Genomic DNA, 71,438 nt, shown 5'->3' with positions numbered 1-71,438 from the left:
GGCGTGCCAGCCGTGTGTTCTGACATGTTTTGTGCGTGCATGTTGAGTTTCACCAGGTGATGGCGCTGTCGGTGGTGCAGGGTTTGGAAGCGTAGGCTATATTAACTGTTGCTGAATTAATTAACTACATGGTTTTTACTACAGGGTCATGGGTACACATTGATTTGAGGATTTATTTTGAACTGCAGTGAAAAAACCCACAAGGTTGTGTTGTTGTGTGGCATTGCCTCTGGTACAACCAGGTATTTATTGTGATCCTTTTTAAACAGGTTGTGCTCTTCTCATTACGCAGTTGTGTGTCGCTTTTAGCTGCTGAAGCAGAAGTGCAGCAGAAAACACGGCTGGCACGCAGGACTTGTCTAGTCGGCTGTCGGTGTGCTTGTATCGCAGCAGATTTACAAGTAGGATGATGAGGACATGAGGACAGTACCGGGCCCTATTTAGGGATGTTTGTTTTCTAAATATAAGCTCTCAAAAGAGAAGAAGGGCAGAGTCCTCGATAAAACACAACAACAGTGATTATATGAATTACACTGATAAATATTTCCTTCTGACTTTGACCTTAAAGTACAGACAGACACACAAACGACTAAAACCCATCACAAAAATCAGTGATGATGACAACAAAGATGTGATTCCAACAGTTGAAATCCTCACATGATGTGTTTTCCTGACAGTGACCCACTCCCTGAAGTACTTCCTCACTGCATCCTCCCACGTGCAAAACTTCCCAGAGTTTGTGATTTTCGGGATGGTTGATGGTCTTCAGATGGTTCATTATGACAGCAACACTCAGAGAGCAGTACCCAAACAAGACTGGATGGACCAGGTCGCAACAGGTGACCCACAGTACTGGGAGACGGAGACTGGAAATATGATGAGTCACCAGCAGTGGTACAAAACCAACATTGAGACTGTGAAGCAGCGCTTCAACCAAACTGGAGGTACGTTTATGTTTCACTTCTCACCAATAAAATGTTTGTATTCAGAGAGACAAAGCTTCCATCTTCCTCCCCAACTCACACACACACACACACACACACACACGTTAAGGGTGTAGTGTTTTGGGTGGTGTTCCGGTTTCTTCCTGGGTCCAGTAACAAAAGACTTTATCTCAATATGGTTTTATCAAAGTCTTTCCTGAGGAACATTCAGCTGCCATCAGAAATGAACAGCAAAGACATGAGTGAAGAGTCGGGACTTCCCTCCATAGTCTTCATCTCAAGTCTTCATTTAAAACACTGGCATGTTGTCAGGTTGTCTCCGTCTGTCCTGTGACCATGGGCTGTGTCAGTACTGCTTATTGGCAGAATACAGGGGTTCAATGTGGCGATGCTTCAAGAGACTATTGACGTGTTGTGTTCAGTGCAGCTCCGTCAGTAAGAAAGGACACAGATAAAGCTGTGAGGACGGCGTCTTCAGAGTCTGTTGTCAACATTTACAGTCAAACCCGGACAGACGTTCAGCCCTTCACATCCACACGCAGTTCCTAGCAAACACCCTTCTTAAGGTCCCCGCGGGGCCCGTGGACTTGGCGGCCAACGGGGTTTTGTTTTGAAATGAGAAAACCAGAATCCCCGTTTCCCCACTACCATTTAGAAAGAGAGAAACCAAAAACCTTTTCCCTCGGATGATAGAAAACGCCCCGTTATCTGAGTTTTGCCCCGTCCTCTTTAACATCATGAGCCAACAGGTTTTTATTGACATGTTGTGACGTCACTGTGTGTTACACAGAGCGGTGCTACACACAGACCACATAGCTCCTTGTGGACGGCGGTGTGTGAATACAGACTGGGTCCTCACAGTTTCACAGGTTTTCCTGTTTCTCACACAGTCTGGAGTCAAAACTGCTCCAAACTGTGTCCCAAGATCTCACGTTCATTCACAAGGACACTTCTTCTGCAATTCTGGGGTCCATTAAAGGCAAACTACACTGGTTTATAGAGCAGCCTCAGGATACGAGATTGAGACAGGGAGTGAGAGAGAGAGACAGAGAGAGAGAGACACAGAGGGACAGAGAGACAGAGAGACTGTTACATTTCACGAATGAAGACCAGAGGCCAGTGTAGCGAAACCCAACAGGACAGACAGACAACAGAGCACCGGGATAACCGGAAGGGCGATTTAATGCAGGGAAGAAAAACAAACAACACTGCCACAGTGATAAAGACAGGTGAGTCTCAGGTGGGTGTTGTTGAGACGATGTGCGCCTGGCTACCAAAGTCCAAATCCGTAGAGCGAGGGGTTGTCCGAGGAAGTCCGGGTCCGAGATCCAGGAAGTCAAGTCCGAATAGGAGGGGTCCAGGTAGAGAGACACGGAGGGAGATCGCTGGAGAGGTCCGGGGGGAAAACGTGAAGGTCGCTGGGGGCGAGGAGCGAGGGAGACGCGGGGAGCCGTGGAGGGAGAGTCCTGGGAGGGAAAAGAGAGACACGAATATAGACACTGGGAATAAAAGGAATAGCAAGAGGCCAAGGACCGCTGGAGGGCTGGTCAGAGCTTTACCGCAGGGTTCCGTACGTCGAAGCACGGAGAGACGTTCTGGCAGGCTTCTTGTAGAGGGCTGCCCGATGGCCGCAGGTGTGCCTGATAGATGATGGTAAACACCTGCTGCAGCGCAGCGCTCATCTCCTCAGAGCGCGAGCCGAGCGCTCGGATGTTTTCGGCACGTCCGAGCTGGGGGAGTGGCTTGAACGTGCCGGGGAGGCAGCTCGGGGCAGTGTAACCACAACAGAGATAGGGCGAGAGACAGATAGAGAGACAGGGAGAGAGAGAATTTTTTGAATTTTAAAGCAAGTCTTTATTTAACAGAAAAGTTTGACAAAAAAACAGACTTGAAATCTTTCTAAACATATAAACAATACCTGAAGGGTTTCAACTTGTTGTGGCGTACCACCGTTGCCTTTGTCCTGGGCCCTTTCTAAATGCGATACACCAGGTCATCCAGTTGTCCCACAATGAAGTATGGCCCATCATATGAAGGCAGGAACTTCCTCACTTTGTTTTGAGCTCTTTGCTTCCCTTTAACCAGATACCAGACAGCATCACCTATGCTGTATGCGGTGCGGCAGATAGCCTTGTCGTACTGGTTCTTCGCCCGTGTGACAGCTTGACCGGGGGCCTCCCTAGCGATCTGATGAGAGAGTTGTAGTCGCTGGCAAAGCTGAGTGACATACTGCGGAGCGTCCTCTGCACTGTCCGAGTCTGGAGGCAGGCCGGCGACGAGGTCAATGGGTTCTGTCACTTCCTTTCGACACAGCATCATGTTAGGAGTGAACCCAGTCGAGCTGTGTTGTGTTGCTCTGTAGGCCATGACCGCATAGGGAAGCATGAGGTCCCAGTCCCAATGGCAATGCTCTGCTGTGGTGGCCAAGATCTGTTGAAGCGTGGCATTAAACCGTTCAACCTGGCCATCAGACTGTGGCCTGAAGGGTGTGGTACGGGTCTTCTCGATACCAAGAGTGAACCACTTTGCTCCGGACAGGGTGTCGAGTGTGTCCTGTATCCGCGGCAGCGGGTAAGCATCCTTTACAGTGCAGTCATTTAGAGCACGATAATCCACACAAAGGCGGAAAGCCCCATCCTTTCTGCAGACCATGACAATGGGCGATGCCCAGCTGCTGTGGCTGCGGTGGGCGAAACCAGCCTCGAGGCCTTGCTGTATCTGCTGGTCAGCATCTTGTTGTTTTTCTGTGGCCATTCATCGGGGCTCTTGTTTCACTGGAGCGCCAGGCCGGGTTTTGATGTCATATTGGACCAAACTGGTACGGCCCAAGTCGGTGGGTCCTCTGGAGAAAACATCCCCGTAGCACTGCAACAGCTGACCTAGCTGACATCGCTCCTCAACGTTGAGCTCATTTGAACTCTGAGCATACAGGGTTTGGAGATGGTGAGGTATCCTGGGAAGCTCCATACTGGGTGGATCGTGCTCGATGTCAGTGGTAGGGTTTTGTACTGCCTCGGCCGATTGAAGGAGTCCTGCCACCGCCCCCTTCCTTATGGTGACAGCAGTGTTCCCAGGGTTGTACATTCTGATGGGGATGTGCTTCATGGACCCAGCCTCAACCAGGGCCCGTGCCACCAGCACGTGGTGCTTCTCCACGAAGCCTTTGGTGGGACTCATCATCACGCTTCCCTGTACATGTCTGCGGAAATGTACATTTCCTGGTACTATGTACTCCTGTCCAGGCTCCAAAACAGTAGTGCGGGCTATCCTCGCGACATGCACCCTGGGTTGATTGTTGGGGTCGAAGTAGGCTACCTGCTCGCCGAACATCACAATCTTACGTTGGCCAAAATCCAAACGTGCGCGTGCCTGCTCTAGGAATGGGCTACCGAGGATGGCCTGTGTCAGCTACATCAGCGACAATGAAGTTGACGCTCACTGTTCAGTTAGCAACTTGGATGGCCAGGTGGGCTTCACCAAGTACTGGAACTTTCTCCGGTCCAATGCCCTGCAGCGACTGCACGATCGACAGTTCGAGCAGGGGTCGGATCTCAGGGTCGAGAGCATTGTAATGACGCTCAGAAAGAACATTTCTCCTTGCACCAGTATCTAAAAGAGCACACACCTCAAGGTTATGGATTAGTACCTGAATGCTCATCTCTTGGCCCTGAGCTCTAAGATGCAACACATTGGATGAGTGTAAGTTCCTTGTGGCCTGGGGCACCGGGGCTGTTTGAACCATATTTGGCTGCCTTGGTGAGGGGCAGCTTCGTTTCATATGCTCTATGCCGGAACAATTATGGCAGCGGATTTCATCCCAGTTGATACTTTTACGACCACCCTTTTGTCTGTTTGGCTGAGAATTGGAGGGTTTAGGCCTCTCGTCAGGTGTGACTATGACGGCCACGCTGCTCTTAAGCCCTTCCTCCTCATATTCACGCACTGTAGCTGTTCTAGGCCTCTGCTTGGTCATATTACGGGCCCCCGTTAGCATGAGCTGGGTTACATTCTCTGCTGCTCTTTTCGTGGTTGCATACCGATGGGCAATTTCATATGCCTGGGCCAGAGTACTGGGCCACTCTTCTAACAGCTTTTGTAGAATGCCAGCAGCCCCCATGGCATTTGTGAACACTTCTACCGCAATGGCATCTTGTTCTTGCTCCGTTCTGTTAGCATACACCATTGATACCTTTTCATATATGTCATCTCTCAAAGCATGTAGGGCCTCACTTAGTTTACGGACCCGTTGCCTCAACTCGATGCCCACTGCAGCAGCATGCTCTGATGTGGGACCATAGGCGGCCTCCAGCTCCTCCACAGTATGGCTGTAATCCCATCTAGCAGACCAGGGGTTCCGGTGGACCACGGCACCAGCAGCACCTACTACACAGAATTTCAGCTGGACAGCCTTGGTGGTTTCTGACCAATGGTTAGCTATAGCACAGCTCTTAAAACGGTACATGAACTCTCTCCATGCGGTGGTACCATCATATTGGCCAGGCTGCAGTGTGGGGACACGCTCACATCTGTCCAAGTCATCCTCACTTTCTGGGGAGGGGTCACGGCGCACACCTGTGCGGCGTATGCGGGACCTGCCATACCTAGGTGGAGATTGCTCATGTTCATACGGTGGTGTTGCGTCAAAATCTGTCGGTTGCACATTCACACGACGGTTACTCCCAACGGGCATCCCTGGGGTGAATGGCTGGGGAGAGAGCTCAGGACATGAAGTAAATGGATTATGATGCATTGGTGTGCTTTCAGCATATCCCACGGGCTGTTCAGACACAAACGGGTTGTCCCAAAGAACAATCATTCATCAACAACCGAAAAAATAAAAAACAGGTAAGACCCATTTTATCCTGCTCTGCAGAAAAAAGAGAGACAGACAGAGGGAGAGATACAGAGAGACAGAGGGAGAGAGAGAGACAGACAGAGAGAGACAGAGAGAGGGGGGGGGATACAGAGAGGGGGGGTGTTAAAGATGGACGGATGACTGTCCCCCCTGTCTTGACCAGCTGTAACATTAAAGTGTGTGCTGGTCGACCTGTTCCTGCTGTTATATTTGTCCAGATGAAAACCTTCCTTCAGACGGGGCGTATAGAGCGGCCCAGTGGTGAACCGTGGCCCTGCACCCTGGGCCTTCAGTAGGACCACATGTGGTGCTGAAACAATCCAGCATAGCAATGAAACCAACGTCCAGAGCCCTGTCACATGGAAGTTCAGCATATTAAAGGTTTCTTTGCCCTAACCGGCTTCACCACACACAAAGGGGATTCTGGAAAACCTCATAATGCAGCTTCTAGTCTACCCCTCTGGTCCGTGGTTTACAAACACACTAAAACTAATGTCCACATGCCTCATTAGAACAGCAGACGTCAGCAAAAGCTGCATAATTTGGAGGTAGAATAAAAGCAGAGGAAACCAGCCCATTATTGAAAAAAGCTGCGTACTCACCCAATGAAGGTCCCCCGAACACAAAGTCCGTCCTGCCGTCCTTTTTAACAAAGTGTGCAGGTGCTGGCTCACACACTTTGTCCTTTGACTTCAACTCATAAGAAGTTCTTTCTCAACTGAGGTTAAAGCCCAGGCTGACGGACGAGCCGGTCCACAGCTGCTTCTTGTGTGCCTTTTGTCCTTTTCAGTGCTGAGAATGTCTGTCCACGCAAGTTGTGGACACAGGGATGGTTAAGACCAGGCAAGTGAGGAGGGGGAGTTGGGACATACTTTGGGTCAGTCCCTTTTGCTGCAGAAGGTGGAGGAGATCAGAAGGGCTCCGTCCTTCGGAGTCACACATAGACAGGGTGTCTCCCCACCTGCCACCCAATGACTGCTGGGAATGACTCCAGCATTCCCGCCCCCCTGGGAGCAGGATAAGCAGTTTGGATAATGGATGGATGGATGGATGGATGGATGGATGGATGGTGTGTGTGTGTGTGTGTGTGTGTGTGTGTGTGTGTGTGTGTGTGTGTGTGTGTGTGTGTGGAGCACATTTTTGGCATGCAGAATGTAGATGGGTAGACAAGCAGCAGCAGTGAATAAATAAATAAATACTCATTAGGGAAATGAACTGGCACTCGGATCTGTGGTTTTTTTTTTTAAACTTTGTGACGTGGCACTGGACTTCCAAAAGGTGGCCGACCCCTGGGCTAGAATTAACTTTCCACACATTCTTGTGTTTAAACCATTGCTGGTCATTTGGACAAGAGGGGGAGGCAGCAGCAGCACAGCCCCTCTCATCGATGCCACAAGCAGCGAGATGCCATCGCTGTGGTGACGGCGCTCCGCCTTTATGGAGACTTGAATTTCTCAATGGCCTGCGAAGTCCTCATGTGGGATTTCAGTGAACTGTCTCCCGAGTGGGCCCAACTGGCCCAGGTGGCCTGCTGGATCCCGTCTCCAGTGGGCAGCAGAGAGAGGGTTGCCTCTGCAGAGCCGAATCCAAACAGGGCAGCGAGGTGGCCTTGGGGAGGACAAGGTCACAAGGCTTATGGACACACTTGGCACCTTTGAGTCCAAGTGGGCAGCAGCAGCAGCGTCACTGCTGCGGACAAGAAAGACGAGGCAGCAATAGACTCTGCTTAGTTTTTAGTCGGGCTTCAGAGGTTTGATTCGATGCCGCTTTATGTGAGTGAGACAAAAGGCCTGTAGTGAACACAAACCACTGGATCTCAAGGGGGCAGCAGCAGAGCCTCGTCCAAATGTTATGAGGCAGTTGGACGTGTGTGTTATATTCTTTGGTAGAATAACCACACGAAGTATAGCTTAATAAACTTTACTAAAAGAATTGCTAGGCAGACCATTAGCTTCCAACGTGCTCCGACAGGTTCTCAGCAGCAACTAACAACAACATTCCAAGAGTCAACCTAACCTACTGTTACTAGTGAGCTAAGAGTACAGCGCCCTCTAGCGGTTGGCAGTATAGAACTCAATGTAATATAGGGTAACTAGGTTACTGAACACAACATCCCCCCTTTACTTAAAATAATTGCTCGTCTTTGCATAACACTGTATCAATAACAATAACATCTACTTGTATTATTTCTTTACGCTATCGTAAGCTTTAACAACAAAAATGCTTATTAGTTTTTTCACAATAACCAGGGGTTTCCAGATGGCAACCACAATTATCTAATAGTGCTCACATTTAACCAAATAATCTCAGTATTTTTTCATAACAAATTTTACCAGATAATCACAATATTTTTCATTCACAGTAAGAACCTGTTTTTTTTTTCTATGAAGTCTCATAGTCCTCAAGCCAGGCTGGTGGCTTGTGCTCTCTGATGGGATGGTTACCCGTCCCTTGGGACAGTCCAGGCTCCACAGAGTTTCAGCACCAGTCTTTGGTTGCTCTGAGGAGTCAGGCAGTCGGCTGTATGGTTTAATGATCCAGCCCGATACACGACATCATAGGTGAAACAGAGGAGACGCGCAGACCCATCGTGCAATGCGCATCCCTGCTCGATCAGCACCTTTTGCAGAGAGGAGTGTCGTGAGGGCCTGATGATCAGTGCGCAGTGTGAACTTCCTGCCCCACAGATATGTCCTCCATTTCTCCACTGCCCAGACGCACGCAAGAGCCTCTTTCTCTACAGTGGAGTATTTCCTCTCTGTTGAAGTCAGTGAACGTGAAGCAAACGCCACTGTGCGTTCTGTGTGGTCTGGATGCATCTGGGTGAACACAGCTCCCAGTCCGTAGTCGGAGGCGTCAGTCAAAATTATGGTTGGGAAGTCCAGATTGAATAGAGCAAGTGCCGGGCTGTCCACCAGCAGCTGTTTCACATTCAGGAAGCATTTCTGAGTCTCTTCAGTCCAATCGAATGTGCCCTCTTGTCGCAGACAGACACGGAGAGGCTCTACCTCTGTAGCGTAGTTGGGTATAAACTTTGCATACCACGAGAGCATACCTAGGAAGGAGCGGAGGCTGCCCGCATCTTTGGGAGCCGGGGCCTGAGTAATCGCCTGCAAGTGCTCTGTGTCAGGCTCGATGCCTTTTGCTGTCACCAGGTGTCCCAGGAACTTCAGACTGGCTTGGCGGAAGTGGCATTTCTTTTCGTTCAGCCGCAGGCCTGCTCCTTCCAGCCGTTGTAGGACAGTTTCCAGAGCTGTGTCATGCTCCTGTGCTGTGCGCCCGTAGCAGATGACGTCATCCAGGTAGTTCTGAACATTAGGCACACCCTTCAACACTGTCTCCATCAACTTTTGAAAGGCTGAAGGGGCTGAAGCCAGGCCGTAGGGAACTCTGCAGAACCGAGACAGCCCAGCATGTGTGATGAAAGCTGTTAAATCCCGACTTTCGGGATGCAGCGGCACTTGGTGATATGCACTCTCCAAATCAATAGCTGAGAACACAGTAGCACCTGTCAGTGTAGAGAGTAGTTCCTCCATGTGAGGAAGGGGGTAGCTATCCACTACAATCCCTTTGTTGGGTTCTCGAAGGTCCACACACATTCGAATCCCTCCTGTTTTCTTCTGTGTGACCACGATAGGTGAGATCCACGGCGAAGCATCGATGTGCTCTATGACACCAGCTGAGAGGAGACGATTCAGCTCCGCGGACACATCAGCTCGCACGGAGAAAGGAAAGCGTCTCAGTTTCTGACGCACTGGCACAACGTCCGGTGACACTGTCACTTTATGCATGAAACCTTTTGCACAGCCTACGGTTGCAGGTGAGGCTGGCTGGGTGGTGAGACATCCCACTGACACTGCAGCGGCGGGCAGAGATGGAGGTGCTGCGGATGGCGGACATACCGCGTTACCTTCGGTGCGCAGGCAGAGAGCGGATATGAGGTCTCTCCCCATAAGTGCAGTCCCTGAGTCCACTACATAGAAGCTGGCTGGCTGGCCCTTTTTTGCCATCCATGTGAATGGTCGCTTCCATGCAGCCCAGCACGTTGATAGGGGTCCGTGAGTATGTCACTAGACGGACGGAGGATTGTTGTAGAGGAGCTTCTTTGAAGGGCTCCTCGTAGATGCATCGAGGTAAAACAGACACTGAAGCACCCGTATCCACCGGTAGTTTCACTGTCTTCACCACTTTCGCTGTTTGAATGCCCACTGAACACTGTATCTTATCAGGGGTGTCTGTTCCTTCCACAAGCAGGAGTGTATATTCAGGCATGTCAACCTCCTTCACTGAATGAGTCTGCTGAGACTGCTTACACACACGGGAAAAGTGTCCTTTTTTATTGCAACCTCTGCATGTTGCTTTTGCAGCTGCACATTCCTGTGAGTTAGCAAGGTGTTTCTCTGAACCACACCAGTAGCAGGTACGTGAGGAGGAGGCTGTAGCAGATTTCTGAGGAGACTTTGCATATGCACCCTTGTGTGGCTTTCCCTGGCCGCGTGCAGTTTGCTGGGGCTGCACAACTTGCACTGGTATTTGCTGCTGACCTGCCATAGACTTAGCTTGTAGGGTAGCTGCTTCACATTGAGTAGCTGTGGTAATAGCATCGGCTAACGTTCTCTTAGTGCAGCAATGTATTGCACTATGGATTCTTGTGCTCCCTGCACTCTTTTTCTGAAAGCATGCCGCTCCACAACTATGTTCACTGTCGGCGTAAAATGGCCCTGTAATGCCGTAATGGCGGATGCTAAATCCTGACCTGTGTCCGGCAATGTATGGAAGATCCGCTGTCCTTCCGAGCCCACACAATGCAGAAGTAGTGCTCTTTTCCTTGCCTCGGGCCACGCGCTTCCAGTTGCATTGATCACGAGAAGGTGATTCTCGAACCTCTTCACCGACGTGTTGAAAAGTATCGCCGGTTCTCCCGGGCACGGCAAAAAAAGATCTGGAAACGGTGCATTGGCCATCTTGTCCGTTTTAAAGTATGCAGGTCCGTCTCGTCGCCACTGTGTCCTATTCTTTGGTAGAATAACCACACGTAGTATAGCTTAATAAACTTTACTAAAAGAATTGCAAGGCAGACCATTAGCTTCCATCATACTCCGACAGGTTCTCAGCAGCAACTACCAACAACATTCCAAGAGTCAACCTAACCTACTGTTACTAGTGACCTAAGAATACAGCGCCCTCTAGCGGTTGGCAGTATCTAACTCAATGTAATATAAGGTAACTAGATTACTGAACACAACAGTGTGTTTATTGTTTGTTAAATAGTTTTATTGTGTTTGATTTTGTAGGAGAATATGTAGGCCTGAAGCTGAAGGAAATCCTTCGTGTTTACGTGTTGCCACAACAAATGTGTTTCTTTGTTTCTTTGTTTATAAAATAGCCTCATGCACGTGAGTCTGTTAACAGCTCTTGTTCCATGTGGACTAAATTAGCCTACTTGTCAATAACAGATGTTATAAATCTGCCTGCCTTGCTGGCGTAACTATTTCAGTTGTCTTTAAGCTCAACAAACACAGATAATATTTGACTGGGACGGTTTTTCTAACACAAACCCTCAGACACACCCTCCCACTAACCGCTCATGTTACACTAACCAGTCATGTTACACTAACCAGTCATGTTAGACTAACCAGTCATGTTACACTAACCACTCATGTTAGACTAACCAGTCATGTTACACTAACCAGTCATGTTAGACTAACCACTCATGTTACACTAACCACTCATGTTAGACTAACCACTCATGTTACACTAACCAGTCATGTTAGACTAACCAGTCATGTTACACTAACCAGTCATGTTAGACTAACCACTCATGTTACACTAACCACTCATGTTACACTAACCAGTCATGTTACACTAACCAGTCATGTTAGACTAACCAGTCATGTTAGACTAACCACTCATGTTACACTAACCAGTTATGTTAGACTAACCACTCATGTTACACTAACCACTTATGTTAGACTAACCAGTCATGTTAGACTAACCACTCATGTTACACTAACCACTCATGTTACACTAACCACTCATATTAGACTAACCACTCATGTTACACTAACCACTCATGTTAGACTAACCACTCATGTTACACTAACCAGTCATGTTAGACTAACCACTCATGTTACACTAACCACTCATGTTAGACTAACCAGTCATGTTACACTAACCAGTCATGTTACACTTACCACTCATGTTACACTAACCACTCATGTTACACTAACCAGTCATGTTAGACTAACCAGTCATGTTACACTAACCACTCATGTTAGACTAACCAGTCATGTTACACTAACCACTCATGTTACACTAACCACTCATGTTACACTTACCACTCATGTTACACTAACCACTCATGTTACACTAACCAGTCATGTTAGACTAACCACTCATGTTACACTAACCACTCATGTTAGACTAACCAGTCATGTTACACTAACCAGTCATGTTACACTAACCACTCATGTTACACTTACCACTCATGTTACACTAACCACTCATGTTACACTAACCAGTCATGTTAGACTAACCAGTCATGTTAGACTAACCACTCATGTTACACTAACCACTCATGTTACACTAACCACTTATGTTACACTAACCACTCATGTTACACTAACCACTTACGTTACACTAACCACTCATGTTAGACTAACCACTCATGTTAGATTAACCACTCATGTTACACTAACCACTCATGTTAGATCTAGGATTAGCCTCAATCTGAGTGTGTGTGTGTGTGTGTGTGTGTGTGTGTGTGTCTACGTGTGTGTGTACGTGTGTGCGTGTGTGTGTGTGAGAGTGTGCGCGTGTGTGTGTCTGAGTGTGTGTGTGTATGTGCGTGTGTGTGTGTGTGTATGTGTTGTGTGTTTGTGTGTGTGTGTGGGTGTGTGCGTGCGTGTGTGTATGTATGTGTGTGCGTGTGCGTATGTCTGTGTGCACGTGTGTGTATGTGTGTGCGTGTGTGTGTGAGAGTGTGCACGTGTGTGTGTATGTGTGCGTGTGTGTATGTGCGTTTGTGTGCATGTGTATGTGTTGTGTGCGTGTGTGTGTATGTATGTGTGTGCGTGTGCGTATGTCTGTGTGCACGTGTGTGTATGTGCGCGAGTGCGTGCGTGTGCATATGTGTGTGCATGTGTGTGCGTGTATGTATGTGTGCGCGCGTGCGTGTGTGTCTGCGTGTGTATTTGTGTGAGTGTCTGCGTGTGTGCGTATGTGTGTGAGTGTGTGTGCGTGTTTGTGTGTGTGTATGTGTGTGTGCGCGTGTGTGTGCGTGTGTGTGTATGCAGGGGTTAAAGTGGGATTTGGTAAGTGGGGGATCTCTTTGGCTAACCATTAGCCAAAGTTAGCCAACGTTAGCTAACGTTAGCTAGCTAGCTATCGCGATTAATTGTTTGAATGGTAGCTAGCTAGGTAGCTAGCTAACGTTAGGCTAGCTAACCACTGGTCCAGTAGTCCCGACGTTAGCATTGTTAGCTAATAATAGCTACCGGTAGCTAACGTTTGCTAGCTAGTTAGTTATTTGTATGAAAATATTGCATGGCCGGAGCTAAGGTTGGACAAACATAACTAGCTAGCTACCGGTAACGTTACCGGACGCTACCGATAGTTAGCTTGCCTAGCAGCATTCAAACAACTAGCCAGCAACGTCAGCAACTAGCTAGCAACGTTACCGGGTGGAAGATAGCTAGTTAGCTAGCTAGCTAACGTTACGTTCGCTAACGTTAGTTGCTTGAATGAAAACCACAGCAGAGCTAGACAAAACTATTGGAAATACACTGAAGATACTCACTCTTTATGCCCCCCAATCCAAGATAATAGTGCAGGTAGCAGGTTGACGCTCTCTCGAGTCTCGTCTGCCTGGTGCGGTGAACTGACCCTGACCCGTGAGTGTGAAGCCAGTCTCTTCTGACGTCATGTCTGGTGAAGCCACACAGCAGGTAGGTGCGGGTCACGTGAGGACGCGACGTCATTCAAACTTCTAGAAAAAGTAAAGTAGTATAAAAATAGAAGAACGACTTTATTTGCGATTTATTTTGTAATGCTTGTGAATTGGCTGCATCATGTTTTATGTTTTAAATTTTACTGTGACAAAAAGGTTGAAATTACTCCTGTCTACAGAGTGCTGCCGGATCTCAGCTCCGGTTGACTTGGGGGAGGAGGAGGGGAAGTGCCGGTGTCGGGATCCGGGGAGCTCCGGCCCACTTTAATCACTGTGTGTATGTGTTGTGTGTGTTTGTATGTGTGTGTGTGCGTGTATGTGTGTGTGTGCGTGTGTGCGTGTGCGTGTGTGTGTGTGTGTGTGTGTGTGTGTGTGTGTGTGTGTGTGTGTGTGTGTGTGTGTGTGTAAACCTTTCCTTCCTCTTTGCTGAGATGAGACTCTAGTATGAGGTGGTGTAACAGTGGACAGGTGGAGCGACTGTGTTCTGGTCCCTCTGGGTCTCTGTGGTGAACAAGGTTTGGACCTTAAAGGTTGACTGTGTCAGGATGTGTCTCTGCTTTTACTAATCTCTCTGTCTCTATGTCTCTCTGTCTCTCTGTCACTTTGTCTCTATGTCTCTACTTCTCTCTGTCTCTACTTCTCTACATCTCTCTGTCTCTATGTCTCTCTGTCTCTCAGGCGTCCACATCTTTCAGAGGATGAGTGGCTGTGAGTGGGACGATGAGACTGGAGACATTAATGGATATCATCAGTATGCTTATGATGGAGAAGACTTCATCGCTCTGGACCTGAAGACAGAGACATGGGTCACTCCGACATCACAGGCTCTCATCACCAAACTGAGTTGGGATCTAGACAAAGCTGACTTAGCTTACAGGAAGAACTACTACACCCATGTGTGTGTTGACTGGCTGAAGAAGTATCTGCAGTATGCGAGCAACAGTCTCCAGAGGACAGGTAGAGTCACATGACCTGATGTGTTGTCATGGACACAGCCGTGTTCATATGTCTCTACTGTTTCTAATGTGCAGCAACATTGCAGTGGTCATGGACTCGTGTGTCCACACCCGCTGCACACACAACAGCATGGCTGTGTGACTCTGTTTACAATGAGCAGGTTTTATTTTTACTTCATTCCAGCTTTCTTTTTACCTGCGTGTTGGTTCTTTATTCTTTATCTCTCTCTGACTTAGTGCACCTCTCTACCCCCCTTTCTTTTACCCCCCATTCCTGGATCTCTCTCTCTCTCTCTCTCTCTCTCTCTCTCTCTCTCTCTCTCTCTCTCTCTCTCTCTCTCTCTCTCTCTCTCTCTCTCTCTCTCTCTGTCTCTACACCTCGGTCTGTCTTGTTCCTCCTTTTTCTCTCTTTCTGCTACTGTCTTTCTTCTGTCTTGCTCTTTTTTCTCTCCCTTTCTCTTTTTTCCAGCGCCCACTCTCCTGTCTTTATCTTTCTCCAACTCTGTCTCCCTCTCTTTTGTCTCATTTTCTTCAACTCATCTCTCTCTCTCTCTCTCTCTCTCTCTCTCTCTCTCTCTCTCTCTCTCTCTCTCTCTCTCTCTCTCTCTCTCTCTCTCTCTCTCTCTCTCTCTCTCTCTCTCTCTCTCTCTCTCTCTCTCTCTCTCTCTCTCTCTCTCTCTCTCTGAGTGCATGCTGGGAGTTTGGGGAGTTTGGCAGAGAGTCTTGTGACGGTTTCTCGATTTGTCCTCTTTTTGGTTGCTGCTGTGTTTGGTGTGTGTTTGTTGTGTGATTGTTTTGTGGTTGTGGTTCTTATTGTGGTTTGGTGTGTGTTCGGTGGTTGTGTGTTTGGTGGACGGTGAGCCGTGCTTCTTGGCGGGCACGGCGTCCTTTGAGACGCCGTCCCTGTCAGAGGCAGGGAGTGGGGGTCGTGCCGTGGCCCAGTACCAGGGTGGAGCAGGTGGTGTTGGTGGGAGGAGAACAGGTGGGGCATGGAAACATCTCATTTGCCTCACACATGAATGAAGCGCTGGTTGTGTTTATGAATGAACAGGTTTTCCCAACTAGCAGATAAAAAACGGCGTGTTTGTAGGTGATGAATTTACACTATTTTCCCTGCTGGCGGTGCCTTCCACCCGGGTCACCGTGTCCAGAGGCCCTCCTTTTATTCCCAGCGAGGTGCTGGCACAAGAACTGAAGGGCTTCAGTAGGTCTGTGAGGGGGTTCTGGACGGTGAGTCTGGGCTGTAAGGATGCCAAACTGAACCAGGTTCAGTCTCTGTGGAGACACGTGTTCATGGATTTGGACTCTCCCACTCCAACACTGGATGTCTCCTTCTGTGTTTAGCATGAGGAGGGGGTTTATATGGTGTATGCTAGCTCCGGGGGGATGAAGTGTTGTGAGTGTGGAGATGTGGGTCAGGAGGGGATTGCTTGTCCCCATAGCCAGCACACAGCGGGGTGCGCTGCAGCTGATGTGTGGGACAGCGGGGAGGGGAGCAGCGGGCCGATGTGGCTGAGGATGGGGAGGGGGGCGGCGGACGCTGACCGAGGCTGCTCCTCCTGTACGGAGTGAGGCTGGTGGCTCTGTGGTCGGAGCCGCCGGGGCGTGTGGCTCTGTGTCTTCATATAGTTTAGCAGGGGAGGTGGAGGCTGAAGCTGTGGTCAGCACGGTGCAGAGGGAGGACAACATGGGGATGCTGGAGAAAGATGCAGAGCGTTGGTCAGTGTAGGAGGCTGCTGCAGGTGATACTGGACAATGAGGCAGAGGAGCAGCTGATGAAGCCTGCTGGTTGCCATGGTAATGTGACTGACATGGAGTGTGAATCTGAAGATGAATCTGATACCAGTGGTGATTAGGGAAAACAACTCCGTTATTTTCTGAGGAGGCTAAGGAGAGCCAGCCTCCCGCAAAAACTGCTGGTCAACTTTTACAGATGCTCAGTCGAGAGCATCCTACCAAGCTGCATGACAGCCTGGTGCAGCAGCCGCAGCAAAGCTGATGAAACAGCCCTCCAGCTTGTGGTGGAAACAGCACAGGACGTTGTTGGCACTGAGCTGCCTTCACTAGAACATCTTCACAGCACTCGCTGTGTGAGGAGGGTGAAGAACGTCACAAAAGACATTACACACCCTGTTACGGCTCAGGAACCAGGCCCGGGCGGTGGACTGTGTGGACCCTGTGCAGGTTCTTACAGGACTGCTGAAGGCTCCCTACTACATCCCTACCACAAAATGGTAGACAATCTGGTGGCTTTCAGCTTTAAATTGGCAGGCAGGAAGTATTGTGCTCAGTGGGAGATGATGAAGACCTGCTCTTCTCTTTCTAACTGGTGTAAAAGGGAAAGTCATGGCTGTATTGTTGGCTTGTGTTTTCACTTTCACTTATGTAGTTGATGTCCTTTTGTCTGCATACCTATTGTAGTGCTTAGTAAAGGGTTTTGTCAATCTCTCTCTCTCTCTCTGTCTCTGTGTCTCTATGTCTCTCTCTCCCTCTGTCTTTGTGTCTCTGTGTTCTCTCTCTCCAGCCCCTCCCTCAGTGTCTCTGCTCCAGAGGTCTCCCTCCTCTCCAGTCACCTGCCATGCTACAGGTTTCTACCCTGACAGAATCGTGATGTTCTGGAGGAGAGAGGAAGAGGAGGTCCATGAGGAGGTGGAGCATGGTGAGCTCCTCCCCAACCACGATGGAACCTTCCAGAGGAGCGTTCAACTCCTCGTTGACCTTTCATCAATGAAGTCTGAGGAGTGGCAGAAGTACCACTGTGTGGTTCAGCTTTCTGGGATGAAGGATGACATCATCATCAAACTGGACCCATCACAGATCAAGACCAACTGGAAAGATCCTGGTTAGTTTGTTTGTTTCTGTTGGAGCCACTGAACAGAGCCACAACGGCCTAAGTAGGTACTAGCCAAAGACTGACTTCTGTGACTGCCACTCATCAGCCAGTCTGGACCTCTTGATGTTCTTGCTAAGGTTGGATGTGTTTGACAGGTGTGAGCCCTCCATATAGACTCTGGTTTGCACCAAATTAATAGAAAAAAAAGATCACTAAAATTCAGGCCTCTTACAATCAAACTGTGGTATGGACTATTACTGGTGTAAGAGCAAATTCACCTTTGTCTTAATGAAGGAAATGATGAATTGATGCATTGCTCATAGGGGGGGGGGGAAAGCTGGAATTGTTTTATTGCTTTAAGTGATTCAAAATCTCCAGCAACAAAACGATAAAGAAAAATGGAGCATGACTAACAATTTACAGCCACTTCATCCACTTGAGCCTTAGGCTGCGGTCACACCAGAACTTGGCAGAGGGAAATTCCTTCGAATTGCCTTGTGGAATAGACACAAAAACTGAAATAAATTAATGAACCCTAGTTTACACTGTCTGCTGCTGCTGTGATGAATCCATTGATATGAATCTAGTTCACCGTGAAATATCACATGCACCAATGCTGCTGTGACCGCAGCCGAAGACTCACAAGGATATATATTTCTGTATACACAAACACACACATATGTAATTTTTCTATTTTTTTAATCAACAGCCGCGAACATGCCCATCATCATTGGAGTGCTTGTTGCTGTCATCATCATCATGGCAGCCATTGGCGTGGCTTGGTACATGAAGAAGAAAGGTGAGGGAATCATGAAATGGTTCAAATGTTTGATTTGTTTTTCATCAAGCTGATATTCTAGAAGTTTAGATGGCTCTCTTATCCAGCCTCTCACTGAGTCTTACATGTAGCGTCACACTGAGAGATCTAGAGAGAGAGAGAGAGACAGAGAGAGAGAGAGGGAAAGAGAGACAGAGACAGAGAGAGAGACAGAGAGAGACAGGGAGAAAGAGAGAGAGAGATTGTTCTGAAGGTATTGTCTGATTTACTCCAGTCAAGATCATAGTAACTTAAAATACATCAACATTATAACCAACCTAACACTTGGGTCAAGGGTCATCTGGAGATGTGGTTCAGTGGGGGGAGGGAGAACAGGGATAATGTATAATATATGGTGTCTTCCTCTGTGACACCCTTAATCATTTGTTTTATGTCTTCATTTCAGCCAAGCGCCCTCCACCTTGTAAGTAGATGTTGTTTTTTTACTTCATGACCAGGTCGTGAAACTTTCACCCCACCTTACTGAAGCAGAAATGTCATTATTACACTTTCAGCTTTTTACAGCTGAGGAGAAAATAGGCAATCCAAAAACTAGGGCAAATTCTGCAGTTGTTGTCAAATCGTGGCTTTTCCTCACATGTTGTGGTCCAGTAGCTCGCTTCAGGAGAAGTTTGTTAACGGACTGTTTCTGACCTCACAGCTCCTGACAGCGGCTCTGAGCTCTCTCACCAGCTGAACCCCGATGCTTCACACTGAACTAAGTAAGTCTGGTGTACATGGATCTACCACATGTGACCTGCTGCGCTGTGTTGTCTTATAGCGCCATCACCTGGCTGTGTGTAAAGTGGTTGGTTGGTAAGGGCGGTCCTTAAAGTTAACAGCTTGTTCACCACCACGTCCTCAACTGACTTTGAACGTCCTGAATCTCTTCGGAGCTGCAGAGCTGACCTTTGACCCGAGCTGGTTTTCCCAGAACATGGAAGGCTTTAAAGTGTGTCTGTCCAGGAAATATGAACATTTGTATTATAAACTGACACCTGCCCTCATCCAATGAATGATGACACAATTAAAACAGATGATGGTATTTTATCAATAATAATGTCCTTGGTGGACACAGTTATCCCGTGTTTACTGGAAAAGTCATCGATATGTTTGAATATTTAAATGATGAATTTATAATAATGAGTTTCTACATTTTGTTTGTTGGTCTTCAAAGAATGAACATGTAGTGTTTTGGGACTGAGCCCCTTAAAGTTACAGTCCTGAAGTGTTAAATGCAAATGGTCTTTTTTGATATTTTCTGTGGCTGGTGTATTGAAGACAACAGCTAATTCACAAATATCTGGCATCCGGGTAGCGTAGCGGTCTATTCCACTGCCTACCAACACAGGGATCGCTGGTTCAAATCCCCGTGTTACCTCTGCTTGGTTGGGCATCCCTACAGACACAATCGTCCGTGTCTGCAGGTGGGGAGCCGGATGTGGGTATGTGTCCTGGTCGCTGCACTAGCGCCTCCTCTTGTCGGTCGGGGTGCCTGTTCGGGGAGGAGGGGGAACTGGGGGGTAATAGTGTGATCCTCCCACGTGCTACATCCCCCTGGTGAAACTCCTCACTGTCAGGTGAAAAGAAGCGGCTGGCGACTCCACATGTATGGGAGGAGGCATGTGGTAGTCTGCAGCCCTCCCCGGATCAGCGGAGGGGGTGGAGCAGAGACCAGGACAGCTCAGAAGAGTGGGGTAATTGGCCGGATACAGTTGTGGAGAAAAAAGGGATGGGGTGGGGGAGTGGGAATTTCTTTGGGCGCATAGTGTTTTCCATCTTCATCATAGCAGCCAAATGAGGAAGAAGAGGGCAGGTGGTGTTGAGTGTGAAGAGGAGGTGAAGTGGTTGTGTGTAACCAGCAGATGTGACAGAACAAGCTGGTAGAAGAGCTTTACCAACAGCCAGAACAACATGGATGAGGAGGACTCAGGCTCAGCCAGGTGTTCTGCTGGGTTTCTGCTGACTCTTGTTCATTTTGAATGGAGCTCTGACATGTGGTGTGGTCACATACCACCACGCTTCTTACTCACTCAGATAAAAACAGCATCAGCACCGTAACTCAGACTGACACGTGGACATATTTCCTGTCTTAATTGTGGTTCTGTCTTTTTGCAGGTCTGTGGACACGTTGGGGAATCAAGCAGACTTCAGTGCATAACTCGGGAACGTGTCAGTTAAAAATCATTAGCGGTGTGGGGAGTTACACATGACATGTTGAAGGACAAAAGTCAACAATCCATCACAGTTGAAAACCAATCACCTGCCAATCACCTGCAGTAAATTCTGTGTACAGATTACTTTTCCTAATCCCCTCCACAGATCAGCTGATTCCATTGCAAACGACAGATTAAAATAGAACACGAGTAAAGAACTGATGGAGTATGAATACTCTCTACTTAGAGGAGGGGCGCACTGTTTGTTTCCAAACGAATTCATAAAAGCTTTGTCAACACAACGAAACCCTCCGACACCACAAGCAACATACAGAACTTTCCTCTTCACAGTGAGATATTCCCCCTTTCATTTCATTCTTCATGCCACCTCTCTGATGGCTTGTTTGCAGACGACGGTTCAGAAACATTACATCCCATCTTTTTTTCTACATTTTCTCTTTAAAGCTCTGCAGAAAGTTTTATTTTTAATTTAAAAATCTGCATTTTTAAAAATTTTCATGATTTAAAAAATATATATGTATATTTTTAGATTTTTAATTTTTTCAAAGAGATTTACCTGATGGATTACAGAGAAACGCCTCATTCTACGACTGGAGTATCCCCTTAAGAACTGCTCCATGGTCTACGAATGAGAACAAAGCTACAGGTGATGGAGATGCCTGTACCTCCAAGAGATGGACACGCTGTGCGTGAAAGAGTGAAGCAAAAACAAGTGAAGACGAAAGAATACACAGATGCTCACAGACACGCTAATTCAACTGACTTCCAGTCCGGTGACAAAGTACGGATTAGGAAGCCATGGAAAGTAAAGAAAGGAGATCTGAAGTTCACAAAACGAAGAACTGTTGTGACAAAGAAAGGACCAAACACTTACTTGCTGGATGATGGAAGGATCTGGAATGCCTCACGCTTATCTGCACTGCCAGAGTTGATCCCGGATACTGACTCTGACAGAGCAATGGGCTGTACTAAACCAGAGACTGATAAACCACCTGACTCTAACTCTGATAACCAGCTCAGGTTTACCGGATTAGAAATCCACCTAGCTGGACCAAAGACTTTGTCATGGGAAAGTGGGGAAAAAAGTACGGCTGACTAATGTGTGAAGGGAAAAGAAAATGTAAAAAGTGAATGATGTTATTGGGTTACATACATTATTCAGAATGTAATATGGTCAGTTCTAATCTAAGGTACTAGAAGTATTCTTTGTTCAAAAGGGCAATATGTTGTGTCCATATACATACATAGTGATGCATTGTGTTCTGTTAAAGCTATTTACGTTGGAGACCGCTAGATGGCAGTACTATGGTTAATATGTTCCAGGTACTGTGAGTTACGCATATGCAGAAGGAGTAGAAGAAGTAAAACGTGTTGATGAAAAACAGTGCTAAGTAAAGTACATGCTGCCCTGTTCCTCTGCTTCGTGTGTTGATGTCTGACACTGAACCAACGACACAACAGAACCCAAGATCTTTCCTCAGGGCCGTAGCCCTTCCAGTCCACCAAATACTGAATGCCTCTCCCCAGTTTGGTGAAGACGGTCGCTTCCTGCAAGTTCTCAAAAGCAGAGGAGATACGTGGCAATGGACACCGGTTCTTTAGTGTGATGACGTCATTGAGGCCCCAGTAGTTAATGCCTAGTCTCGCGATACCAGACAACCGGAGATCTCCGCCTACCGATCGCGTGGGGATTTCTAAATGCAAGATAGTCGCTAGAACGGCCGCTAAGAAACCTACGCCCGCTGCTACGCCCCTCACGTTTTGTCAGGGACGCGCCTTACCGGAAACTCTGCTCTCTCCACATCCTCCTCCGCAGTGAAACAAACCGGAGACACAGCCAATCACTTTGTAACGCGGAGAGAGCTTTTTAAACCGTGGCAAATGGATGTCCCGAGTAACGTCAGGTCATCCGGTTCAGTTTTATCGAACGTTAAACTAGTTCCTTTCCCTCCTTGATCCAGGAGGTGAGCTAATTAGTGAAATCAGGTGGTGTAGTGCACGGTTGCAACAAATACCTGCAGACACTGCGGCCCTCGAGGCCTGGAGTTTGACACCCCTGGGTTACGGGGAAAGCTTGGTCTATCAAGCCTGGCCAACTGTCTGCGACTTGTTGTCCGCACAGGGACAGAAATCTATGGCGCCGGTCATACGCCCCCTGCTGTCCATAATGGTGCAGTTTTTGAAAGCAAAAGGGACAAAGCGAGGACATGATGACCAGATCGCCGCCGGTGGTTCCGCCCCCTGTGTGTGGCGCACCGGAAAGTTTTGTTGGCCAAGCAAAGCGGAGACGGCTTCTGCAAACACCGTCATTTCGGGAGCGGCTGGTTGGAGTGGCTGTTGGCGACGTGCGCACTGTAGTGCAACGGTGAGTTTGAACCCATAGTTAATGTGAGCTCGCTGACTGTGCATTGTTTGTATTGTACCGAATTCGGGGGATAACGCAACCACAGGAACTGCCGCGGCCGGGACGCGAACCCGTATCGCCCGCACCGCAGGAGACATCGCTAACCGCTCGACAAAAGGGTCCGGCCAGCGGCCAGCGTGTCTACTTATCCATGCACGTTACAGTGTAGTTTTCTGCGGTGACTGCGCCCGAGCCATCCTATAACGCAAGTGTTGCTGGTACCACGGCGTTTACAAGCACACTGTAGTGTATGGAGATACACACGAATTATAAACTACTAAACTTATTGTAAACTACTAATAAACTACTAATAAGACCCGTTAGCCCCCTAGCTAACGAGTCTGACCCTTTAGCCGAGCGGTTAGTGACGTCGCCTTGTGGCGCAGTACACCTCGTATCGAATCCCGCACCGGGCAAGAAAATAACCGGTTACAATATGTTTGACCTCTGACCCCCGATGTCTATCGGTTGTCCATGTTGTATAAATGTACGCGCGCCACTCTGGCGCGCGCCCTCGGAAGAAGACCGAGCAAGAGGGTCACTCAATGTGTTGTCGTGCCTGCTGAACGCAGTCGTTTGTACAGTCTAGCAAATAAAAGAGGAAGACCAAGATACACCTTGACCGTTGTATAATTCGGTTATCCTGTAGATACACGACACGTTTTGGCGACGAGGGTGGGATCTTCCTTTTTATTGTTATGTGCAGCGGGTTGCTCCCGTCTGGACCGGTAATGTTTGAACGATGCTAGCAGCTTAGCAGCTAACGTACGCGATGGCGCTGTATAGTACAGATAAAGGACCGCAGTTCGACGAAACGGCAGAAACCTTCGACCATTAAGAAGAAAGGCTTATGCAATTCTTGTGTGCTAACAAAATTGAGCAAGACGGGGGAACAGCCGTATTTTTGTGCGTGGTTGGACCGAAGAATTTGGCCTTGCTAAAGGACTTGATATCCCCGAAAGAAGTTCAGTGAAGTTCCTTCTGCAACCTTGCTACTGTAAACTACTAATGAGACGGTCTGACCCTTTAGCCGAGCGGTTAGTGATGTCGCCTTGTGGTGCAGGACACCTCGTATCGAATCCCGCACCGGGCAAGAAAATAACCAGTTACATTGGTGGCAGCGGTGGGATCCGGAAGTGTGCAGATCCTCAGAAGTCTCTTCGGAGCGCGGGAATAAAAAGCGCGAGGGCGCACTTCCGGGGAGGGTGACGACTGTAAATTACTAATAAGACACGTTAGCCCCTAGCTAACAGGTCTGACCCTTTAGCCGAGCGGTTAGTGATGTCGCCTTGTGGTGCAGTACACCCCGTATCGAATCCCGCACCGGGCAAGAAAATAACCGGTAACACTATAGACATTGCGGGATTTTTACACGCCAAAGAAGAAGGTCTTGGCGGAAAGATTTGCTTTTAGAAGCCGTCGACAACAGTCTGGAGAGACTTTTGCTGACTACATTGCTAGCTTGAAAGGATTAGCTTCTACACGCAATTTTGGCGCGAGCCTGGAGGAGCAGCTCCGAGATCAGCTCGCGCGTGGGACGTCTAACAAAGAGCTGCGCCGGAAGTTATCGAATGCCACCATTGGCGAGGGATTAACGTGGCGAAAGATGGCGGAATTAACGAACAATTTCGAACGCAGGAATTCTGGATTAGAAAGCACGCAGAAGGGAGGGTCATCTGTGCATATGCGAGCGGATCATGTCGGAGTGTGGAGACACCGAGAGCCCAGGACTACACGGAACCAGAGGGAGGTCAGCGACAGCCACCAGGACTGCTACAGGGGCCTCGGGGAAGGATACGGACCGGGGAGCTGCCGCTTCAAAGACTTCCGGTGTCGCGGATGTGGAAAGAACGGACATCTGGAGCGAGCCTGTCGGAACCAGCGCACCGACGCCGGTAGGGACCAAGGGAGGCGGTCTGCTGGACATTCGTCTGCCCGCCCGCCTCAGACCAAAGGCGGCCCGGAGGTGAACTTTGTGGACCAGGCAGACGCAACTCGCGAACCGGACTCAGGGACTGATTCTGAACAGTGAGCTGATATGAGACTGCCTTCAGTAAAGACTGAGCATGGGAAACCTTACAAGGTGATGGTAAAATGGTGTCAGGATGCACATGGAGGTAGATACCGGGGCAGCCATGTCAGTTGTCTCAGAGAGCCTGTACAAATCCAAACTGGAAGGGTCGAAACTGCATTCATGTGACGTGACATTGAGAACATACACAGACCAACCGTTAGCTTTGCTGGGTAAAATCCTAGTGAATGTGCAATGTGGGGAGCAGCATTTACAGCTGCCCTTGCTAGTGGCCCGTGGTAAAGCACCGGCGCTGATGGGGCGTGACTGGATTCGAGTGCTCAACTTAGTTTGGTCAAAAGTGAATCGCGTTGCCGCATCTGACCCAGTGGAGCAAGTGTGCTCAGAGCACAGAGCAGTTTTCAGCGCAGAGCTGGGCCGTGCAGAAGGCCTCACTGCATCCTTGCGTGTATCACCGGATGCTATTCCAAAATTTAGCAAAGCGAGGCCAGTGCCTTCTGCACTGCGTGAAGCCGTGGATAAAAAGTTAACCGAACTCGAACAACAGGGAATGATCTCTCCTGTGCAGCATAGTGAATGGAATGGACTGCGCCGCCAGTGTGCATTCCGAAAAATGATGGATCAGTGCGCATTTGCGGAGATTATAAGGTGACGGTGAATCAGTGGCTTGATGTAGATCAGGACCCACTTCCAAAACCGCAGGATTTATTCTCCACTTTAGCAGGTGGAAAAGCATTTCACTAAACTTGACTTGACGCAGGCCTACACTCAGCTCGACATGGAGAGGAAAGGAAGCCGTTTCTCACCATCAGTACACACAGAGGTCTCTATGTATGCAACCGCTTGCCATATGGGGTCGCTAGCGCGCCCGCTATTTTCCATCGCACTATGGATGAAGTATTACAAGGGCTTGATGGCGTGGTATGCTACTTAGACGGTATGTTGATAACAGGAACAGATACCACCGCACATCTGTGCAATCTTAAACAAGTGTTGCAGAGACTGGAAGAACATGGGCTTAGGCTTAACAAAGAGAAATGTGCCTTCTTTCAGAACAGTGTGGCCTACCTCGGGCATGTAATTGATGCCGAGGGTGTGCGCCCAATTAAAGAGAAAACTGAGGCTATTGACAAAGCTCCTGTGCCGAAAAATGTGACAGAATTGAGGTCGTACTTAGCCATGCTCAATTACTATGGCAACTTTATACCAAACCTGTCCAGCGAGATTAAGCCTATGACTGAGCTCCTACATCAAGATAAAGACTGGGGATTGGACAAGAACATGTCAAGAGGCGTTTGAGCGTACTAAAGCACAGCTTGTAGCCGTGCCGGTGCTTACACATTAGGATCCTAAACTGCCTGTAATTTTGGGATGTGATGCTTCACCTTACGGCATAGGTGCTGTGATTTCACATCAGTTTCCAGACAACAGTGAGAAACCTATAGCCTACGTGTCTAGGACGCTCACTAAAACAGAAGTCAACCATTCTCAGATAGAGAAAGAAGCATTTAGTATCATCTTTGGGGTGACCAAGTTTAATGACTATCTGTGTGGACGAAATTTTACTCTGCTTACAGACCACAAACCACTCCTAAAGGTACTAGGGCCCAAGACTGGAGTACCTACATTGGCAGCAGCTAGGCTGCAGAGGTGGTCATTACTTTTAGCAGCATACCAGTATGACATACGTTACAAGCCATCCTTACATGCAAATGCGGATGCATTATTGCGGTTACCACTACAGATTCAAGAGGCAGACTCAGATTATAACTCTGTGTTTAGGGTCTCATTCTTGGATAAAGTGCCAGTGTCCTCACAAGAGATTGCAAAACAGACAAAGACTGATGCAGTACTACAGAGAGTGAAGCACTTCACATTGAATGGTTGGCCAAAGCATTTGAATGAAGATGAGTTAAGGCCATACTTCATAAGAAACACTGAACTGACTGTTGAATCTGACTGTGTGATGTGGGGTTTCTGGGTAACCATACCAGAGGTGTTAAGACCACAGATGTTACTTGAATTGCATGACAATCACCAGGGAATGGTAAAGATGAAGGCATTAGCCCGTAGTCACTTTTGGTGGCCAAACCTTGATTCTGACATAGTCACTGGTTAACAGTTGCCAGACATGCCAGTTAAACAGACACCAACCTGCCACAGCTCCTGTTCACGATTGGAGCTGGCCTAACCGTCCTTGGCAGAGGATACACATAGATTATGCTCAGAAGGGAAAGTTCAACTTCCTAGTGGTCACTGATAGCTATTCACGTTGGCCAGAAGTAGCTTTGATGAGTAGCACTACATCTGAAAAGACCATAGAAGTTTTGAGGGGATACTTTGCCACTCGGGGTCTTCCAGACGAACTTGTGTCTGATAATGGACCACAATTTGTATCTGCTGAGTTTGAAACAGTCCTGAAAAACAATGGGGTGAAACACATCAAGAGGTCTCCTGACCACCCAGCTTCTAATGGGGCTGCAGAGCGTTTGGTGCAGAAGCTGAAAACAGCTCTTGAAAAGGGAAAGAGTAGCAATATGACGTTGCAGCACTGCATCCACACTTTCCTATTCTGTTATAGGAGGACACCACCGTCTACTACAGGGAACACACCTGCAGACTTGTTTCTCAGACGTCAATTCAAAACCAGGTTGTCTCTCACCAAACCTAATTGCACAGAGTCCATGCAACAGAGACAGGACAGTCAACAGTCCAAGCAAGCAGATAAGCTGGCACAAGTCAGACACTTCCTGCCAAAACAGAAGGTGTTGGTGCGAAACCACAGGGGAGGGGTAGGTGTTAAATGGGTGCCTGGGTGCATTGTAAAGGCACTTGGTCCTGTCACATATCTTGTGAAAGTGTATGGAAAGGTGTACAAGAGGCATGTCAATCAAATGAATCTGATGATGATCTGAGGGTTGATCCACATGTACCACATGCATGTGTAGCGACGCCTGTAGACGTTCCAGAATCCACTGAGAGGGTTGTGCTGCAACGATGCAGTGATGCTGCTCCCTCCTCAGTTGCAGAGGGTGTCCAGCAGAGGCCGCAGCGGCACGTGAAGCCTCCTGAGGGATTAAATCTGTGAGAACCCAGTTGTTGTTATAACAATGTCATGTTGGAAAGATGTAAAAAAAAAAAAAATGAAATGTCGTACTGTAAAGTACTGGATTATTTGCAGTAATATGTATTTTACGTTTGACCTCTGACCCACGGTGGCTATTGGTTGCGTTGTATAAATGTACGCGCGCCACTCTGGTGCGCCCCCTCCCCCCCCTTGGAAGAAGACGGAGCAAGAGGGTCACTCATGTGTTTCCACGCCTGCTTAACGCAGTCGTTTTGTGATGCTACTACGGTCTAGCAAATAAAAGAGGAAGACCAAGATATATTATACACCTTGATCGTTGTATAATTCAGGTATCCTGTTGATACACGACAGAAACATGGTGATCGAAAGACATCCTGGTCAAAGATGATACCAAGATACCAAGAAGCAATCACCAACACACACATCAAACAGGATGTCCTGACACATGCTCAGTAATCCAGTTAAGAAACTCCAGGAGGGTTGAATCAGTTCATCTGGACCCTCCTTGATTGATCAGACAGGATAGGAACTTCTGACACCAGTTGAGGACAATACCAGTACCACGATACCAATACTCCTTGATTATTATCACATCATCCCATTATTAGCTGTCATTTGACCACGCACATTTCTCAGAATAAGGTATTTATCTGATCATGTCCCCCAGATGGGTGCGCAACAAGAGCGACATCAGAATAAGTTTATATTCCCGAATCACCAACAGCTTAAAGTAAAAGTCTTGAGTGGACAACAATATTTCTGACAACAGAACAGAATTCTGAGAAAAGAAAAAAGAGCTGGAGAAAGATAGGTTAAAAGTTTCGTTTATTTCAGATGGATCTGAGAGAGGATAGAGACAAGGTATCGCTGAGGTTCAATAAGGTCCCAATTCACATTCAACACCAGAACAGCGAGCCGTGTGCTTTGGGTCGGTCAAACCCGTTTCAGGAGCAGCCCGTACGGGCGGAGCGATTCCTGCACGATGGCCCTTTTCTCCGCATCGGTTGACCCATCGGGCACGTAGACCAGCCAGATGCCATCCCTCTGGCACTGAATCCTCTTCGAGGGGTTGATCCGGTTCTGGAGAATCACCTTGTAGGTCCTCCCGTCCGCCTGAGACTTGAACGTCTTGCAGAACTTCTCGGCGATCTTGATGTCCGGCGTGGAGTACACGCCCCTGCCCCTGGTTCCCTCGCCGACCAAGGCCGACGCGGCAGCTTCCAAAAACTTGGGGTCATCATCGGGGGTCTGGCCACGGGTTAGAATGACCCCCAGGGAGCCGTCCATGTTTTTACCGTGGTAGGAGACGGGCCAGGCGCTGCTGCCGGTCCCCAGCCAGCCGTCGCCGTCGTCGAACTTCTTCAGAACCTTCAGCGCCACGCGGTTCCAGCCGCAGGGCCGGAGGTATGGCTCATTACCGCGGGTGAACCGGGCTTCACCATCCTGCAGCAGACAGACAGACAGACAGACAGACAGAATCAGAGCCCCTCTAATGACCGAGCGGTAAAACGTACATGGACATTGTCCTTGTAAACACACACACACACACACACACACACACACACACACACGTTAATTCGTATGATGCTCAGTCACCGTACACGACATGTCTCTTACTACAGGGACAGCTGTTTTTACAGAAATGCGTGAATTGAAGTGTAAATCAATGAAATCAACGGGTGTTTTCAGTGGAAACGGACTCCGCGAGGCTAGGAGAGAGGACGTTCCCCCCCCCCACACCGCCCCTCTTGCAGCCACAGCGGCTGTGCTATCATGATCCGGGCCTCTGTGGCGCTAAACTGCTTTGGGTCCACGTGGCCTGAAGCTGCTGTGTGACGGCGTCTGTGGGGCAGCTCACTGAAGGTCACAGGAAGTCAGCTGCTGTTCCTCTCTTCCATCACGCGTCTGTCCATCCTGGAAGAGGAAGCCCTCCTCTGGCGATCTTCCTGGGATTGTTTTGTTCTGTGGCTCTTTCCCCACCTGAGTCTAGGGTGTAAGGACAGGGGGGTGTCGTGCACATTAGTCTAGGGCAGGGCCAAGCCACAAGTAAAACTAACGAAGCGCTGCTCGCTTTGTGTGACTGGTCAGGTCACATGACAACCAACCCTTCACGACAACTCTCAGTCTCAGATGAGCATTTCTGCAATTCTGCCAGGAGATCTTACAAGTACGGCTCCTCGCTTTGTTTCCGGATACTTCCGCCATAGAGTCGTCTCTCCATACTGTATCCCCCCCTAAAAAGAATGGATTGAGCACAACATTTTTCCGTTTTTTCCTGACGTGAAACAGGTTTCTTATTCTGTTGTCATTTGCTTTAATTCACAAAACTGTGTGTACTCGTCCTCTTAATTGTACACCCACGTTGTAAAGAATATACTCCCAGTTTTAAGAGGAATCTGACGCCTCTGTGACCACCTCTGTGACTACCTCTGTGGCCACCTCTGTGACCACCTCTTTAGCCACCTCTGTGGCCATCTCTGTAACCACCTCTGTGACCACCTCTGTGACCACCTCTGTGACCACCTCTGTGACCACCTCTGTGACCACCTCTGTGACCACCTCTTTAGCCACCTCTGTGGCCACCTCTGTGGCCACCTCTTTAGCCACCTCTGTGACCACCTCTGTGACTACCTCTGTGGCCACCTCTGTGACCACCTCTTTAGCCACCTCTGTGGCCACCTCTGTGGCCACCTCTGTGGCCATCTCTGTAACCACCTCTGTGACCACCTCTGTGGCCACCTCTGTGACCACCTCTTTAGCCACCTCTGTGACCACCTCTGTAACCACCTCTTTAGCCACCTCTGTGACCACCTCTGTGGCCCCCTCTTTAGCCACCTCTGTGGCCACCTCTGTGGCTACCTCTGTGGCCACCTCTGTGACCACCTCTGTGACTACCTCTGTGGCCACCTCTGTGGCCACCTCTGTGACCACCTCTGTAACCACCTCTGTGGCCACCTCTGTTACCACCTCTTTAGCCACCTCTGTGACCACCTCTGTGACCACCTCTGTGGCCACCTCTGTGGCCACCTCTGTGACCACCTCTGTAACCACCTCTGGGGCCACCCCTGTTACCACCTCTTTAGCCACCTCTGTGACCACCTCTGTGGCCACCTCTTTAGCCACCTCTGTGACCACCTCTGTGGCCACCTCTTTAGCCACCTCTGTGACCACCTCTGTAACCACCTCTGTGACCACCTCTTTAGCCACCTCTGTGGCCACCTCTGTGACCACCTCTTTAGCCACCTCTGTGGCTACCTCTGTGGCCACCTCTGTGACTACCTCTGTGGCTACCTCTGTAACCACCTCTTTAGCCACCTCTGTGACCACCTCTGTAACCACCTCTTTAGCCACCTCTGTGACCACCTCTGTGACCACCTCTGTAACCACCTCTGTGGCCACCTCTGTAACCACCTCTGTGACCACCTCTGTGACCACCTCTGTGGCCACCTCTGTGACCACCCTATCAAAAGCTTTCTCGGCATCCACTGATAACCCAATACCTCGTCTTTTACCTTAGCACCATCTTGCATTATATTTAATAACCGCCTTATATTATTGCATGAATTACATCCTTGTATAAAACTCCGCGTGGTGACAAATCCTCTGGACGCCGTGCTCATATTGGGGCCAGTATTTTCCCGTCTAGATTTAATAATGAAATTGGCCGGCGAGATGGCCCCTCTTTGGCCACCCCATACAGAACACCCCGCAAGCCTTTGGCTCTCGTTCTGTTTTCACCTGGCGGAAGATGTGACGTGTTGAGAATGCAGCGCAAAGCCCTCTGGGTTTGAGCCGTGATGCGGGTTTGACTTACTGAATTATACAGATAAAACGGGACATCAACTCACTTGATTTATCACCGGGTCACTTTCATGGTGACGTGCTCGCCCACCACTGACTAGCTGCAAGTCAGTGTCCCCTTATCACACACACACACACACACACACACACACACACACACACACACACACACACACACACACACTAAACTTAACGAAGGCTTAATTCTCACCTTGACTTTGGTGAAGTCGTAGTCGTAATTGCCGTCAAAGAACTCCAGCGGGTTGATCCTCACCGTGGTTCTGGTTCCGGTTCCGGTATCGGGGCCCTCCGCCAGCGCCGGCGGGGAGCCGTACAGGTCCGAATCATCCGTGTCATCGAGGGACAAAGTGCCCAGGCTGGGATAGTCCAGCTGTTTGAAGCCCTCCTGTCTGTAAAACTCCCTGAGGGCCACGATGTTGACCAGGTCCTGCGGGCCGAGCAGCGACCCGACCCCGGTCCCCTCCACCCGGCAGCCGGAGAGCGCAGACAGCGCCTCCAAGCGCACCTTCAAATCCACCATGACGCCCCGCGATGAAGAGAGACACACGAGAGCCGTCGAGACCGGATCTGGCGAATCGTATCACGACATCTGTCCGGGAGAAAGTAAGTCGTCCGCGGCGTAAACAGCGGTTTCTTCCCTTACTTTCACTTTCACCCGCTGCCGCACGTAGGCGCTGATCTGAGGTCGGTTTGGCCGGTGGGCTCGCTCCCGAGTGGATCACGTGTCTCTTTCCTCACGCGGACTGGCCCGTCTGGCCGCGGGCCGCAGACCTGACGGGAACGCTCCCGGGGTCGCGTTTCATTTTGACTCGAGAGGAAAGATCACTTCACATGCGCTTGACAGCGGGACGGAAACCGCGGGGGGGCCGCCCCCGCCCCCCCCTCGAGGGCCCCCCTGATGTGACATGGTTGGGGCTGCATGGGCAAGGCAGGTGTATTTGTGTGGCACGTTTCACCCACTGAGGCAGATCAAAGTGCTTTGCGAGGAATAAAGCGACATTTAATGCCGTAGCGCTCTATTCCGCTGCCTACTAACACGGGGATCGCCGGTTCGAATCCCCGCGTTACCTCCGTCTTGGTCGGGCGTCCCTCGGTAACGTTTGATTTGGCATATTTGCGCCATATTTGCTATTATACATGTGGGACACTTCAGGCTCACATTTTGTCATTTTGTCAGGACCGGAAGTGCCGCATCCTTGTCTGAAGTGGCTCACATCCGGATGCTATCTGCGAATTGGGTGTGTCTACGGGTGGGAAGCCGGATGTGGGTATGTGTCCTGGTCGCTGCACTAGCGCCTCCTCTGGTCGGTCGGGGCACCTGTTCGGGGGGGAGGAGGGGGAACTGGGGGGGAATAGCGTGATCCTCCCACGCGCTACGCCCCCCCCTGGTGAAACTCCTCACTGTCAGGTGAAAAGAAGCGGCTGGCGACTCCACATGTATGGGAGGAGGCCTGTGGTAGTCTGCAGCCCTCCCGGATCAGCAGAGGGGGTGGAGCAGAGACCGGGACGGCTCGGAAGAGTGGGGTAATTGGAAGGAGAAGAAGAAGAAGAAGAAGAAGAAATACATGATAAGATAAAAAGACATTTTCATCATGGGTCCATCAAGCACATACGTGGACATGGAAGTCACACCGTGAAAGCCATTCATTAATGTCTCTATTTACTACTACACTTTCGGCTGCTCCCGTTAGGGGTCGCCACAGCGGATCATCCATTTCATTAATGTCTCTATTTAGAAAGCTCTGAATAAAACTTCACTTACCAACTGTTTTGTTTTAGATTTTTTTTGGGGGGGGCGTTTACATAGTCGAGAGACAGGGGAGAGAGAGGGGATGACATGCAGTCGGGTTCGAACCCAGGCTATTGTGGTAAGGACTCAGCCTTATGTGGTACCCCTCGACCAGGAGAAGCACCGGGGTGCCCCAGAAAGCTCTACTGTTTTTAACATATTCTTCCATCCAGCAATACATTCCACCATCACCTATCCCCACTCGATCCAGTTCAGGGTTGTTCACACACACACACACAGAGGAAACCCACATAAACATGGAGAAAACGTAAACTTCACACAGATGGACTGGAATCAAACCCACAACCCTCGACAGGGCTGAACACCATCCTCCATTACACCATAATAACACCACTTTAGACTGACCTGTGATGCCTGTTTAGCACAGCGTCAGACAGATAAAACACCAAGGTGGCCAGGAGCATGAAGAGAATGTATAATAGCATCATAAATATGTTCTCCCCTCAGGTAGGACACCTGTCTGCTGCTCAGCCTGTGTGGACGAGGACGCCGGTCTAAAGGTAGGACGGCTCAGCAGTGGCCTTAGACTGAAAACCCTCTCCCAGTCTCTACCTGACCCTTCTTACTTTTACTTTCAACACACCCCTCTCTCTTACAGACAGAAGGGACCTGTCTTCAACAGGCTGCTGTTAGACTGTCAGGGTGCAGTCGTTCTGACCTTTGACCTCCCCACTGTTGGTTTTCTGTTGTGGTCCTTTAATTGCAATCTGCTGTGCCCGCCATTGCTAATTCGCTCTGAACCAGGAGAGTCAGCTGCAGCACACCTGAGATGCAAAACATGCAATGTATGAGAGTACTGTTACAACACCAGAACGACCAAGACGGTCATTATGACCGTTTTGGATTTTGAAAGTTTGGTAACTTTGTGAAAAATAAGATACAGACCTGCCGCTCCCTGGCTTCCACTCAAATTGCATGTATTTGCATTTAAAATGAGTTTTAGATCAATCGCACCAAAAGGTTACGATAAGATCTACCAAAAACGACCATGAGCGGTCAATTTGCGCGTGAGCGCGCGCGTCATGTGGCTAACGCGTGTTGGTCGCGTCATGTCCTTCGTGAAGTTCGTTGCTCTGTCCTAGAAACACACTAGCGCCCTCCAGTGCAGAGAAATAGTCTAAACTTGATTTGTGATCATTTCCAACATGTCCGGTTACAGACGCCGTTACAGACGCACCATGACCACCACGCGTTATTATGGTATTTGCAGGCGTTGGACGGCGGCCATTTTAAATCGGTCTTTCGGTCGTGATGTCACACGCGCGTTGCATTTTGGGAAAGCCGCCAGCTTCCAAACGACGTGAATCGTTGTGGTTAGCTGTTAGCGCAGATTTTTCTTACTAACTCTATTAGTACGTCAAATGTTTTTTTCAAATGAACGTTAAAATCACGGATTTTCTCTGGTAAGATTTCAGATTATATAGATATATAGATGTAAACTACGAATAAGTCACGTTAGCCGCTAACTAACGATTCTGTTCCTTTAGCCGAGCGGTTAGTGGCGTCGCCTTGTGGTGCAGTACACCTCGTAACGAATCCCGCACCGGGCAAGAAAATAACCGGTTACATATATGTTTTTTTTTTCTTCAAGGTAACATTTTAGGTTAGATTGGACATATAGCTCTATATTAGATTAGATAGTGCACGCAGGCGAGATGGTTGGGCGTTCTTGTTGTGTGAAGAATTGCCACAGCAAATCCCACGATCGCACCGCTGTTAAACTCAAGAATGGGTTACGCAAGAACATAGAGGACTTAACCAAGAGGCGCAGGATGGCCTGGGTTGTAGCAGTGAGACGCAAATCGATCACGTTCAAATACATTTCGGCCGCAATGTTAGTGTGTACTTTGCGTTTTCACAAAGGTAAGCTTTCCTTTCTCACACACGCGTAACGTTAGCTAACGGTACATAGCTAACGCCACATAGCTAACGCCCCATAGCTAACGCTACATAGCTAATGCTACATAGCTAACGTTACCGTACAGCCTCACAGGCACACAACTGTTAAACTGGTTGTCTAGCTGCGTCAGATGGCTGACGATAACGTTGGCTAACGCTGTCCTTGGATACGATTTGCGTTAACTAGGATCGATTTAGCTCGCTATGATACGAACGATTGATGATCCATAGCGTTAACGTAAGCTAGGTAACGTCTATACAAACTGTTGCGTCCTCTAACGCTTGTATTATTTAGTTGTAGTTTCATTTAAACCACTAGATGTCACTGCTAACTTTTGAGTACTGTTTTTACCAGAAGCGTTGTTGTGTGGTACAAAGGAAGTGACCTACAGGGAAACAGGAAGTAGAGACTGGAAGCCATCCATGCTGTAAGATGTTCATTAAACCGTGAAGTAAGTCATCCATGTTCTCCTGCGTGCTTTATGTGCCAGCCACCTCTACAAATTGGCGACGAGGTAACCCACCTGCTATACCACGTGTATAGATGACTGCTTTTTGTTTTTTGTGCTTTGTTTGCAAAGATGGCTGTAAATGTACCCAGTCCTGTCCCATTTCTGCCTTGTCCTGGGAAACCTGCTATCCAGTTCAAGACCTGGATGCGAATGTTTGACAACTATATCCTAGTCATGAATGCAACAGGGAGTGCATGGCAAGCTGCAAGAAAAAGAGCTGTCCTGCTTCATTGCCTGGGAGCCGAAGGTCAGAGGATCTTTTACTCACTGCCAAATACAGGTGATGATTATGATTCTGCTGTTGCTGCACTACAAGCACATTTCACTCCTATGGCTAATGTGGTAGTGGAACGCCACACATTCAGAAAACGAGTTCAAGGCCCACATGAGACTGTTATTTAGTATGTGTCTGCTTTACGAGAGCTTGCTTCATCATGTGACTTCAGAGATAAAAGTGATGAGATGTTGTGTGATCAGCTTATTGAGTACGTCTCAAAAGCAGGCATTAGAGAAAGGCTGCTGCTAGAGCCTAACTTCCCTGTAGACAAGCCTATCACAACTGCCACACAGATGGAGTCTGCAGCCGAACAGGCTAAATGCCTGGTTGGAGAAAAGCCCAACTTACAAGTACAAGCTGTGCAAAAGAAATCACGTCGACCACAGTACCAGAATAAGCCGTCTACACATGCACCTACCGCTACGACCGCAAAGTCCTCTCATACATGTTTCCGATGTGGATCGACAGCCATCTAGTGAATGTACCCTCATGCCCTGCTGCTAAAGCAACCTGCAAAACCTGCCACAAGAAGGGACATTTTGCCAGAGTGTGTCGCTCTGCTCCCACCCATCCAGTGCGAGAAGTGGAGGTCCCGGAACTGACTGTTCTATGCATTCAAGGGTCTGCTCGCACAGCTGATAAAATAACATGCAATGTCAAAATCCAGCCACCAGACCCACCAGCCCATGTCATAGACCTGGTTGTTGACACAGGGTCCTCGGTGTCCATACTGCCCAGCTCTGTGTTTAAAGAGTATTGTAGTGAGTTGCAGTTAGCGCCACCTACTGTTCGGTTGCTCACATACTCCAAGACACACATACCTGTGTTGGGATGCCTTTCAGCTACGGTGTCCAGATATGACATCACCGCTCCAGCAGTCTTCTTCATCGTGGAGACTGAAACGCCGTTGCTGGGTATGGATCTGATGAAAGCACTGAACATCCACATAGTAGGCGGTGCTGTAATGTCTCCTTCTCCTCTTGCTACTGCCCCAGATGCCCCTGTCGTGCACCTGTCCGCCTCTCCTCCGCTCATCGGCTGTGCTAAAAACTTTGTGCACCGTGTCAAAGTTTCTCTATCTGTAACCCCGGTCCGACAAAAACTGCGCCGACTGCCCCTGTCTGTGAGAAGTGCTGTCACAGAAGAGACAAACAGGCTCCTTGCCGCTGGTGTGATCGAGAGAATCAATGCTTCTGCCTGGGTGTCTCCTATCGTAGTTACGCAGAAGAAGAAAGGAGGCATTCGTATGTGCGGGGATCTCCGGGAACCAAACAAGGCTGTCGTCACAGACTGCTATCCACTCCCGCACATCGATGAGCTGCTGTCCACTCTGCAGGGAGCCACAGTGTATTCAACGATCGGTCTGGCAAGTGCCTACCATCAGGTGCCTCTACATGAGGAAAGTTGGGACCTCACCGCTTTCATTATCCACGATGGTCTCTTCCGCTACTGCTGCGTGATGGCGAAAGATGACGATGCCATCGGTGTACCAAACGATGATGGCTACCATCCTGGAAGGTCTGACAGGAGAGCGAAATGATCTCAATGATATCATCATCTACGGAGCCAACAGCACAGAGCGTGATGCTCGTCTGAAGAAAGTCCTCCACCGTCTGAAAGAGGCAGGTTTGCTCCTGAACTAAGAAAAGTGCCGCTTTAATCGGTCGAGTCTACGCTTCCTGGGTCACGTGGTGTCTGCCGAAGGTATCATGCCTTGACAAAGAACACACTGAAGCTGTTCTGAACGCCCCGGCTCCAGACTGGGTCCAGACCGGGCACCATCCCTGCACCTGGGCCACAACGAAATAACAGTGCCACAGGCAGAGTGTTTTGCTAGGCAGTCCAACAGACACCGGCACCAAAGGAAGGCTGGGGAGAGGGCATAGCGAGAAACAGCGGAGAGGGCAGGGATAGGAATTGAGAAGATTTTATTGGTACCAATGCCATTAGCGATTCTGCTTATCGGTCCGATTCTTTATCGATTACCTCATTGATTCCGGATCAATTTTCAGTGTGGAAAAAGAGCAGGCCTCCGCGGGTTTTCAACTGTTCAATTACCTCTGAGTCTGGACAGTGTAGAAAAAGGCACGCATGTCTGCCTAATAACATTTGAACATGTTAAAATAAATGACAATGCTCCTTATCTTTTCCTTTTCAGCAGAGTGGACACATGACTCACACAAGTGGATGTTAGTGTGTGTGTGAGAGTTTGTGCGAGTGTGTGGCGTTCCCTCCGCGCCCCCCTCCTCCTCCCCCCGTGCGCGCTGAAACGAAACTTAACTGACCACTAACGACACTCGGCGGCGCGTGTTGAGTGGGGAGTGTTACATCTCACTTTATCTTTTGTTTTCTTCTAAAAACCACAAGAGGGAAGTGGTTGTCTTGGTGCATTCTACATGAACACGCCAACACATCCTCGCTCTTCGCCGTTTAATAAAGTCCAGAAGAGAGCAGGAGCTCGAAGCAGTCCGGGGTCGTGATGAACACCACAGGTCAGCCATGGACGGTCCTTATCTTCTGTAAGTGGAGCATATCTAATGATGGATGGATGGATGGATGGATGGATGGATGGATGGATGGATGGAAGGCATCCGCTGTTCATGTCACTCAGCTAAAACAGCAGAATAACTCCAGAAAGTCGTCTCACTTTACTGTAGTGCAGCCTTTAAGACCAGGGATAATATGGCGATAAAAAACTTCTTGGCGTGGTATATTTTGGTTATCTAGTCTCACATCCCGCTGTAGATATTACATTACCGTGTTGGCCATCTCAATGAAAGGATGACCAGAGGGACGGACTGAAGGGGGACGTGATGGACAGATGCAGTCCCGCGTACTGTGGTAAAGTTACTCTCTCTGGTTTATACTTTGATCTGTTTCATGTGGACCTCTTTCTCTCTCCTGCTCATCCAGGTGTTGCTGTCCAGCTGCTGGGGGCAGGAGCCTCCTCGCCGGAGCCCCGGTCCTCCCATGTGACCCAGGTGGGACAGAACGTGTCGCTGCCCTGTAACCTCACGTCCTCCGGACAGGTCACATGGTTCCATCTGCGCGCAGATCACCTGGTCCCCCTGCTGGCCGTGCATAAAAGCAAGCTCAACCGAACGGAGGTCAGCTTGTACGTACAGAACGAAAGTCACTTCCGGTTTGGTGGAGATGCAAAGGACGGGCGGGTCAGTCTGGAGCTGGTCCACGTGAACGAGACGGACGCGGGTCTTTATTTCTGCGGCGGTCGGTGTGACGGGGTCACGTGTTTCTCCAGAGGCCTTCAGCTGACTGTCGAGGGTAATGGTTGTTTATTTGTTTAAGGATAGACAGAAGATAGATAGATAGATAGATAGATAGATAGATAGATAGATAGATAGATAGATTAGACGGATGGACAGAGAATTTATCCCAATACAGTGTTTAATGTAGATGTCAAGTCAATTTTATTTGTATTGCCCAATATCACAAATTACATATTTGCCTCAGTGGGCAACATGCTGTCCTTAGACCCTGTCTCCGGTTTACGATCAAGTTCAGTTTTTGAGTCTGTTCTTATGTCGAATTTGTATGTAAATCGGAACAGCTACGTAGCTACAGTTCACATCTAGTGTCAATTAGTCAAATGTTTGTCTTAGTATATAGTATATATTTTATCTAAAACATCATAAATATTGTAGCACTGGGACACACACACACACACACGGGGGCACTACTGCGGGGTTTCCAAGGGTGGGCGGTTCATTGATTGGGGGCGAGACGTCGGTAGAGAAATAAAGTTGTGCAGTTGTTTTGCTGAAGAACTGAAATCCTCGTCTCCGTCTGTCACCGGCACGCAACGCTACAATTGGTGTCAGAAGCGGGATTCAAACTCACGCCAGAGGCAGCTGCTGAGAGGTGTCTGGAGGAGATGCAGACGGCCCGAATCACTGAGCCGTCCGACAGCCCCTGGGTGTCTCCCGTCGTGATGGTCCCCAAGCAGGCTAACACGTGGAGATTTTGCGTGGATTTTCGCTGCCTGAACGATGTCACAGTGAAGGACTCCTATCCAGTGCCACGCGTGGATGAGGCCTCAGACAGCATTTTGGGCTCCAGCTGGTTCTCGTCCCTGGATCTGAGGAGCGTCTACTGGCAAGCCGTGCTGACCCCTGAGGCGCGCCTGAAGATGGTGTTCGCCACAGGAACGGGGCTCTGGCAGTTCATCACATGCCGTTTGGTTTGTGCGATGCCCCGGCTACATTTGAGCGGCTGATGGAATGAGTGCTACAAGGTGTCCCTGTGCAGTCTCGCCAGGTCTACCTGGACGACATCCTAGTCCATGGCCCTGATTCTGCTGCGGCCCTAGCCGTGCTGGATGATGTGCTGACCAAAATAGAAGAAGCAGGGCTGAAGTTGCATCCAGAGAAGTGCAAGTTGCTAAAGAGAGAGGCCATGTTCCTGGGCCTCAGGGTCAGCGGAGGTGGAGTGGTGACAAAGGAGGACAGGTTTGTGCGGTCCAAGACTGTCCGATGCCCAAAAACGTGCGACAGCTGCGGGCGTCCCTGGGCTTGGCGTCCTAATACCGCTGGTTCGTCCAGGGATTTGCTATGGTGGCTGCCCCCCTCCACCATCTCACCAACAAGAACACCCGGTTTGACTGGGGTGACACGCAGCAGCAGGCGTTCGACACTGAAACGGGCGCTGAGCCAAGCCCCTGTCCCGGTTGCCCCAAAGCCCGGGGGAGACTTTGTACTGGACACGGACGCGAGCGCTGATGGCATGGGGGTGATCCTGTCGCAGCTGTCTCCAGAGGGGCAGGTGGCCAGGTGGATTGAACAGCTGCAGGAGTATCGGTCCACCATCGTCCATCGAAAAGGTGAGAGTCACACTAATGCTGATGGACTGTCCAGGTGGCCCTGTGATGAGGGGTGTGCACAGTGCTCCAGGATGGAGGCCAAGGAACGAAGCTCAGGGGACGTGGAGGTGAGATGCCATGCGGTGCGAGGACACTGCTGACTGGGCTAAGGACCAGCGGGAGGACCCAAACCTGGGCCAGGTGATCCAGTGGGTGGAGGCAGGCAGCTGCCCAGAGTGGTCAGAGGTTGCACCCTTTAGCCTGACGGTGAGGGGGGCTCTGGTCACAGCTGGAGGGCCTAAAGATGCAGGATGGAGTGCTGTGGAGGCGCCGGCTGGAGCCGGCGACAGCTGGAGAGAGGTGGCAGGTCGTGGTCCCCGGGAGGTGCCAGACGGGGGTGTTGGAGGCGCAGCACGGGCCGCCGGGGGTCGGCCATTTTGGAATGACAAAGACACTGAGATGAGTCCGCCAGTCATTTTATTGGGTCACCTGCTGGCAGGATGTTGAGGCCTTCTGTAGGAGACGTGATGCCTGCGCCGCCCGGAAGGGTCCAACGGGTTAGAGCCATGCGCCGCTGCAGCAATACAAGGTGGGATACCCGATGGACTGGGTGCGGTGGATGTGTTGGGGCCCTTCCCTCGCACCCCTCGTGGCAACCGCTATGAAGCAGTCATAATGGACTACTTCACCAAGTGCCCAGAGGCCTACGCTGTGCCGGACCAGGAGGCGGCGACAGTCTGCGACGTGCTGATCGAGGGGACGTTCAGTCGGTTCAGGACCCTGGCTGAGTTTCACTTGGATCAGGGGCGCAACTTTGAGTCGCAGCTGTTCGCTGAGACGTGTCGGCAGCTGGCCATCCGCAAGACTCAGACCATGCCGCTCTACCTGTAGAGCGATGGCCTGGTGGAGCAGTTTAACCACACACTGGGGGCACAGTTGGCGTTGGTGGTGGTGAAGGACCAAAAAGACTGGGACCGCCAGCTGCCCTTGGTGCTTCTGGCTTGTCGGTCGGTGGTCCAGGAGACGACAGGATGTACACCAGCCCCATTGATGCTGGGGCGAGAGCACACACCCCCCGTCCCTGGTGTGATCGTTTTCCTTTTCTTTGATGCGTCGCCATCACTTGCGTCAGATTTACGCTTTGAAGCCACGACTACGAGGGTAAACACACGAAACGTTTAAGCCAAAGCACAACGCGCACTGACTTGACATGGCGACGACGGCGGGGTGTTGTTCTGTTTCTGCCGACGAACCGCCTCAAACGCGCAGTGTTTTGAGCGTCGTGCAAAGTAGTCCGCCTGTTCGTTGGTAGGAACCATTGTGTGTAACTAGATCTTTTCAGATAATTTACAGAGGTCGGATCGTAAGTATGGGTGTCTGTAAATCGGGCGTTCGTAACCCGGGAACTACCTGTATTCAACATCATATTGTAATAACGGAAGCAAACTAGAGATATAGAAAAGACGCTATTTTGCCCATATTTTACTCATAGTTCCATTTCATCTGTTGTGCTGGTACGTTGCTTGTCACTTAAAGGGCTACTGATTGACTACCTTGTTGCTGGGCACGTCGCACCATTACCAGCGTCCGGGCAGACACCATGGGGTTAGCTTAGATGAACCAGGCTACATAAAGGCTAATGAGAACAAACAAAGGCAGAAGTGGGCATGATTGGTTTTGTCGTCTGTGTGTTTTCAGGCAGTGAACCCCACACAGTGACCAGAGACGCTCAGGAGCTGCCATGTTGGACCCTCATCATCTCTCTGCTTCCAGTTTGGTTTCTGTTCTGCTTTCTCTGCATCTTCACCATCTGTTTCTGCTCAGGTGGGCCATTCAATACTGTATTGGATCTATTATACATGTGCAAGTGTGACTAGAACCATGTATGAATTCAGCAGTTACCACAATCACGGTTCAGATTAATTTATCTTATTACAACTGCTAGTACAACCTAAATTAGGTCTGGTCAGTATGTGGCTAGAATATAATATTATATAGATAGATAGAGAGACTCCAAACGCACCTTCAAAGCCACCACGACACCCCACGATGAACAGAGACACATGAGAGATGTTTAGACTGAATCTGATGAATCATATCACGACATTTGTCCGGGAGAAAGTAAGTCGTCAGCAGTGCAAACAGCAGTTTGTTCACTTACTTTCACTTTCATCTTCCGCACGTAGGCACTGATCTGGGGTCAGCTTGGCCGGTGGGCTTATTTAAATATGCACGCTTATGAATGGATCATGCATCCGTTTCCTCACGTTGACTAGCCCGTCTGGCTGCCGGCTGTTGAGGTGTGGACAGACCTGACGGAAATGCTCCTGAGGTCGCGTTTCATTTTGACTCTAGAGAAAAGATCACTTCAAATTGGCTTGACAACTGGATGGAAACAACTGCTGGTGTTGGACGGACCGGTAACGATGGAACATGAAAGTAAAGGGAGCTGTAGGGAGGGTCCCCTCTGATGTGACATGATTGGGCTGCATGGGCAAGGCAGGTGTATTTGTGTAGCACGTTTCACCCACTGAGGCAGTTCAAAGTACTTGATATGAGGAATAAAAAGAAATTTAATGCCGTAGCGCTCTATTCCGTTGCCTACTAACACGGGGATCCTCGGTTCGAATCCCCGTTACCTCCGGCTTGGTCGGGCATCCCTAAAGACACCCCAGATAGCAAGACTGCTGTGACCCAGACCCGTCCCACACCCGGCACTTCATCCGGCCCACATACCGCGTGGAATGTTGGCATTTGGGCGGTCCACTCCTGTTTGCCAGATCTGGGCCAGAACCAAGCCATAGCAATGCCGCATGTGCCAGACATTTGCAAAAGGTGGGCCATATTTGTTGTGTGATATTTGGGCCATATTCACCATTTACCACACGGGCCATTTCAGGGTCACATCCAGATTACATGTTGCCGAGAGCACCGCATCATTGCTATAAAATACCCACATTTGATTTGGCATATTTGGGCCATATTTGCTTTTATACATATGGGCCACTTCATGTTCACATCCATTTTGTCGGGGCCAGAAGTGCCACATAATTGCCTGAAGTGGCCCAGATCTGGATGCTATCTGGGAATGGGGTGTGTCTACGGCTGGGAAGCCGGATGTGGGTATGTGTCCTGGTTGCAGCACTAGCGTCTCCTCTGGTCGATCGGGGCGCCTTTTCGGGGGGGGAGGGGGAACTGGGGGGAATACCATGATCCTCCCACATGCTACGTCCCCTTGGTGAAACTCTTCACTGTCGGGTGAAAAGACGTGGCTGGCGACACCACATGTAGTGAAGGAGGCATGTGGTAGTCTGCAGCCCTCCCCGGATCGGTAGATGGGGTGGAGCAGCGACCGGGGCGGCTCGGAAGCACTGGCGTAGCCGGGGGGGGGGGATTTGGGGTTTAACCCCCCCCCCCCGGAAATATTTTCTAACAGTTCCAAACTGCTTATTCACGGACGTAAGTTTAGTGCAGCACAGCTATATCAAATAACACTGGTTTTGTTCAGTTCCTGTGCTGAATGATTCCCATAAATGTGCAGTGAGTTTGTCATAAACCAATCAGTAAGTTACCTAGATTTTTAACCACCCTTTCTTTGAGAGACAGAAGTTGAACAAGTCACATCACTTACCTTGTGTAATCATATATGCTATTGGCCATACAATCTTATCTGACAGCAAGCCAGTCATAATTGAGCTATTGTTCGAATGCATTGTTCAATTCGAAAGGGAATCGTTAGCTAGCCGTGATCATCCCTAACGTTAGCTAGCTAGCTACCTGAATCATTAGCTAGCTGCAATGGATCGAACAAAAAAAAAAAATCAACGACTTCTTTCTTCCCCCGAAAAAGTCCAAAGCCTCTGAATCTGATCTTGTCGGCGACGGCGGCATTTCTGGCGGAGTATTGGTGGACACGACGATAGTGCAAGCAGAGGAGGCCGCGGCGGGGGATCAAACAGCGCAGGAGGTGGCGCCGGTAGCGGCTGCTGTTAACGTTTCAATGCAGTCTGACATAATGGACTATGTTTCACAAAGACAAAGTAAGGGACTGGCGCAGGAAAACGTGCGGGAAAAGGAACCCACCTTCGTCCGAGCCTAGCAGCGACAGCATATTGTCCATAAGATCCACAGCCGTTCCCGTCGCCCAAACCGGATAGGGAAAGGATTCTATCTGCCCTCTCTGCGGCAGATAGGCTGTACCTCCGGAGCAGAAGATGTTTGAGGGCGATGTATTTACCGTGGTGCGGGGAGGGGGGGGGGCGCAACAGCTGCACGGCACGGCGTGTGGACTGCTGGTCCAGCGCAGCGACGACCAAATAGAATCTGGAGTCGCCCGCAGAGATTCCACGCAGGTGGAACAGCGCCTCAACATGCTGCAACCACGAAGCCGGGTCGCTCTGCCAGAACTCTGGGAGCTTCACAGCCGCGGTGAGAACGGCCGGCTGTGAGAGTTGGGGCGGCGTGGCCGAAGTGGATTCACACTCCTCTTCTGCTCCAAACATGTTCAATTCGGGGTCACCAATGTGGCAGGATGAGGAAAAACACAGGAGACGAAGGCGAGTTTGAACTTTATTCCTCAGCTCCAAAACCCAACTGAAACAGGAACAACCTTGCACCAGAGAGCCCGGGAACGTAAACCACGCCCCCAGCTCACAGCCCTGCTGGGTGAGAGGCATAGCCCCTAGTGTCCGCCACAATAGTCAAGAAACAGAGGGGATGACATGTAGCAAAGGGCCCAGGCTGGATTCGAACCCGGGTTGTTGCGGTAAGGACTCAGCCTTATGTGGTACCCCTCGACCAGGTGAACCACCGGGGCGCCCCAGAAAGCTCTACTATTTTTAATATATTCTTCTATCCATCAATACATTCCACCATCACCTATTCCCACTCGATCCAGTTCAGGGTTGTTCATACACACACACACACAAACAGAGGAAACCCACATAAACATGGAGAAAATGTAAACTTTACACAGATGGACTGGAGTCAAACCCACAACCCTCGACAGGGCTGAACACCATCCTCCATTACACCATAATAACACCACTTTAAACTGACCTGTGATGCCTGTTTAGCACAGAGTCAGACAGATAAAACACCAAGGTGGCCAGGAGCATGAAGAGAATGTATAATGGCATCATAAATATGTCCTCCCCTCAGGTAGGACACCTGTCTGCTGCTCAGCCTGTGTGGACGGGGACGCCAGTCTAAAGGTAGGACGGCTCAGCAGTGGCCTTAGACTGAAAACCCTCTCCCAGTCTCTACCTGACCCTTCTTACTTTTACTTTCAACACACCCCTCTCTCTTACAGACAGAAGGGACCTGTCTTCAACAGGCTGCTGTTAGATTGTCAGGGTGCAGTCATTCTGACCTTTGACCTCCTCGCTGTTGGTTTTCTGTTGTGGTCCTTTAATTGCAATCTGCTGTGCCCGCCATTGCTAATTCGCTCTGAACCAGGAGAGTCGGCTGCAGCACACCTGAGATGCAAAACATGCAGTGTATGAGGGTACTGTCCTGTCCTGTGTGTGCATGGTTCAGTTCCTACCGTAAACACTAATTTACAACACCACAACGACCAAGACGGTCATTATGAAAATAGTACTGAAGTTGTTAAAATTTTAAGTTTGGTGTCAGTTTCATGACAGAATATACGTAGAGTTTAAAAACCGGCCGTCATTTTGACCGCCCATTGTCGTTTTAGGTAAGAGTGAAATCCCGGTAGGCTGCTGGTCATTTTGCAACGCATTATGGGTAGTTGATCCTGTCTCAGAATGAGACCTTTCATTTGCTTTATCTTTCGTTCAAAACTTCACATATGTGTAAGGGGACTTGCAACAGTACTGATATTATGACATGAGAACGTGTTGAGGCTAAAATTGAAACTTTTATCGACCTTTTGCGTTTCATTTTGAGGTTTCATTTCGCCCTTGAGGCATAAAACTTTGGTAACACTTTAGTATGGGGAACATATTCTCCATTAATTAGGTGGTTATTAGCATGCCAATTAGCAACATATTGGCTCTTAATTGGTCATTATTAAGTACTTATTAATGCCGTATTCTGCATGGCCTTATTATACAACCAGTAAGCCATTAACTATGAGTTTAACTACAAGTGTTAATAGTGTGAAATTACTCTAAATTAAGTTGTTGTTACTTAGAATATGTTCCCCATACTAAAGTGACATCTTGATCATTACTAATTCACTAGTAATTAAGTTTTTGTTACTTAGAATATGTTCCCCATACTAAAGTGACATCTTGATCATTACTAATTCACTAGTAATTACGTTTTTGTTACTTAGAATATGTTCCCCATACTAAAGTGACATCTTGATCATTACTAATTCACTAGTAATTAGGTTTTTTTTTACTTAGAATATGTTCCCCATACTAAAGTGACATCTTGATCATTACTAATTCACTAGTAATTAGGTTTTTGTTACTTAGAATATGTTCCCCATACTAAAGTGACATCTTGATCATTACTAATTCACTAGTAATTAAGTTTTTGTTACTCAGAATATGTTCCCCATACTAAAGTGACATCTTGATCATTACTAATTCACTAGTAATTAAGTTTTTGTTACTCAGAATATGTTCCCCATACTAAAGTGACATCTTGATCATTACTAATTCACTAGTAATTAAGTTTTTGTTACTTAGAATATGTTCCCCATACTAAAGTGACATCTTGATCATTACTAATTCACTAGTAATTAAGTTTTTGTTACTTAGAATATGTTCCCCATACTAAAGTGACATCTTGATCATTACTAATTCACTAGTAATTAAGTTTTTGTTACTCAAAATATGTTCCCCATACTAAAGTGACACCTGATCATTACTAATTCACTAGTAATTACGTTGTTGTTACTCAGAATATGTTCCCCATACTAAAGTGACATCTTGATCATTACTAATTCACTAGTAATTAAGTTTTTGTTACTTAGAATATGTTCCCCATACTAAAGTGACATCTTGATCATTACTAATTCACTAGTAATTAAGTTTTTGTTACTTAGAATATGTTCCCCATACTAAAGTGACATCTTGATCATTACTAATTCACTAGTAATTAAGTTTTTGTTACTTAGAATATGTTCCCCATACTAAAGTGACATCTTGATCATTACTAATTCACTAGTAATTCAGTTTTTGTTACTTAGAATATGTTCCCCATACTAAAGTGACATCTTCATCATTACTAATTCACTAGTAATTAAGTTTTTTTATGTTCCCCATACTAAAGTGACACCTTGATCATTACTAATTCACTAGTAATTAAGTTTTTGTTACTTAGAATATGTTCCCCATACTAAAGTGACATCTTGATCATTACTAATTCACTAGTAATTAAGTTTTTGTTACTTAGAATATGTTCCCCATACTAAAGTGACATCTTGATCATTACTAATTCACTAGTAATTAAGTTTTTTTACTTAGAATATGTTCCCCATACTAAAGTGACATCTTGATCATTACTAATTCACTAGTAATTAAGTTTTGTTACTTAGAATATGTTCCCCATACTAAAGTGACATCTTGATCATTACTAATTCACTAGTAATTAAGTTTTTGTTACTTAGAATATGTTCCCCATACTAAAGTGACATCTTGATCATTACTAATTCACTAGTAATTCAGTTTTTGTTACTTAGAATATGTTCCCCATACTAAAGTGACATCTTGATCATTACTAATTCACTAGTAATTAAGTTTTTTTACTTAGACTATGTTCCCCATACTAAAGTGTTACCAAAACTTTATTCCTAGACACACGGAACATAGCTGGATTATATAGAAATAGAAAAATGCCTAAAATGTTGCTCTTCTTGATTTGAGATGAGAGACAGAAGACAACAGTTCGGATACTCATCTTTCATTTTCTCTCTCTCTGAAGGAGGCGCGGCTGCACTATGCCAGTCTGAAGTATGCTCGCAGGCCCCGCCCCTCAGCTGAGGGTCACACAGGATTGGCTGAGGAAGATGTCACTTACTCAACGGTGTCACACAGGCGGTATGAAGAATAGATGATAACGACCAGAGGTGGAAAATGTTCTCGTCACTTTTTCAGCAGTAAATGCTGGAACGTCCTGTAGAAAACTAGGCGGTTAACGCCACGCCAGGCAGAGAGCTAAGCAAACACATCAACCTCGTGAAGGAGATGGGTGAGATAACCGGCATGTGGAAGAAAAGCTGATTTTTTTTTTGTTGTTTGTTTTTCCATACAGTTCTGTTGCGTCAGAAAAGAAGCACTTTTCTCTGGGAATATGATTCAACCAAGTGATTGTTACCTTTAATACAATTTCATATCTTTTATAATGACATTTAAAGAAACTAGTTGCTTTAAGTTCATCCTTTGTGAAATCGGCGGGTTTCTCTGCAAGTCCGTGTTGTAAGCTGCCACTGTTGTCTGTTTCCCGGGGGCCGCTTTGAATATGTTCATACAGCACAGCCTGTTCTCAAAATGACATCTTTACCCAACAGAGGCCTCATATTAAACCTCATAGCATGCTCACATGGACTGTTTCAGAGGAGTTAACTCATCTTTGGCAGGGCCTGTTGAACCGCAACCTAATTCGGACAGTCCTGTACTGCAGGATCAGTCGGTACTGAACACACATCCATGTGTTGCGTCTGCTGCGTGTCGTACGTCCTGAGCCTTCCGCCGTCTTATCTTTTTTGTTGTTGCTCTGATTGTAAGTCGCCGTGCAACTGTCACCCAGACAAACCCCTGTACACTTTTCACTTTCTGCAAATAAAAAGGACTGTGATAAAACACACACTTGTTAGGTCACACCTGCAAAGACGGAGGCCCGACGATCCATTTGCTTTCTTTATCAAATGCGGATCAGTTCTTTGTGGATTTAGAGACAGCAAATGACAGGGTGCCGAGAGAGGAGGTGTGGTGTTGTATGAGGAAGTCGGGAGTGGCGGAGAAGTACGTAGGAGTGGTGCAGGATACATGAGGGCATCCAAAGGAGTTGAATCAAGTGCAACTGGACTGGGTATATATCCGTGAAGACGTTTTGCCTCTCATCCAAGAGGCTTCCTCAGTTCGTGCCTTTCTGACTAGACCAAGCTAGTCTGACTGGCTGGTGATGAGACTCAGAATTTATCCTCTTTGGAGTCGTTGTCAGAGCCATAGATATGCGTGGCTCTTTGTGATCCGATGTTTACCAACGCCCGTCGCTAACAGAGCCATAGATATGAGTGGCTCTTTTGTGTACCGATGTTTGGCCGCGCCCGTCGTTATCGGAGCTTTTGATTTGCATTTGTTTAGCAGCGACGGTAAACATCGGATCACAAAGAGCCATGGACATCTATAGCTCTGACAACGACTCCTAGAGGATAAATTCTGAGTCTCATCACCAGCCAGTCAGACTAGCTTGGTCTAGTCAGAAAGGCACGAACTGAGGAAGCCTCTTGGATGAGAGGCGAAACGTCTTCACGGATATATACCAAGTCCAGTTGCACTTGATTCAACTCCTTTGGATACCATGACCTGGATGAATGAGAACATTCACAGACATATATGAGGGCAGTGGGACAGTGGTGAGGGGTGTGGTTGGAATGACAGATGGGTTCAAGGTGGCGGTGGGATTACGTCAAGGATCGGCTCTGAGCCCTTTCTTGTTTGCAATGGTGATGGACAGGTTGACGGACGAGATCAGGCAGGAGTCTCTGTGGACTATGATGTTTGCGGATGACGTTGTGATCTGTAGTGAGAGTAGGGTGCAGGTTGAGGAGAGCCTGGAGAGGTGGAGTTATGCACTGGAGAGAAGAGGAATGAAAGTCAGTAGGAGCAAGATGGAATACCTATGCATGAATGAGAGGGAGGACAGTGGAGTGGTGAGGATGCAAGGACTAGAGGTGACGAAGGTGGATGAGTTTAAATATTTGGGGTCAACTGTCCAAAGTAACGGGGAGTGAAGAAGAGAGGTGAAGAAGAGAGTGCAGACAGGATGGAGTGGGTGGAGAAGAGTGTCAGGAGTGATTTGTGACAGAAAGGTACCAGCAAGAGTTAGAGGGAAGGTTTACAAGATGGTTGTGAGACCAGCTATGTTGTATGGTTTGGAGACAGTGGCACTGATGAGAAGACAGGAGGCGGAGCTGGAGGTGGCAGAGGTGAAGATGATAAGATCTTCATTGGGAGTGATGAAGAAGGACAGGATTAGGAAGGAGTATATTAGAGGGCCAGCTCAGGTTGGACGGTTTGGAGACAAAGCAAGAGAGACAAGATGGAGATGGTTTGGACATGTGTGGAGGAGAGACGCTGGGTATACTGGGAGAAGGATGCTGAATATGGAGCTGCCAGGGAAGAGGAGAAGAGGAAGGCCAAAGAGGAGGTTTATGGATGTGGTGAGGGAGGACAAGCAGGTGGCTGGTGTGACAGAGGAAGATGCAGAGGACAGGAAGAAACGGAAACGGATAATCTGCTGTGGCGCCCCCTAACGGGAGCAGCTGGAAGTAGTAGTAGTAGTAATAATAATAAATTAAACTTATATGGCGCTTTTCTAATACTCAACGTTGCTTTACAATAAATGGGGTGAAAAAGGACGACAGATAAACACCACACAGACATACAGGGGTTGATGGGAAGTGGGGCTACGAGAGGGAGAAGCGGCAGCCACACGATGCCAGCAGTACCCTCTCACTTGCACAGATACGAAAGGGAAAGAAAAACAAACATCATAAATCACAGATGAAGTCTGAAGAGGCAAGTCCCGACCAATGACCTGAATGTGGGCAGCCCGCAGCAGTGTCCGGTACGCTTGGGGAGGGAGTCGAGGGAGGGGACGGGTCAAGCGCTCGGTCCCCAGCCTGCCCCAGACCAGGGGTGGATGAGAGGACGAGGGGGCACGAGAAGGCAATGGAGAAAAAGTGTGTCTTGAGACGGGATTGGAAGAGTGGGACGGATTCGGAGTCTCTAATGATTTAGTAGAAGATCAAATGCTGATCAATAGAAAGGAGTTATTGATACGGTTATGCGTCGGATCATTTTAGTTAATCTTTTTCTCCCCAGTTGTGGTATCCAGCCAATTGCCCCACTCTTCCAAGCCATCCCGGTCGCTGCCCCACCCCCTCTGCTGATCGGCGGGGGGGGCTGCAGACTACCACATGCCTCCTCTGATACATGTGGAGTCACCAGCCACTTCTTTTCACCTGACAGTGAGGAGTTTCCCCAGGGGGACGTAGCACGTGGGAGGATCATGCTATTCCCCCCCCCGAACAGGCGCCCCCACCGACCAGAGGAGGCGCTAGTGCAGCGACCAGCACACATACCAGCATCCGGCTTCCCACCTGCAGACACAGCCAGTTGTGTCTGTAGGGACGCCCGACCAAGCCGGAGGTAACACGGGGATTCGAAGCGCTGATCCCCGTGATGACAGGTAACGGAATAGACCGCTACGCTACCCGGACGCTCTTTGAGTTTAATATTTTGATTGGTCCCACATGTTTGAAGTGTGCTTAGGATTCCCATGATGCACTGCAAACTGGGCTTTATTGTTTGCTGTGGTAACCAGGGACCCACTCTGCAGCCTTTGTTTTTTTACTGTAATTGCTTTACAGTACTTTAAATGAGGCATTCCAAACAGTGGTTATACTGCGGTGAGCACAGGAGTCAGTACATGTTTGGGCAATTATTTTTCATATCCCTTCGCCTCCTGCAGGAGCACACAAGCTCTGTTTAAAGCAACTGGGGCCGGTTGCACCAGTTGCGTTAAGTCTTCACTAAGGCTACTTGTCATGTAACCTTTTACCTTATCAGAATATACCAGAAATAAAAACGGACTGACCGCTCCTAGTAGTGATTACTCAGCTGACATAACACCTCCCATAGACAGAAGCGAAACGGGACTTCTATTCGCTTTTCGTTTGTTGTTTTCGCTCGTGGGGATTTTATCAAAAGGCTCGGGGGCGTCCGGGTTGCGTAGCGGTCTAGTCCGTTGTCTACCAACACGGGGATCATCGCCGGTTCAGGTCCCCGTGTTGCCTCCGGCTTGGTCGGGCGTCCCTGCAGACGCAACTGGCCGTGTCTGCGGGTGGGTATGTGTCCTGGTCGCTGCACTAGCGCCTCCTCTGGTCGGTCGGGGCGCCTGTTCGGGGGAACTGGGGGGGAATAGCGTGATCCTCCCATGTGCTACGTCCCCCCTGGTGAAACTCCTCACTGCCAGGAGAAAAGAAGCGGCTGGCGACTCCACATGTATCAGAGGAGGCGTGTGGTAGTCTGAAGCCCTCCCCGGATCAGCAGAGGGGGTGGAGCAGCGACCAGGACAGCTCGGAAGAGTGGGGTAATTGGCCGGAGACAATTGGGGAGAAAAAGGCTGGTGGGGGTTGGAGGACCGAGAGCCTCCTTGTCACGGCGTCTACGTGTATGACAACGGCTGAACCCTGAGGTCTTGCTGGATATGAAGCTGACGCTGTTTATTTGCCGGCGGGCCTTGTGATGACAGAGGAATAGATGACGTGCTGGTTCACGTCTGTCGGGGCCCGGTGGGGTCTCTCTTTCCAGTTGTGTCGTCCCAGTGAGGCGTAGTGGACGGTCTCCTCGGCCTGAAGCCGGCTCTCCAACCCCTCCACCTCTGTGGAAACAGAAACAACGAGCGATGTAAGTACTGTGAGGCCTGCTAGACGAAGACACACAGGGTCACAGACGTGAAGCGCTTCTGTTCCAGAGTCCAGCCAGGTAAGGACGCTCGGCAGACTTCTGTGTTCAGTGTAGTGTGTGTGTGTCCTTCACCTTTCCCTGAAGAGAGTCGACACTGGGACTGAACGCTGACTCGTTCATTTTTATGTTGAACCCTGAAACTGTGAAATGTCTTCCCATGCCCGTGAGTTCTGTTGTCATGCACGAGTCTCTCAGAGGACTTTGACTTTACACACCTGCTGTCTTTTTGATATGTTTGCCTCTCACCCTGAGAAATGGTTAACTAATCATGAGAGTAAGAACATGAGCGAGTGAGAAAGAAAGAGAGAGCGCGAGAGAGAGTAGAATGGTAGATGATGAGTTAAAGAGAGAATCAGAAGCAGAAACACTTTATTTGTCGTTTCATTTCATGCACTTGCGCGCATGAAATTAAACGAAACATCGTTTCCCCCAGCCCACAGCAGTGCAACACAAAGACAAACACACATCCAAGAACTACAACAACTGCAAGAACCCAAATGTCCAAACTAACACATATCTCTAAATCACTGTCCAGGAGAACGAACGCCAGCCAGGACGACTGCTGGAACTGCTGGTCTGCATGGGCTAGCAGTTAGCTTAGCCTGCCCCGCTTCCGCGACCTGTCAGACCGCCCTCGGTGTTTCCTCTTCGGGCGCAGCTCCGGTTGGGGCCGTGGTGCTTGGGCCCACAGGATGCAGCAGACCAAGCTCCCTCAGCCGATCCAACGCCAGCGCTCCCAGCCAGAAACCTTCGACCCACCTCCCCGCACTCTACACGACACTAAAAACATAGTCAGGGCTCGGCGAGGCCGCCGCCAGACCGCCCTCGGTGTTATCAGAACTGCCGGTCTGCATGATCTAGCAGTTAGCTTAGCCTGCCCCGCTTCCGCGTCCTGTCAGACCACGTTACCTCTTCGTGCACAGCTCCAGGCAGGGCCGTGGTCCCTGGGCCCACAGGACGCAGCAGACCAAGCTCTCCCCGCCGATCCAGCGCCAGCTCTCCCAGCCGTCAAACGAAGACAACCTTAGATGCAGACGTGGATAAAGACACTGCATGGACGGTACTGGGTGAGGCCGCCACAAACATAAATTCACGCCATCTTCCCACACCGCTACTGGGTGAGGTTGCTGCAAACATGAGTTTGTGCTGCCATCTTCCCACACCGGAGTTCCTTTCCGGTTCCATGCGAGTCGTTTGCATCTTTCAAAGAGAGCAAGCATATTCAGCACATCCTCTCCAGGTGTAAAAAGGATGCAGGTATACTGGTTTTCTATTTTGATTATTTAATCCATTCAGATGCATTACAATCCTCTAACACACATAGCGGATATCATTTCATCCCTTACCCAGACATTCACCGCTTCCGGTCTGGGAGGATGGCTGCGTAAACTTCCGTTTGTGGCAGCCTCATCCAGTGCCGTCCATGCAGTGTCTTTGTCCACATCTGCGTCTTCGTTTGATGGCTGGGAGAGCTGTCGTTGGATCAGCTTGGAGAGCTTGGTCTGCTGTGTCCTGTGGGCCTAGGGACCACGGCCCTGCCTGGAGCTGCGCCCGAGGAGGAAACACCGAGGGTGGTCTGACAGGACGCGGAAGCGGAGCAGGCTAAGCTAACTGCTAGCCCATGCAGACCGGCAGTTCCAACAGTCATCCTGGCATTCTCGCTCTTGGACAGTGAATTGTTTTTGGAATGCTGGACATATGTATTTTTGTAGCTTTTTTGGTAGTTTGGACATGTGTGTTCTTGTAGTTTAGATGTGTTTTGCGTCTTTGTGTTGCACTGCGGTGGGCCGGTGGGAAATGATGCTTCGTTTCATTTCATGTGCGCAGGTGGATGGAATGAAATGACAAATAAACGTTCCCGATTCCTGATTGTTTCCTCATAGGTCTACGCAGGTGCAGAGGTGAATAAACAGGACGGTAAATGGACTGCATCGGTATAGCACTTCCCCAGTCTACCGACCGCTCAAAGCACTTTACACCTCTCATTTACCCATTCACACACACATTCACACACTGATGGTGGAGGCTGCCATGCAAGGCACCAACCTGCTCATCAGGAGCAGTTAGGGGTTGTTCAGTGTCTTGCTCAAGGACACTACAACACGCTCTCTGAGGAGCCGGGGATTGAACCAGCGACCTTCTGATTACTAGACAACCCGCTCTACCTTCTGAGCCATGCCGCCCTAGGATGAGTGTTGCATCTGTAGGGCATGTGTATAAGAGTGTGTGTGTGTGTGTCCATGGATTGTAAAACTTGTGTCAGTTGTACTGTAGCTACACAGCTTAGCATGGAGAGGTGTTCGGTGGGCAGGTGTTTCCTACCTGCTGGTCTGCTGGACGGCGTCCACAGCTGAAGTTCGGTGTCTTCTCGGCTGAGCTGCGATACTTTTAGAAAGGAAAAGAGATAACGTGAGGCGGCAGAAAAAAAAACAAGATGATTCCTAATCACAGGGAAAGAGAAGAGGTTGACTTTATACTGACAAGATCCTTTTCCAAATTGCAAACGGCAGATACTGCAAATCTATCAGAGAAATACTTCTTCAGCATGTCCACATAGTCCCACGGTCTACAGGTGATCTGCTAAAGAAGCACCAGGTAACGGGTGTAGCACAACATTCTGGGCCCTGTACAAAAAGCAGTCTCCGTGGGCCCCTTTCCTCTTGTGTCTCTCACACATCACTTTTTTTTGGAGTTCTATCATACTGCATATTATTTAATCTATTCTGACCTAACGTAACCCAGTATCAGCAGTCACTCGCGTCAGGACTACACGAGATGCATTGAGAGATGCTCGTGAGGGGCGGACTAAGCCATTTTGCACCTTTTGTAAGGGCTGAGAGGGGCCTCGGAGAGGGCTGAGAGGGGCCTCAGAGAGGGCTGAGAGGGGCCTCGGAGAGGGCTGAGAGGGGCCTCGGAGAGCCTCCGCTATTTTCTTTTAAGTCCCTCAACCGACGTATTGAGCTGATTTAACTGACATTAGGACACTAATTAGTTAGAAACAATAATTGGCAAACCAAAACAAACGTTTAATTCCAGGCTTCCCGAGGCCTCCCCTGGTACCCCCCCCCCCCACTACGATGCCGCTGCCAGGTAACTTTTGGGAATTTGGCAACGTCTTTAATGTCGTGGTCACAAAGACGATGGAAGGGCTTTTTGTTGTTGTCATAGCATGGTAACAAGGCGCATTTTTAAAAAAGCTGCAGCTCAAAAGACTACCATAGAAGAAGATGAGCTATTATGACAGACGGGGTAAAGTAAAATAGTGTGCCGTAAAGCAATCCCCGTATTTACTGGGAGGCCTGGTGTCCGGTGGCAGACAAAATACAAAGCGAAAACAAGACTTCTAGAGGACTGATCTGAATGTGACCCATATATGGTCCCATAACGTGTCCCATACACATCACACAATGCCACCAGAGTGAATTTGATGATCTGTTCAAGTTATTTGAGGGATTTCCCCCCCCCCCCAATTGTACTTGGCCAATTACCCCACTCTTCCGAGCCGTCCCGGTCGCTGCTCCACCCCCCTGCCGATCCGGGGAGGGCCGCCGTCTACCAAATGTCTCCTCCGATACATGTGGAGTCGCCAGCCGCTTCTTTTCACCTGACAGTAAGGCGTTTCACCAGGGGGACGTCGCATGAGGGAGGATCACGCTATTCCCCCCCTGTTCACCTCTCCCCGCCCCCGAACATACGTCCCGACCGACCAGAGGAGGCGCTAGTGCAGCGACCAGGACACATACCCACATCCGGCTTCCCACCCGCAGACACGGCCAATTGTGTCTGTAGGGACACCCGACCAAGCCAGAGGTAACAAGGGGATTCGAACCAGTGATCCCCGTGCTGGTAGGCAACGGAATAGTTACCTGGTGCCACTTTAACTTAGCTAAACGCTATTTGTGGTGGAATTTCCCTTTAGTTCTCTCATTTTTTTTGAAGGAACCCGATGACCAGATGAGATGTCGGCGATCCGATGGTGTAGTGTTGGAGCCTTCATCAGCCCTCCACCAGGGGTGGGCGGTCTTATCCAGAAATGGCCGGTGTGGGTGAAGGTCTTTGTTCCAACCAAGCAGTTACACACTTGTGTCTCCTAATCAAGTTCCTCAGCAAAAAGACTCTACTGGTTGATTAGTGGGAGTGTGTAACTGCTTGGTTGGAACAAAGACCTTCACCCACACCGGCTCTTTCTGGATAAGATTGCCCACCCCTGGGTCTAGCCTCTAGGTTTGACTTCTCACCTCCAGCCCTGCATTTCCTTTTCCGGCAGCACTTCGTATTGATCAGCAGCACACAGATCACAGCCAGCAGCGCAACCACAATGCCCAGCCCGGTCACAGCTGCCACCACCAGCGCTGAAGAAACAGGAAAGCCATTACAACTAGCTGTTCCGGTAGGTGTCCCAGTTACCCATCCAGTTAAAGGTGTGATGTGTAAAATTTTTGCGCCCCTGAAATATAATATATACTAGTAAATATCTGCAGGGGTTGTTGAATGGTAGTGACTGAGTTAAATTAAATGAGCTGGCTGGCTGAATTTCTTTTTTGCGTTGGTGATTTGTTGTTGTTCTTCACATCGCTGAACAACAGTGGTCAGCCTTCAGGGAGAAATTATATATTGCACCAATGAGCGCGTAAGACTTTGGCTCAAAGCTTGATGTACGTTCCGCGTGTGAATCTGTCCTGGACATTTGTGACGTGTCGTCACCTCTCTCCACCCAGTCCTTCCTGTCACACTTCGTTTTCCTGGCCAAAAGAAGCCTAAAACTACGGAGGCCCTGAGTGGTCACGTACGGAGGTCCTGAGTCGTCACGTACGGAGGCCCTGAGAGGTCACGTACGGAGGCCCTGAGAGGTCACGTACGGGGGCCCTGAGTGGTCACGTACGGAGGCCCTGAGAGGTCACGTACGGAGGTCCTGAGAGGTCACGTACGGAGGCCCTGAGCGGTCACGTACGGGGGCCCTGAGCGGTCACGTACGGAGGTCCTGAGAGGTCACGTACGGGGGCCCTGAGAGGTCACGTACGGAGGTCCTGAGAGGTCACGTACGGGGGCCCTGAGAGGTCACGTACGGAGGCCCTGAGAGGTCACGTACGGAGGCCCTGAGTCGTCACGTACGGAGGCCCTGAGCGGTCACGTACGGAGGTCCTGAGAGGTCACGTACGGAGGCCCTGAGCCGTCACGTACGGAGGCCCTGAGAGGTCGCGTACGGAGGCCCTGAGTCGTCACGTACGGAGGCCCTGAGAGGTCACGTACGGAGGCCCTGAGAGGTCACGTACGGAGGCCCTGAGTGGTCACGTACGGAGGCCCTGAGAGGTCACGTACGGAGGCCCTGAGAGGTCGCGTACGGAGGCCCTGACTCGTCACGTACGGAGGCCCTGAGAGGTCGCGTACGGAGGCCCTGAGTCGTCACGTACGGAGGCCCTGAGTGGTCACGTACGGAGGCCCTGAGTGGTCACGTACAGGGGCCCTGAGTGGTCACGTACGGAGGCCCTGAGTGGTCACGTACGGGGGCCCTGAGAGGTCGCGTACGGAGGTCCTGAGCGGTCACGTACGGAGGCCCTGAGCGGTCACGTACGGAGGCCCTGAGCGGACACGTACGGAGGCCCTGAGCGGTCACGTACGGAGGTCCTGAGTGGTCACGTACGGAGGCCCTGAGTGGACACGTACGGAGGCCCTGAGTGGTCACGTACGGAGGCCCTGAGTGGTCACGTACGGAGGCCCTGAGCGGTCACGTACGGAGGTCCTGAGAGGTCACGTACGGAGGCCCTGAGCGGTCACGTACGGAGGCCCTGAGAGGTCACGTACGGAGGTCCTGAGAGGTCACGTACGGAGGCCCTGAGTGGTCACGTACGGGGGCCCTGAGTGGTCACGTACGGAGGCCCTGAGTGGTCACGTACGGGGGCCCTGAGTGGTCACGTACGGAGGCCCTGAGAGGTCACGTACGGAGGTCCTGAGTGGTCACGTACGGGGGCCCTGAGTGGTCACGTACGGAGGCCCTGAGTGGTCACGTACGGGGGCCCTGAGTGGTCACGTACGGAGGCCCTGAGTCGTCACGTACGGGGGCCCTGAGTGGTCACGTACGGAGGCCCTGAGTCGTCACGTACGGAGGCCCTGAGAGGTCACGTACGGGGGCCCTGAGTGGTCACGTACGGAGGCCCTGAGTCGTCACGTACGGAGGCCCTGAGTGGTCACGTACGGAGGCCCTGAGTCGTCACGTACGGGGGCCCTGAGTGGTCATGTACGGAGGCCCTGAGAGGTCACGTACGGAGGCCCTGAGTGGTCACGTACGGAGGCCCTGAGTGGTCACGTACGGAGGCCCTGAGAGGTCACGTACGGAGGCCCTGAGTGGTCACGTACGGAGGCCCTGAGAGGTCACGTACGGAGGCCCTGAGTCGTCACGTACGGAGGCCCTGAGCGGTCACGTACGGAGGTCCTGAGAGGTCACGTACGGAGGCCCTGAGCCGTCACGTACGGAGGCCCTGAGAGGTCACGTACGGGGGCCCTGAGAGGTCACGTACGGAGGCCCTGAGAGGTCACGTACGGAGGCCCTGAGAGGTCACGTACGGAGGCCCTGAGTGGTCACGTACGGAGGCCCTGAGAGGTCACGTACGGAGGCCCTGAGAGGTCACGTACGGAGGCCCCGAGAGGTCACGTACGGAGGCCCCGAGAGGTCACGTACGGAGGCCCCGAGAGGTCACGTCATGTTTTCTTTTTTTTTTTGTAGTTCGTTCACTTGTTTTACTACAATGAGCGAACGATTTACTACAATGACCAAAGGATTTACTACAATGAGCGAACGTATTACAACGAGCGAACGATTTACTACAACGTGCGAATGTTGTACTACAACAAGCGAACGTTGTACTATAACGAGCAAACGATTTACTACAACAAGTGAACGTTGTACTACAACAAGCGAGCGTTGTACTACAACAAGCGAGCGTTGTACTACAACAAGCGAGCATTGTACTACAACAAGCGAACGTTGTACTACAACAAGCGAGCGTTGTACTACAACAAGCGAGCGTTGTACTACAACAAGCGAGCATTGTACTACAACAAGCGAGCATTGTACTACAACAAGCAAGCGTTGTACTACAACAAGCGAGCATTGTACTACAACAAGCAAGCGTTGTACTACAACAAGCGAACGTTGTACTACAACAAGCGAGCGTTGTACTACAACAAGCGAGCGTTGTACTACAACAAGCGAGCATTGTACTACAACAAGCGAGCATTGTACTACAACAAGCAAGCGTTGTACTACAACAAGCGAGCATTGTACTACAACAAGCAAGCGTTGTAGTATAACAAGCGAACGATTTACTACAACGAGCGAATGTTGTACTACAACGAAGTAATAACATAATAACAAGGTAACAACAAGGTAACAAAACGTTCTGACACAAATTGTGATTGACGAGACGTTTATGAGATTCTGTGTTAGCAGGAGGCGAGCTTAGTGGTTGGGAAGACCGTCAGGTGACATTGATCTAAAGCCCCTTTTCCACTACATGGTGCCGGCTCGGCTCGACTCGACCCTTTTTTCGGGCAAGAAAATAACCGCTGCCACCAATGTAACCGATTATTTTGTTGCCCGGTGCGGGATTCGATATGGGGTGTACTGCACCATAAGGCGACATCACTAACCGCTCGACTAAAGGGTCAGACCCGTTAGCTAGGGGCTAATGTGTCTTATTAGTAGTTTACGTAAACAAAAACAGCGGTTTTGAGAGGGACATTACTCACCATTCTCGGGTCTCCCTTCATTCTTCTTTCTGTCGACCACATCTGGGAAACAGATCACACGTGTCAGAACCCCCGGACGGGCTGCATTCAAACAGATCAATTTAAAGCAGGACCGGGACTCTTATTTTGCTTTAACCACATCATCATTCAATTTGTTTTGGTGGCATAGAGCGACGACCATGGGAGAAGGACACAGTCGCTGTTCGGATGTCTTTCTTTCTCTCTGGAAACCTTGTTATTGCAAAGCATTTTGTCTGCCACCGGGCGTCAAAGCTCCCGGGAAACACAGGAAGTGCTTTGCGGCACACAGGAAGTGCTTTGCGGCACACAGGAAGTGCTTTACGGCACACAGGAAGTGCTTTATAGTACACCGGAAGTGCTTTGCGGCACACAGGAAGTGCTTTACGGCACACAGGAAGTGCGTTGCTGAAACACAGCCGGAGTTAACCGTACAGTGTCACCGAAAGACGGAGTTAGCTTGTTAATTAGTTCAGTAAAACTGCTTCGAGTGAAAGGACGTACAGGAGAACACAAACTGCGACAAGGAAAGAGGCAACGGAAGAAAAGGGAGCGCGATCGACCCCACGTTGAAACGTGAACCTTGGACGAGGCGTTCGCTTGGTGGAGTGGGATTCTGGACTTGAAGGGGAGTTGGCCTTCCTTCTACTGTCGGGGTATCGTTTGCTATCCCCTCATCCGAGTCCGTTAATGTGAAGAAAAGACAGTCGAGACGTTTCTGGAGGTAATTCCGCAGTTTATTATTTGGACAGATATCTGGAGACACAAACAGCCAATCCTCCCTATGTGTCTGTCTTTCTTTGTGCGTGAGATTCTTTATGTATGCTAAACCTCCCTTGTTCATGCGTCACAGACGGCCTTGAGCTTTCTTCCCGACTTGTTTTACTTCTCTACACCAGTGTTTCTCAACGGGGGGTCCGCGGACCCCTAGTGGTCCGTGGTGTAATTGCAAGGGGTCCGTGAAAATAAAATATCTTTAAAAACAAAGATCCTATGACGTTTATAGAAATAGGATTATTTTACTCAAATGTGACTGAGACCTTTATCTACCTAAACTATAAAGGGTAGCAGGACTTTTTTTCTCTAATTACATCTGTTTCACAAGTGTAATTTATTGTATTTTAATAAGAGATCTCGCTCCCGTTTGCGTTGTTAAAAGTTACTGCATAAAAATTCTGTTGTTACATATATCTGAAAGTTACTGAATACATATTCTGTTTTGTTACATATATCTGAAAGTTACTGAATACATATTCTGTTTTGTTACATATATCTGAAAGTTACTGAATACATATTCTGTTTTGTTAACTATATCTAAGTTACAACTGAAAGCTCTTATTTTTGCCCCAAAGAGTGAATAAATGCTATAATGCAATTTAAAATGCAGTTTCTACTGTTTCTATCAAATTGCAACCCCCCTCCCCCAAGATCAGGTGGAGGGCTCCTCAGGGTAGATCAAAAATACGCAGGGGGTCCAGGACCCCAAAAAGGTTGAGAACCACTGCTGTACACTATCCCTTCTGTCTGCATAACCCCCCCCCTCTCTGTTATCTATCCCCCTTTTGGGTAGGGAGAGTTCATCCTGTGTTGACATGTCGTGCCTACCTTGAGGGTCTCTCTGTTCCAGACTTCTTACCTCCTCTCGCTGGCCTTGGCTACACAAGCATTCCTCTCTACATGTAGCAAGTAATATAATTCACATAATGACATTTAGTTACCCCACCATCGTTTGATATATATGGTTTATGGTTCCAATAATATTTTAAGTATTACACTACTCAGCCAGTAAGTAACAAAATCTTTCCTCCTGTTTCCAATAGCGTCTGTTTTTCTGACGTAGCATAATAATACTTTCTTGTTTGTTTGGTATTCCTGCGGTGGAAGGTTGCTAGCCTGAACTGAACTACCTCGGATGAGGCGTCGGTATACTTTCATAGGGGCCTTTTGTTGCAGTATTCTTGGTATTAGCATGAAAAGAGTGGACTTAAAGTGGCTTTGGAGATGAACGTATACTGCACCTGGTTTCGTGACTGCAGGACTGCTGGTCGCGGTGGGGGTCTGGGTGCTGGTTCGAGCCGGCTGGTCTGTTAAATAGAGTCGTCAAATCTTACATAGGGGTCTGCTAACCAGTCCCACTGAACGTCAGAGTAATTTGTATCAAGACGGAACAAAAGCTCCCTGTAAATAAGAATTTTAAGAATATTGGAAGCCTCAATTAAAATTACTCACCGCATAAGAAAAAAACAAAGCCTAATCTGTCCAAGTGATCATATCAATATATCTAAATCAGACATTAGCTATGTTGCCATCCAATTTTTGAACGTTTTAAGTGAATAATTAAATGTCACTCAGAAAGGGACAGCATCGTTTGTTTATAATTGGCTTAGCTGGTTGAAGAAAGAGCACTTTCTCCGCTACTAGACAACCTACAGCTCCAAACTTTAGTTCAAATGTAAACCAATGAGTTGCCTCGCTCCCAAAATACGAAACCCTGGATCGTGTTTTTGATTGACAGGTCTCTTAATACATATGAGGACCGATACTAAACGACAACTAAATCTAAGTTTCTGTAGTTTTATGATGTTGTAAAAGGTTTCACGTGAACAACAGCCGAGACGATTGGAGTAAAACAGATCTACAGACGGGTGACAAATGAACGGAAAAACCTGAATGCTTGACCCCTACAGTTAGGGGTCAGGGGGTTCTGTTATGCTGTGGGGGCATTTTCCTGGCATGGTTTGGGTCCACTTGACCCCTTAGAGGGAAGGGTCACTGCAGATCAAGACAAAGTTATTCTGAGTGATCACCTTTATCCTATGATGACATATTTCTATCCCGAGGGAAGTGGTCTCCTCTAGGATGACAATGCCCCCATCCACAGGGCACGAGGGGTCACTGGATGGTTCGATGAGGATGAAAAATGATGTAAATCACATGCTGTGGCCTTCACAGTCTCCAGATCTCAACCCAAAACGGGCACCCATGCGAGATTTTGGATTGACGTGTTAGACAGCGCTCTCCACCACCATCAAAACAGGCCGAGTCCGGCCTGGGTTCGAATCTGGCCCGAGCCCTTTGCTGCATGTCATCCCTTCTCTGTCCCCTGCCTTTCCTCTCTCTCTCTCTGTCTCTACTATCACTGCCAGTAAAAAAATAAAATGCTGAAAAAATGTTAAAAAAAAAAGCAAAATGAGGGACTGTCTTCTGGAAGAATGCTGTTCCACCCTCCAGTAAAATCCAGAGACTTGTGGAATCTTGAACAAGGAGCATTGAAGCTGCTCTGGAGGCACGTGGTGGCCCAACACCTTGCTAAGTCACCTTATATTGGTTTTTCCTTTTTTAACCCCAAGCCTCGGGAATGATCTTCCCCAATCCATTAGGTTTGCTGAATCTTTGGACTGTTTTAAGCGGCTTATAAAAACCCATCTTTTCAGGCAAGCCTTTCCATAGATCCCCGCCCCTGCCTTCTGTTTTGGGTCATTTTTAGCTTGGTCTGTTGCTCCCTATGCTGTTTTATACTCATTCAGTTTATTTTTATTTATTTTTACTCATATTTTCTGTATTGAGTGTAAAGCACTTTGCAACTGTGTGTTTTTAAAGTGCTTTACGGATGAAATGTTAATTACTTACTTACATTTGTCACTCGTCTGTATATTTTCAGAGTGGTGCCAGGGCTTCACATCAGTGGTTCTCAATCAGGTCCTCAGGTACCACCAGTACTGCTGATTTTCTATTCTAGCAGTGAGTTCATTACAGTCATCTGTTGTTCCAGTTATTCCAGCCTCCAGCTGGAGGTTTTACGACCTGGAACAGGTTCCCAAATTCACTTGGAAGCGCTTTGAGATCATTTCTTTCATATGATATTTAGTGCCCACCTGAGCTCAGTTGAAGCATTTTCACCCAAGCCAACAGTACCAACACTGTCTGAATCAGCCTTAGTTAAACAGGGCAGGTGCGAAAAGATTACCTGCTCGTACGATGACCCTTGCCTCCACTTCCCCGTTGCACAGGTACTCGCCAGCGTCCTCCGGCTGCAGGTTCAGGATCTGCAGGGCGTCAACGTCAAAGGTGAACCTGCTCATGGGGTCCTCCCTCTCACGCTTCACCGTGCCGTTTCTGAAGCGAGTGAGGATGGGTTCGCGTCTTTTGCCATCCCTCCTGTAGAACCACCTCTGTTTGGGTTTGCCAGAGTTCTTACACGGGATCAGCAGGACCCTCCCTGCAGACACCGCAAACTCCTGACCTGGACAAGAGAGGAAAATAAGAGGGCGATAAAGGATGGATTTCTGTACCGTCAAGCCCGGTTGTTGCTTGAATGTCTACACGTTTATGAGCATGTGCATTGGTGCCGGGAGCACTGGCTTGTGTGCTAGTGGCCAGTGTTACTACTACAAACCCAAGTCACAGGAATAGCTGAATAAAGCTGGAAAAGGAAGCAAGGAAAACCAAGAGAAGAACAGAAAACAGCATAAAAACCCTCAGTATGTAGCCACCTATATATATATGCTGGACATGTGTTTTGTAGTTTTTGTAGTTTGTTTTTGTAGTTTAGATATATGTGTTAGCAGCGCGGTGGTGCAGTGGTTAGCGCGGTCGCCTCACAGCAAGAAGGTCCTGGGTTCGAGCCCCAGGGTAGTCCAACCTTGGGGGTCGTCCCGGGTCGTCCTCTGTGTGGAGTTTGCGTGTTGTCTGCGTGGGTTTCCTCCCACAGTCCAAAGACATGTAGGTCAGGTGACTCGGCCATACTAAATTGCCCCTAGTCTTTAGCTTCTTTTAAATCTCGTCTTAAAACTTTTCTTTTTATGAAAACTTTTACAAATGTTTGATATTTGTTTTTATTTTTACTGTTTTTAATTTTACTCTTATTTGATCTTACTCTTATTCCTGCCTTGTCTGGTTTTATCTGTATTTTTTTTTTTGTGTGAAGCACTTTGTAACATTGGTGCTATATAAATAAAATGATTATTATTATTATTATTATTATATCATATATGTGTTCTTGTAGTTTGGATATGTGTTTTGGTCTTTGTGTTGCACTGCTGTGGGCTGGGGGAAGCGATACTTCATTTCATTTATTAATTGATTGATTGATCGACTGGTTGCTTGCTTGCTTGCTTGCTTGATTGATTGATTGATTGATTGATTGATTGATTGATTGATTGATTTCATGTGCGCTGGTGCATGGAATGAAATGACAAATATATATTCCTGATTCCTGAAACTGTAAGGCAGCGGAAATTGAGTGCGAGCATCATGATGGCCAGAAGACGCTTGTGATTGATTTTATGTGCGTGTGTGGATGTGTGCGAATGGTTATGAGTGGCATGTATGACAATGGTTTGCTAGTGGGAGATGGCAGCTGAAGTGCGGATAGGCCAAGCATCTGAGCATTTGTGTTGCATGGCTGCAACGAGTAGATTGTGTTTCGAGTTTGTGTTCGCCATGTGGTCGTCGGGTTGAGGTTTTCCGCCTCTGGCCTCTAACACGACAATAGGTGGGACCTGTCCTTTCACGGTCAACCTGCTGGATCAGCTCCCCACTTCGTGATTTCCTGAGCCATACCTGTCAGCACCTCCACGTCGGCCACCAGCCGGTGGTTGCAGCTGTATCTGCCCGCGTCCGACCTCTCCAGGTCCTTCAGGCACAGCAAGCCGTCGGACGGCAGGCCGTACTTGTTGCGGTTCTGGTTGGTTTCGGAGTTTCCCTGTTTGGTGGCGATGACTGTCCGGTCCTGGTGGGTCCAAATGATGTTTTCCAAATCACTGCAGAACATACAGAGATGGTGTTCCTCTGGGACCGAGACCCGCCACACTGCAGGTGTGGGCACAAGGAAAAAAACAATGGAGTCAGGGTCGAACAGGGGGAGAACAGAACGAAGGAGCCATTAGAAATCAACACAGACCAATGCAATGGAACTGAGAAGAGAAATGAAAGAAATGGAAGTAAAAATAATGTATTGAAACTCGTGTCCGGGTGGCGCGGCGGTCTATACCGTTGCCTACCAACACGTGGCTCTCCGGTTCGAATCCCCGTGTTACTTCCGGCTTGGTCGGGCGTCCCTACAGACACAATTAGCCGTGTCTGCGGGTGGGAAGCCGGATGTGGGTGTGTGTCCTAGTCGCTGCACTAGCGCCTCCTCTGGTCGGTCGGGGCGCCTGTTTGGCGGGGGGGGGACTCCTGGTGAAACTCCTCACTGTCAGGTGAAAAGAAGCGGCTGGCGACTCCTCATGTATGGGAGGAGGCATGTGGTAGTCTGCAGCCCTCCCCGGATCGGCAGGGGGGGGGTGGAGCGGCGACCGGGACGGCTCGGAAGAGTGGGGTCATTGGACGGGCATCATTGGGCAGAAAAAAAAGAATAATGTATTGAATCCAACAGAAAAGTAATGGAAGTAAAACAAAAAGAAAGTAAATGAAGAGACTAGAGAAGAGCCTTCGCAGCCAGACTGAGGGAGACTCGGAGTGTAAAGCGTTACCCTGCAACGTGCCGTGCCTTTCTACACCCATTTCTACATTAGTTCAGCAAGTAGTTTTTTCCTCCGTCTGTCAAAAATCACTCAACATTTCGAAGACACGGATGACTGCCACCGTGAAGACTGGGCTGTCTTCAGTAATATGACGGAAAACTGTAACAGCCACCGATAACGGGCTTTCTTATCCTCCTCTCATCCTTCCCTAAAACCAGATGATTTGTTTTACATGGTGGATATCTCCTCTCACAACGAGTCCCCCATTCCAGGACGGGAAGAAAGATCCTGTCCCGGACAGCATCCGGATGTGGGCCACTTCATGCAATGATGCGGCACTGGTGGCCTTCTTCTGGCCCTGACAAACTGGATGTGAGCCTGAAGTGGCCCACATGTATAACAGCAAATATGGCCCAGATATGCCAAATCACACGTGGGCCTTTTTTGGCAAAGATGCGGTGCTCTGGGCAACATGTGATCTGGATGTGACCCTGAAGTGGCCCGTGTGGTAAATGGTGAATATGGCCCAAATATCACACAACAAATATGGGCCACCTTTGGCAAATATGTGGCGCATCTATGGCTTGGTTCCGGCCCAGATCTGGCAAACCAGAGCGGACCGCCCAAGTGCCGCCATTCCACGCTGTATGTGAGCTGGGTGAAGTGTCGGGTGTGGGACGCGCCCGGGCCACAGCAATTTTGCTATCTGGGGTATATTTGACACCAGGCTGCGTGTGTGTGTGTGTGTTTTAGTTCTGCATTATGATGCGGGAGCAGTCATATCCTGCTGATAGACCGTTTTAGAGCCACTTCCTGTTTTATCTCATGGAAACCTGCTGCGACGCTCCTCGGCCTGCCCACGGCTCACAATTAGGACGGGTCCTCTTATTATGGCAAGTGCCGATTCATATAAATGACGAATTAATGACCTTTTTTTAAGCAAAAATAACCGGATTCCATCACACAAGGAACAGAATTTGGCATTTGAAGAGTAAATTGAACTCAATACACGAATGTTGTGGACTTCTATGGAACTGCTTCTAAGCCAAAGGGTGGGCAGATGTCATGAATCGTAGTAAGCAAAGTGTCAATTTCTAGCGTTTATGTTGCCCTGGTGCTTTCTAACATGTCACGCGATATGTTTCTAACACGCCGCCCGATAAAATTGATTCTGTATCCTGGATTTCTTGATCTGGATCCAGCTCAGCACAGAAAGCCTGGTGCAGAAACGCACTGTGATGCTGCAATGCACAACCATCACATGTAACCGCTGCAGAGACGAGTCAACAACAACACACCGAGAGGAAAGCTACACGGTAAACACACGGCTAATGTAACATGGCTGGTTTGCATGAAAATAGGAAGCGCTTCGAGTGACGATGAAGTGAAGGTGAAGATCGTCCTACTGTACCAGAGGAGCTTCCGCTGGAGCTGAGGAGGCTCATGAGGAGGGACCAGACGCCACAGACCATCAGAGAACTCAGCATCTTGTCAGGAGGGAAGCCGTCCACAGGACCTTGGGGTGGATGGACACTAACTTCCTACTGGACGTCATGCATTCCCACCCCTCCCCTCCTCTTGTCCCTCCCTCCCTCCCTCCCTGTTCCTCGTTTCCAGCCGCGTGCCACGAATAGCTGCGTGCCTTTGTGGTGCCAATCAACAAGTGTGGCTTAACGGATAATTCTGTCTTTCTTAACACCCGGGTCTTCTCTTTGTAGGGTTTTGTTTTTTTTCATGTTGTAGATTTTTGGACACGGGACCACCGCTGGACTCAGCTTTGCCGTCCCGGTCACTGCTCCATGCACCCGCTCTGCCGATCCGGGGAGGCCTGCAGACTGCCACATGCCTCCTCCCATACACGAGGAGTCGCCAGCCACTGCTTTCCACCTGACAGTGAGGAGTCTCACCAGGGGGACGTAGCGTGTGGGAGGATCACGCTATTCCTCCCCTCCCTCCCCTCTCCTCTCCTCTCCTCTCCTCCTCCCCTCCTCTCCTCTTTTCTGCTCTCCTCCCCTCACCTCCTCTTCCCAACTCTCCCCTCTCCTCTGCTCTCCTCTCCTCTCCTCTCCTCTCCTCTGAACAGGCGCACCGACCGACCAGAGGAGGCGCTAGTGCAACGACCAGGACACACACCCACATCCGGCCTCCCACCCGCAGACACGGCCAGTTGTATCTGTAGGGACGCCCGACCAAGCCGGAGGTAACGCGGGGATTCGATCCGGCATCCCCGTGTTGGTAGGCAGCGGAATAGTCCGCTACGCCACCCGGACGCACAACGCCTTCTTATGGGGTGACCAGTATGTTTAGGTGTGAGGTTAGAAGTGGTACAGATGGTTGACATTAACATGATATACAGCATACATATTATAGGAATATGTACGCCATAGGCGTTTCTAGCCCATTTTGGGGGGGTGCTGCAGCACCCCTAAATTGAACCCCAGCACCCCTAAAATTGAAGAGATTTTTTATTTTTTATTGTATGTCCATGTTTAATAAGCTGAAGAAATGCCAAAACCATATCCAGTATATGGTTTAAACGTAATATTTTAACAACAAAAATACAGCACCCCCCCATGCTTCGAAAATGGTTTGATCCACCCCCCCAAAATGTATCTTGCCTGGCCGGCCAGCACTCTGGGTGCTCAGCACCCCTAAAGCTCTGATCCTAGAATCGCCCCTGATGTATGCCATCTTTCTTTCTTTCTTTCTTTCGTCATTGGTCCGTTAAGATCCTTGGTGACGTCACTGATCCCCACAGGGTTTATTGCCGTGTTTGGAGCCCACCTTCTGGAGGAGACGCCAAGTCCCACTTGCGTTGCGGTTTGTAGCTGTTATTTGCATTGCCGTACGTTAGAGGTCAGTGTCCAGGTAGAACTGACTCGTTTCCTTTTTAATCCAAGTCAGTGGGCGTCACCGGATATGACTCAGAAGCTTCCTGTTTTGTTAATTCATTTTCCTTCGTCGTCGTCGTCTTCTTCGTGCGTGGCTGCGTGAGCGAGGTCTGCTAGAAGCTACTGTGAACCGGAGTCAAATTCCTCGCACGTGCAAAGACAAGACACACCTGACCTGTGACGCATTTTGCGTTTGTGTGCTCTGGACACTTCCCTAGGGTGCCGTTAGGGGGCGCCAGCGTTTTATATGTACGGGGGCATCGCTGTTTCCGGGTTGTCTTATTCTGCGCTCTCCCTCTGGAATAAAGTCGGGTCACAGCACAATGAAAGTCCGCTTCGCTCCTGTTATTTTGTTGCGTACTTCAAGTTTAGTACAGAGAAGTCAGTGACTTCCGGCTGTGAATCTAACATGGCCAATAAAGCTGGTTGTGGTTGTGGTTCGGAAACTCCATTCA

The 71,438-nt window shown here is 49.1% G+C and overlaps 3 protein-coding genes across 3 annotated transcripts in view; 2 read left to right on the top strand and 1 right to left on the bottom strand.

Moving 5' to 3' along the window:
* Nucleotides 1-20,611, top strand: part of LOC130128211 (major histocompatibility complex class I-related gene protein-like) — a 22,002-nt gene extending 1,391 nt beyond the window's left edge. The window contains exons 2-8 of the mRNA XM_056297836.1: nt 678-944; nt 14,426-14,704; nt 17,228-17,545; nt 18,246-18,335; nt 18,760-18,777; nt 19,015-19,075; nt 20,472-20,611. Coding sequence (XP_056153811.1) covers nt 678-944; nt 14,426-14,704; nt 17,228-17,545; nt 18,246-18,335; nt 18,760-18,777; nt 19,015-19,070 — 1,028 coding nt within the window. The 3' untranslated portion in view covers nt 19,071-19,075; nt 20,472-20,611. The remainder of the gene's footprint in view (nt 1-677; nt 945-14,425; nt 14,705-17,227; nt 17,546-18,245; nt 18,336-18,759; nt 18,778-19,014; nt 19,076-20,471) is intronic.
* An 8,251-nt stretch (nt 20,612-28,862) lies between these two features.
* LOC130128898 (uncharacterized) lies at nt 28,863-32,635 on the bottom strand. Its single transcript, XM_056298673.1, has 2 exons — nt 32,067-32,635; nt 28,863-29,497 (listed from the first exon to the last, which is right to left on the bottom strand). Exons 1-2 carry the CDS (start codon nt 32,394-32,396, stop codon nt 28,988-28,990), a joined length of 840 nt encoding a protein of 279 aa, XP_056154648.1. The 5' UTR covers nt 32,397-32,635; the 3' UTR covers nt 28,863-28,987.
* Nucleotides 32,636-37,873: 5,238 nt separating this feature from the next.
* Nucleotides 37,874-49,221, top strand: LOC130128446 (uncharacterized). The gene is made up of 6 exons (XM_056298055.1): nt 37,874-38,000; nt 38,819-38,893; nt 39,288-39,656; nt 42,889-43,014; nt 46,351-46,403; nt 49,093-49,221. The coding sequence occupies exons 1-6, from the start codon at nt 37,874-37,876 to the stop codon at nt 49,219-49,221; spliced, it is 879 nt and encodes a 292-aa protein (XP_056154030.1).
* Nucleotides 49,222-71,438: the final 22,217 nt, after the last annotated feature.

The sequence above is a fragment of the Lampris incognitus genome, chromosome 18 (assembly GCF_029633865.1).
Source record: "Lampris incognitus isolate fLamInc1 chromosome 18, fLamInc1.hap2, whole genome shotgun sequence".
NCBI classification, from domain to species: domain Eukaryota; kingdom Metazoa; phylum Chordata; class Actinopteri; order Lampriformes; family Lampridae; genus Lampris; species Lampris incognitus.
Note: the sequence above shows the minus strand (reverse complement) of the source record. Positions and strands in the feature narration are given on the sequence as shown.

Bases quoted from the DNA above. Each gene is read 5' to 3' on its own strand.
- LOC130128898 (XM_056298673.1), bottom strand. From the start codon at position 32,396: ATGGTGGATTTGAAGGTGCGCTTGGAGGCGCTGTCTGCGCTCTCCGGC. The intron at 29,498-32,066 runs GTGAGAATTAAG...TGTCTGCTGCAG, and splicing joins ACGACTTCACCAAAGTCAAG to GATGGTGAAGCCCGGTTCAC.
- LOC130128446 (XM_056298055.1), top strand. From the start codon at position 37,874: ATGGCTACCATCCTGGAAGGTCTGACAGGAGAGCGAAATGATCTCAAT. The intron at 38,001-38,818 runs GTTTGCTCCTGA...AATAAAGTCCAG, and splicing joins CCACCGTCTGAAAGAGGCAG to AAGAGAGCAGGAGCTCGAAG. The intron at 43,015-46,350 runs GTGGGCCATTCA...TCCTCCCCTCAG, and splicing joins CACCATCTGTTTCTGCTCAG to GTAGGACACCTGTCTGCTGC.